The sequence below is a fragment of the Bos grunniens genome, chromosome 18, assembly GCF_055505025.1.
Source record: "Bos grunniens cultivar Pamir isolate PY7600 chromosome 18, Bosgru_T2T1.0, whole genome shotgun sequence".
NCBI classification, from domain to species: domain Eukaryota; kingdom Metazoa; phylum Chordata; class Mammalia; order Artiodactyla; family Bovidae; genus Bos; species Bos grunniens.
The window spans coordinates 62,222,963-62,294,601 of NC_141182.1; the positions used below are offsets into that span (position 1 = coordinate 62,222,963).

General features: G+C 44.1%; 3 protein-coding genes, 1 long non-coding RNA gene and 1 pseudogene across 8 annotated transcripts; 4 read left to right on the forward strand and 1 right to left on the reverse strand.

Moving 5' to 3' along the window:
- Positions 1–2,489: 2,489 nt before the first annotated feature.
- On the reverse strand, positions 2,490–28,564 carry NLRP9 (NLR family pyrin domain containing 9). 2 transcript variants are annotated; one of them, XM_086349757.1, is made up of 10 exons: positions 28,429–28,564; positions 27,140–27,505; positions 22,798–24,361; positions 17,418–17,579; positions 11,797–11,964; positions 10,374–10,544; positions 7,862–8,032; positions 5,240–5,362; positions 4,243–4,413; positions 2,490–2,875 (listed from the first exon to the last, which is right to left on the reverse strand). In XM_086349757.1, exons 2-10 carry the CDS (start codon positions 27,417–27,419, stop codon positions 2,743–2,745), a joined length of 2,943 nt encoding a protein of 980 aa, XP_086205883.1. In that variant the 5' UTR covers positions 27,420–27,505; positions 28,429–28,564; the 3' UTR covers positions 2,490–2,742. The 2 variants fall into 2 exon arrangements, with proteins under 2 accessions (XP_086205883.1, XP_086205882.1); XM_086349756.1 differs by having other exon boundaries at positions 5,192–5,362.
- Positions 28,565–42,050: 13,486 nt separating this feature from the next.
- On the forward strand, positions 42,051–43,066 carry LOC147354594 (vomeronasal type-1 receptor 4-like). Its single transcript, XM_086354384.1, has one exon. It carries the CDS (start codon positions 42,158–42,160, stop codon positions 43,064–43,066), a length of 909 nt encoding a protein of 302 aa, XP_086210510.1. The 5' UTR covers positions 42,051–42,157.
- Positions 43,067–51,519: 8,453 nt separating this feature from the next.
- On the forward strand, positions 51,520–53,398 carry LOC147354595 (vomeronasal type-1 receptor 4-like). Its single transcript, XM_086354386.1, has one exon. It carries the CDS (start codon positions 51,637–51,639, stop codon positions 52,543–52,545), a length of 909 nt encoding a protein of 302 aa, XP_086210512.1. The 5' UTR covers positions 51,520–51,636; the 3' UTR covers positions 52,546–53,398.
- A 3,163-nt stretch (positions 53,399–56,561) lies between these two features.
- On the forward strand, positions 56,562–58,996 carry LOC147354596 (vomeronasal type-1 receptor 4-like; annotated as a pseudogene).
- Positions 58,997–65,203: 6,207 nt separating this feature from the next.
- Positions 65,204–70,265, forward strand: LOC147354597 (uncharacterized). Of its 4 annotated transcripts, XR_015146496.1 has the most exons (4): positions 65,204–65,257; positions 66,778–67,071; positions 69,230–69,701; positions 69,843–70,265. It is a non-coding gene; the product is annotated as an uncharacterized LOC147354597 (long non-coding RNA). The 4 variants fall into 4 exon arrangements; XR_015146494.1 differs by having other exon boundaries at positions 69,205–70,265; XR_015146493.1 differs by having other exon boundaries at positions 69,230–70,265.
- Positions 70,266–71,639: the final 1,374 nt, after the last annotated feature.

Here is a 71,639-nt window from a genome sequence, read left to right on the forward strand (position 1 = left end):
GTTTATTTTGCTTAGTATGACAATCTCTAGGTCCATCCATGTTGCTGCAAATGACATTACTTCATCATTTTTCATGCCTGAGTAGTATTCCACTGTATTGTATGTATATACGCACCATATCTTCTTTATCCATTCAACTGTCAGTGCAATGTGTAGGCCGCTCCACATCATGGCTACTGTGAATAATGTGACCGTAACTCCCATTGGCCATTTCTGTCAATGCTCTAATGTTTCTAGAGTCAAGCTGACACCTGTGATCAGCTTTTACTGAGCATTTCCATTCGATCTGGAATCTGGTTTCTCCTTTGACTTATGCTCTGTGTTTGTGTTCTCAGTTGCTCACTCACGTCTGACTCTTTGCAACCCCACGGACTATGGCCCATGAGGCTCCTCTGTCCATGGGATTTCCCAAGCAAGAACACTGGGGGGGTTGCCATTTCCTTCTCCGGGGGATCTTCCTGATCCAGGGATTGAACCTGCATCTTTTGCGTCTCCTTCATTGGCAGGCAGATTCTTAACCACTATGACACCTGGGAAGCCCCCATACTACACTTGATCTTAGTCAAAAGGCCTTAAGCACCACAGTTGTTGCTTCATGTAGCCTCGAGGTCTCTTAAACCTGGAGGGTGTCCCATTGAAAGCTAGTCCATCCCACCTCAGCATCTGTGAGCATCCCAGACATACACAAGGCTCGCAGGGTATGATGGCATGGGTCCCTGGTGGAGGACGGACTGCTCCTTGGTTCCTGTGGGACAACCAAACTTTCCTTCTTTATTTTGAGGACTTATCTCCATGAGTGATATTTCTGGACCTACAGACAGGATTCAGCAAAAAGTAATATATAGATACTGGTGCAAAGGGTCAACTCATTGGAAAAGACCCTGATGCTGGAAAAAAATGAAGGCAGGAGGAGGAGGAGGCAACAGAGGATGAGATGGTTAGATAGCATCATGGACTCAACAGACATGAGTTTGAGCAAGCTCCGGGAGATAATGGGCAGAGAAGCCTGGTGTGCTGTAGTCCATGGGGTCTCAAAGACTCAGACAGGACTTAGGGACTGAACAACAACAGAAGGAGAGCATCAGAATTCTTTAAGAATGAGATAAAGGCCAAAAACCAATGGCAAATTGGGGGGGTGGGGGGAAAGAGAGAGAGAAACTTCACAAGATAAATGAAAAGACTGACCCTGAATCATATGTTAATTATAACAAGTCATTCAATTTTTCAAGATTGCTTTGGGTATTCTATATTTTTTACATTTTCATATCTTTAGAATAAGCTTGCCAATTCAAACAATGGCAGCAAAATAAAAACAACACAAGCAGGACTGGACTCTTTGGGATCTGTCCACTCTTTAGATCAACTAAGAGTGCATAGGTTCAGGGGGAACATGGGAAACCTCTGTGCCTGCCTTCAGTTTTGCTGTGAATATGAAACTTCTCTAAAAATAAAGTTTATTAAAAATGGAGGAGGGATGGATTGGGAGTTTAGGATTAGCAGGTGCAAACTAGCACATACAGGATGTATAAACAACAAGGTCCTATTATATAGCACAGGGAACTACATTCAGTATCCTGTGATAAACCTTAATGAAAAGAACTAGGAAATATAAATATATATATATAAATATATATATATATTTATAACTCAGTCACTTTGCTGTATAGAAGAAATTAAAACAGCTTTGTAAATCAACTCTACTTCAGTAAATTAAGTTTTTAAAATGCATTATACTCAACAAAAATAAAATTCTATATAGGACCAGTAAGGCATTAATAATTTATGGTACTGGCAATAGAGAACTAAACAATGTTTAATGATGTCAGTGAGGTATTGATGTATATTTGAAAAAGAAATATTAAACTGTGTAGATACATTTGAAAAATATTGAATTAAGAAAATTGAGTGGCATGTACTAATAGATAGTAGAGATATGGAAATACACTTTTTTTTTTTTTTAACTAAACCAGAAAACTCAAAGGAGACACAGATGTAAAGAACAGACTTTTGGACTTAGTGGGAGAAGGCGAGGGTGGGATGATTTGAGCGAATAGCATTGAAACATATACATTACCATACGTAAAACAGAATAACCAGTGGGAGTTTGGGGTATGACACAGGGTACCCAAGCCGGTGCTGTGTGACAACCTTGAGGGATGGGGGGAAGGGAGGTGGGAGGGAGTTCAGGATGAGGGGGACACATGTATACCTGTGGCCGATTCAAACTGCTATATGGCAGAAACCATCACAATACTGTCAAGTAATTATCCTCCAATTAAAATAAATAAAAACAAAAACACTAAATTTGGACAAACTCAAAGTGAAAGGCGTGAGTGGGATGTTAGATGTAGGGAATAAATTCTAAAATCTAGAGACACATCCTAGCAGCAGTTCTATGTCAGAAGTGTCAGACGATCATGGTTCCTTCAACCCCAAGCTCCTACATTCCCAAGAAATCTGGTAAGAAAATAAAGTCATGCTTTCCCAAGTGTTTACATGTAATGTATTTTTTTTTCTTCTACACATTGCAAGGCAGGATAGGAACTTTAATGGGAGGTAGAGGATTTAGGCACAGATAGTCAACCCCACAATCGTATCACTACAATACTGTGAAGGAAGAGCTTCAAAATCATCAACTGGCCCTGATGAACCATTTACATGACAGGGTGTGTCAGGAGGGGAGATGCCAAAGTGACCGAGGGGGACACCTTTGTGAGAAGATTACTTCAGGACATGCTCTTGTCAGACAAGTATACCCCTGCGTCTGCCCTCGTCATCAGTCCAGAGATGGTGTGAAATGATGAGGTTGGGGTTCATCTCTTCCACCTGCGTCAGCATCATCTTAATCTCCTCATCATATGAAGATTTGTTCAGGCTGAGAAAATACAAAAAGAAAAGCTGTGTTGACTTGATACATGATTGCTGCCCTCTCTACACCCCAATAGCTAGTTCCCTTCACTCTTTCCTGGGAGAGTTGTACCAAGGATGCACAAAATCCTTCCTAGAGACTAGGAGAGTGAGCAAGAGGGGTGTGAACCATTTGTCCCTCCCCTGCAGGTCATCAGGGTCTTGGTAAATGGAAGGCACTCAGATGTTCATCCTATGGAAGTCAGCTACACACACTCTAAATGCAAACATAATGTTCCTCAAACTTATGGTTGCCAGAGGGGAAGGATGGAGGGAAGGGATAGTCTGGGAGTTTGGGATGGATATGTACACACCGCTATATTTAAAATGGAGAACCAACAAGGACCTACTGTAGAGCGCAGGGAACCCTGCTCAGTGCTACGTGGCAGTCTGGATGGGAGGGGAGTTTGGAGGCGGATGGGTACGTGTACATGTATGGCTGAGTCCCTTCACTGTTCACCTGAAACTATCACGTTTGTTAATTGGCTGTACCCCAGTACAAAATACAAAGTTTAAAAGGAAAAAAAAACATAATGTTCCAAACAATATTGACTCCTGCTCTTCAGGAAATGTACTTCTGTGCCAAGACCCTGCTCTGTCCTTGATGGAAACCCTCCTGGCTCTGAGCTGCAGTTGCACTTTTTCAGGCAAATTAAGTAGGAGATGGTGTTTTTAGTAAAGGAGTCATTCTTACCTGGAGGTGATTCTGGTTGTCAGGGGACATTTGACAATACCAGGAGCCTTTAAAAAAACTTCAGGTGATAGATACGATGGACATTCTTTTTTTAAAGTTAATTCAAATGTTACGAGATATACCTGACATACAACACTGTGTAAGGTTAAGGTTGCAACACGTTGGTTTGATATGTTTATACACTGCAAAGTGCTTACCATCAGAGCGTTAGCTAGCGTCTCTACCACATCACACAATCTCTCTCTTTGGGCGGTGAGAGCAATTAAAATCTTGTCTCAGCAATTTTGAAGGGTTTTTTTTTCCTGGTGCTGGAGGGGCATGTGGCTTTCAGGATCTCAGTTCCCTGACCAGAGATTGAAGCCGGGCCACAACAATGAAAGTGCAGAAGCCTAATCACCAGAGCAGCATGGGAGTGCCTAAAGCTTGTATTTCTGGTCATCATCTCTCAAGGAGGTGCTCCAGGGAACACAACGAGTGGGTTGAGACCAGAGACGCTCGACCAACATCCTTCGATGCACAGGACAGCCACCCCCAGCAAAGAAGTCTCCAGCTCATGTCAATGGTGCCGAGACTGCACAAACCTACGGTGGTCCCACCTCCCTCGGGGGTCACTCATCACCGAGGGAACAGCATCCACTCACCCGAGCACTTGCAGGCTGCACTCCAGACTGACCAAGGCTTCACACAGCACCGCCGCCCCATCATAGTCCAGGGTGATCCATTCCAGGTTCACGCAAGTCAGCGATTTGCAGGTGGTGAGAGCCGAGGCTAGGTCCTCACAAGAGGCAGGGCTGAGTTCGCAGGCCTCCAGCCTGCACAGGGGGACACACCAGCATGAGGTGGGCTGGCGTACACACCACCTCGAGGTGCCAAGGCCACGCCTCTGAGAAGAGACATTCAGTCTGGACAAGTGGGTCTCAACTGGGGCACATGTGTGCCTGCAGACATCTGACACATGCGAGGAGTCCTGCTAGCCTCCCGTGGGTGGAGGGAGGCCAGAGTTACAGCGAAACCTCCCTCAATGCACAGGACAGCTCACTTCCCCACCCCAGCAAGAAACCACCCAGTCCCAGGGCTTCCCTGGTAGCTCAGTGGTGAAGAATACGCCTGCCAATGCAGGAGACACGGGTTCAATCCCTGGTCCAGGAAGATCCCACATGCCACGGAGCAACCAAGTCTGTGAGCCACAACTACTGAGCCTGTGCTATCGAGACTGGAATCCACAACTGCTGAAGCCTGTGTGCCCTGCAGCCTGTGCTCCACAAGAGAAGCCACTGCAAAGAGAAGCCCGTGCACCCCAAGTAGAGAGTGGGACCCGCTCGCCCCCACTGGCTGCAGTCAGAGAAAGCCCGTGCACAGCAATGAAGGCCCAGAGCAGCCAAATAAACAGATAAAACTATATATGAAAAACAAAACCACCAAGTCCCACAAGTCAGCCCGTGGCAAGCTGGAGCAAACCCTGGTTTCATGGCTGGCATTTATTGCTTCACTGCACTTGTTTCTAAACTTGCATCCCGTTCGTCCCTTTCATTCTCCAGCTTTTCTTCTTCTTGAAATAGGTAAGCTTTCCCACCATCCATGGACACTCACCCAAGGTTCTCTAATTTACACTTAGGATGCTTCAAAGCTTTACATAACTGTTTGGCGCCAGCATTGTATATCTTATTGTTGCCTAGTTTCAGGGTTTTCAGTTTTTCACTGTGGATAAGAACGGTAGCGATGTCCACACAGCAAACAGAAGTGAAGTAGCAATTCATCAACCTAGAGGGAAAAAAAACACAAACGTATCTGACCCTGAGGTCCAATCTGAAATGGCTTCACTTACGCTCACTTATTCCTGTAAAGGAAGAAATACTCAAGTGTTCCTGAGATGACGACGATGGTAACAATGATGATGGATATGATACCAGAGACGACGACGAGACGATAGAGAAGACGGTGATGATGATGACAGATGAGAAAGACGATAGAGATGGCCATGATGATGACAGAGATGATGGAGACGACGACAGAGGTGATGATAGAGATGATGATGAGACACAACGCAGCTCCTCCACTTTCTGCCCTCTGCCCGACCCTGGGCTCCCTGCACTCTCCTTCCTGCCCAGTCTCTCCCCTCAGGGACCTCTGTTCTTGCTGGTTCTAATGCTCTTTATCCAAGTATATGCCGAGTTATCCCCCTACTTCCTTCAAGTCTCTGTATACACAGCACGTTTTGGGAAGGACTTCACTGAATATCTCACATAATTTGATGTCTCCTGTGTATCTCCTGTCTCCAAGTTCACGGCTCCTCACAGTATTGTGCCCCACCCACACAGTATGCAAGTGTGTATACAGAACATACATGCATACATATGTACATACTGTAAATCTGATAAACATGTATCTGTGTAGGCAAGCACGTGAACACATGTATAAACACATTTATACACACATATATGTCTGCTATGTACATATATGGAATACATATAGAGTGTGTATATGTGTGTCTATGTTCTCAAGCAGGAATGATTTTTGCTTCCTGCCCCCAGGCAACACTGGGCAGTGCCTGGGGACATTTTTTGGCTTGCCACACAGGGACAGGGAGCTACCACCATCCTACAGGGCACTGGACAGTCGCCCTCCCCAGGAAAAAACTGTCTCAGCCAAAATGTCAACAGTTGACATGCTGTTGTTCTTGTTGTTTAGTTGCAAAGTTGTGTCCGATTCTTTGTGTTCCCGTGGACTGCAGCACACCAAGCTTCCCTGTCCTTCACTGTCTCCCAGAGTGTGCTCAAATTGTTGACATGTACACACTACCATATATAAAACAGACAACTAACAAAGACCTACTCTCCAGCACAGGGAACCACTCAGCGCTCTGTGGTGACCTGAGTGGGAAGGAAATCCAAGAGGGGATATATGCACACACTTAGCTGACTCACTTTTCTTACAGTAGGAAACAACACAACATTGTAAAGCAAATATACTATAATAAAAATTGAAAAAAAACAGATGAGTGGATAAAGAAGTTGTGGTACATATATACAATGGAATATTACTCAGCCACAAAAAGGAACGCATTTGAGTCCGTTGTAATTAGGTGGATGAACCTAGAGCCTGATATACAGAGTAAAGTAAGTCAGAAAGAGAAAAACAAGTATCAAATAATATATGCACATCTTAAGAATCTAGAAAAAACAGCACTGATGAGCCTATTTACAGAGAAGAAATGGAGATGCAGACGGAGAGAATGGCCTGGTGGGCACAGTGGTGGGCACAAGGAGAGGATGGTAGGGAAAACTGACAAGGAAGCATTGACACATATAGACTGCTGCTGCTGCTGCTGCTAAGTCACTTCAGTCGTGCCCGACTCTTTGCGACCCCAGAGACGGCAGCCCACCAGGCTCCTCTGTCCCTGGGATTCTCCAGGCAAGAACACCGGAGTGGGTTGCCATTTCCTTCTCCAATGCATCAGAGTGAAAAGTGAAAGTGAAGTCGCTCAGTCGTGTCCGACTCTTCAGCGATCCCAAGGACTGTAGCCCACCAGGCTCCTCCGTCCATGGGATTTTCCAGGCAAGAGTACTGGAGTGGGGTGCCATTGCCTTCTCCGACATATAGAGTGCCACGTATAAAACGGGCTTCCCTGGTGGCTCAGACGGGAAAAAATCTGCCTGCACCGCGGGAGACCTGGGTTCGATTGCTGGGTTGGGAAGATCCCCTGGAGGAGGGCATGACAACCCACTCCAATATTCTTGCCTGGAGAATCCCCATGGACAGAGGAGCCTGGCGGGCTACAGTGCATGGGGTTGCAAAGAGTTGGACACGACTGAGCGACTAAGCAAGCACAACATGTATAAATCAGATAGCTAGTGGGAAGCTGCTGTATAGCACAGGGAGCTCAGCCTGGCGCTCTGTGATGACCAAGGTGGGTGGGATGAGGGGAAGAGGCTAAAGAGCAAGGAGATTATATATATAATTATGACTGATTCACATTGATGTGTGGCAGAGACCACCACAATACTGTAAAGCAATTATTCTGCAATAAAAAAAAATCAATTTGAAGAGGTAGAGTAAAAAAAAAAAAGTAGACACATCTGTCAGCCAGGAAGCCCCAGAAGTATCAGGTGGGGTAATCACTGAGCCTTGCTTTTTTTTTTTTTTTTTTCCTTTTTCAGAAGACTCCATGCTTTTCCTCTCTTCCTGTTCCTTTCCTGGGCTGCCAAGAGCCAAAAATCAAAATCAAACACTGACATTCAAACAAACCCCAGCCAGGCGTACCATAACTCCTGTAGGTTGCAGCTTGGGTGCTTCAGTGATTCACACAAAGTTGTCACTCCCTCATCTTTCAGGACGTTTGACCCCAGGTCGAGAAAAGTCAGGGATCTGTTGTACAGAAGGACTTGGGAGAGGTGGTCACAGGCTGCGGAGGAGAAGCAACAGTGCGACAATCTGCAAAGACACACACATCGTCCGTCAACCTGCGCAAGTTCTATGTTCTCGTTCACTCGCTCAGTCATGTCCTACTCTTTGCAACTCCACGGACTGTAGCCCTTCAGGTTCCTCTGTCCATGGGATTTCCCAGGCAAGAATACTGGAGTGGGTTGGCATTTCCTCCTCCAGGGGGTCTTCCTGACCCAGGGATAGAAACCAAGTCTCCTGCACTGGCAAGCGGATTCTTCACCACTGCGCCACCTGGCAGGCCCACATAAGCTTGATAGGGTAATCTTTTCATGAAACTACATGTAAAAACTTTCTTGTACTCTGTGGTCATTTAGAAAAATAAGAAGATTAAAATGTGTAGCAGAGGTGACATCCCTGAGGGTACAGTGCACAGGAATCCACCTGCCAATGAAGGGGAGATAGGTTTGATCCCTGGTCCGGGAAGATCCCATATGCCTCGGAGCAATGAAGCCTGTGAGCCACAACTCCTGAGCCTGTGCTCGCAACAAGAGAAGCCACTGCTCACCGTCACTAGGGCCGTGAAGACCCAGCATGACCAAAAATAAATTAAAAAAATTTTTTTTAATGTGTAGCAAGGGGAATCTAAAAAGAAATGATACAAATGAACTTAGGTACAAAACAGAAAGAGACTCACAGACTTAGAGAAAGAACTATGGTCAGGTGGGAAGGGATAATCAGGGAGTTTGGGACAAACATGTACACACTGCTGTATTTAAAATGGAGAACCAACAAGGGCCTACTGTAGAGCACAGGGAACACTGTGGCAGCCTGGAAGGGAGGGGGGTTTGGGCAGAGAACGGATACATGTATATGTATGGCTGAGTCCCTTTGCTGTCCACCTGAAACTATCAGAACATTGCTAATCAGCAATAATCCAATACAAAATAAAAAGTTAAAAAAAGAAAATGTAAGACTTTAACGGTCACTTAATATAATCTCCAAATGTTCCATGACTCTACAATTATGCCTTCCCTAAATATCTCCACTTTCTGCCATTTTACGTTATACTGAATTAATACCTTGCATCAAAAATTTTAAGTTCTAAGGTTTGTTATAAATAGACTTTTCATATTTTTTTTTATTTATTAGCCAATTGACTTTACAAAAAACTCAATGCTTTCTATTAGACTATAAATTTGCCCATTTTGCAGAATTCTGACCTAGTGGAATATATTTTTAAAATCTGCACATTTGTTTAAAATGGTATTATACATTTAAATATTAAAAATATTAACTATTTGGGGGAAAAAAAAAGGTTTAACATTAGGGAGATGGGGTAAGGGCTATAAGAGAATTTTTGTGCTATTTTTCCAACTTTGTTCCAAGCCTAAAACTAGTTCAAAATAAAAAGTATAGAAATAGGTTGAACATTTTTTCTTTTAAAATTACTAGTGACTTTCTTGCATCTTCAGTAGTCTTTCATTTTTATGGAATAAAGATTCAACTTTAAAAACAAAAAAAGTTAAATGATGTATTTTAAAGAACTCTTAGATAAATATATCCCACTTAAATTACCAGCTATTGAATACGCTTTAATTTACTGAATAATACCAGGCAAGATTTAATAGCCAAGTCCTTTCATCTTCCAATATGTAATTTCTTTTGTGCCTCTAAATATTTCTTGGTCTAAATCGTTATAGTTCAGAGTTTTCCCTTATTTTTTTTTAATAGTTTGGTTTTAATGTTTAATGTTCCTGGAACTTATTTTAGTATTGACTTTTTTATAATCTAAAAAAAAATCATCTCAGTAACAATATTCTAGCCTTCTATTGTAAATGCCACTTTGTGTGTGCATGTAATACTTATGTCTATACACACACCTGTGTACACCACGCACACACACAAAAGCTTTGTTTCTAGCCTACTATTCACTTCCATACACTTGGGCGTGCTTGCTCCCTTCCCCCACTTTAAGGTATTCTTTTGAAATTAACACTAAGTTTCTCCTGTGGCCCCCCTGGGTAAATAGACAACCCTTTCTATTGCCACCGACAAAGAATCAGTGTGGTTTATAGAAACTCCAGGCAAGAAAGAGGTGGGGACACTGGGGGTGGGGAGGGGTCCAGTGATAACCGAGGACGTGTGAAGCCCCACACCTGCAAGTAATCAGATGAATCCCCCCCACCAAGCACCCAGTATACCTACAGAAGCACCAACCGTCTTTGATAACCAGGGCACCAAGCTGGATGCTAAGGGCTCGTCTTGCGTCTCTAGAATTCATCAGTTCAACCCCAGGCTCCCCTGCGGGGCAAGCCCGCTTCGCTGGACCGTGGTGTGAGGGCGGTCCGCGGCCGTCCCCTGCAGGCTCCCCTCCCCGACACCGACTCACAGCAGCGCCTCCAGGGCACAGTCTGGGTTCTTCAGGGCCTCACACAGCACCAGCACCCCATCGTCCTTCAGGGCGTTCTCGCACAAGGAGAGAAGCTTCAGCTTCTTGTTGTGGACGAGAACAGAGGCGATGTCTTCGCAGGCTTCACCCGTGATATCACACTTCCCCAGCCTGCGGGAGAGACGGGTGGTGGGGGGCGGCCGGGATGTTTACAGGGTGTCTGGGCAACTGGCCCTGGACCACATCAGGGCCCCCAATCCACACCTGCCAACTCCAGACTCTTTAAAAAGCAGAGGTAATTACACGATTCTCTGCATGAATCCCTGTTGCTTTCCACTCAAATTACAAATGCTTTCAAATTGTGGTGCTGGAGAAGACTCTGGAGAGTCCCTTGGACAGCAAGGAGATCAAACCAGTCAGTCCTAAAGGAAATCAATCCTGAATAGTTATTGGAAGGACTGATTCTGAAGCTGAAGATCCAATACTTTGGCCACCTGATGTGAAGAGCCAACTCATTGGAAAAGACCTTGATGCTGGGAAAGATGGAAGGCAGGAAGAGAAGGGGGCAACAGAGGATGAGATGGTTGGATGGCATCACCGACTCAATGGACATGAGAGAGATAGTGAAGAATGGATCTGGGAGATAGTGAAGGACAGGGAAGCTTGGGGTGCTGTAGTTCATGGGGTCGCAAAGAGTCGGACACAAGTTAGCCACTGAACAACAACAACAAAGCAAGCCTGTATGTTCAAACAACCCTTATGCATGGACCCTTCCTCTCCCTCCTGATGAATCTTGATAGGTGAAATTAACCAAGTGCACGTGATCTGTCAGTCATATTACTGGTGGAGAGAAGAGTGTGTCTTCTTGGTGGATTTAACAAGTTGCTTTTGTTTATTGCTATTTCTACTACTTCTCTTTGTTCTTCCTGCTGAAAAAAAGACTGAGTCTGTTGAGAAATCCCCCAATGAGACTAAAGGCATCCCAGATAATTTTCAGGAGAAAGCAATGATTTGGGGGAAATTACTTTCCCTCTATCCTCTATTATCTGCCAGATTCCAAGATGACATTTGTGATCATCCACAAACCTTTCTCATTTTAAGTCTCTGTGACTGTCTTCAAGGGAAAAGAAATGGGAGTTATGGCTTTGGTAGGGTTGGTTGAGAGGAGAGTCAAGGAGCATCAGATAAGGCATCTGTGAGGTCATTCAAGTGAGCACAAAAGAAAAGATGGGACAGACCTTCTGAGAGGAAGCTTTGCCCTTGAGAACCCATCCATGCTCATCTTAGTAGGAGGTCTACTGATACTGAGATGGACGTGGTGAAACATGCGAGAGACCACGGCAGGAAGGGAGATAGGCGTGTTCAATCTGCCGAGTTCACACAGGGAAAAATCTACATCACAGAGGACAACCCCAAGACTTACATGAGTTCCTCTATGTTGCACATTGGGTGTTTCAGCGCCTCACACAGCTGCCTGGCATCCATACGGGAGAGGCTGCTGCCATAGAAGTTCAGGTGCTTCAAATGAGGGTTATGAAGAATGGCCTTAAATAATTCTAGGCTATTTGCCAGATTCGAAGCAAAGTTACACCTACAAAAGAGGAAGAGACACAGTAACTCATGCAATGAAGTCCAAAGCAAGATACCTCTTACACAATTCTTCCTACTTGTCATGCTTAGGCTCCTAATACGTTTTTTTTAATATCTGGTTTGTTATTGTTCAGTCACTAAGTCATGTCCAACGCTTTGCAACCCCATGGAATGCAGCACACCAGGTTCTCCTGTCCTTTACTATCTCCCAGAGTTTGCTCAAATTCATGTCCATTGAGTAGGTGATGCTATCGAACCATCTCATCCTCTGCCGCCCTCTTCTCCTTTTGTCTTCAATCTTTCCCAGCTTCAGAATTTTTTCCAATAATTTGGCTCTTCTGGTTGTGAATGTGTGTGTGCGTGCGTTAAGTCACTTCACTATGTCTGACTCTTTTCGACTCCACAGACTGTAGCCCACCAGGATCCTCTGTCCGTAGGATTCTCCAGGCAAGAATACTGGGGTGGGTTGCCATGACCTTCCTGTCCCAGGGATTGAACCCGTGTCTCTTATGTCTCCTGCACTGGCAGTCGGGTTCCTTACCAGTTGCACCATCTGGGAAGCCTTCTTCTGGTTATTCCCGCCTATGAATTCTTTCTGGGATCTTCGGACATCAGGTGCTTAGAGGTCTCCTGTTTCTGCCTAGTCCCTCCACTTCTGCATTCCACCACAGATATTATAAGGAAGCCAGACTGAGCCCATGTTAAATTCCAGGCACCATGTCTGTGCCTCTCTGCACTCCTATATCTGGCAATACCTCCCATGTCCAAACAAGATTGTCTTCCCCAAGGAAAAGATCATTTTGGTCTAAAATTTTTTAAGGGTTTTTTAAAAAGGAAACAATTTTTTAAAGTTTTCTTTAAAAAAATAAAACAAATTAAAGAAAGATGGTATATGCCCTGGTTGGAGACCCAGGCTCCTGAGGTTGAGAAAACTGGATTCAAATATTTGTTTTTCTCCTGGATATTCTGAAGATTGGGTAAATTAACTTAATGGTGAAGGTTCATCACAAAACAAGTAGATCATGATGGTTCAGAAATTACCATTTATTCTCCCCTCTGATAGAGGAATGGATAAAGAAGATGTGTTACATTCCATATACATAATGGAATATTACTCAGCCATTAAAAAGAAATGAAATAATACCATCTGCAGCAACATGGATGGAGCCAGGGCATGTCATAATGAGTGAAGTCAGTCAGACAGAGAATGAGAGATACTGTATGACATCCCTTACATGTGGAATCTAAAAAGAAATGATACAAATGAACTTACTTACAAAATAGAAAGAGAGTCACAGACTTAAAGAAATGATACAAATGAACTTACTTACAAAATAGAAAGAGAGTCACAGACTTAAGAGAATGGACTTATGGTTGCCAGAGGGGAAGGGATAGTTACGGACTTTGGGGTGGACAGGTACACACTGCTATATTTAAAATGGATAACCAACAAGAACCTACTGTAGAGCACAAGGAACTCTGTTCAGTGTTATGTGGGAGCCTGGAGGGGAAGGGGCTTGGGGGAGAATGGATACCTGTATCTGTATGGCTAAGTCCCTTTGCTGTTCACCTAAAACTACCTCAACATTGTTAATCGTCTCTACCCCAACACAAAATAAAAAGTTCTTAAAAAAAAAAAAAAAAAAAAACTCTAGGTATGATGATAATTCATTTCTGTGTACGCTGAAGAGGAACTGTTTTCCTCATTTTGGAACCCCAGGGTCCTTGGAAGGACATGCACATTTTCTTTCACACCTTCACTCAGGCGGTTTCAGATAACCTGGTCTCCTCCTTTACAGAGTCATCTGCCCCGTTTAAAATCAACAACCAATCTCTCAATTAGAAGACCACTGCTGCTGCTGCTGCTAAGTCGTTTCCAGTTGTTTCTGACTCTGTGCGACCCCATAGAGAGCATCTCACCAGGCTCCCCCGTCCCTGGGATTCTCCAGGCAAGAACACTGGAGTGGGTTGCCATTTCCTTCTCTAACACATGAAAGTGAAAAGTGAAAATGAAGTCGCTCAGTCGTGTCGGACTCTTAGCGACCCCATGGACTTCAGCCTACCAGGCTCCTCCGTCCATGGGATTTTCCAGGCAAGAGTACTGGAGTGGGGTGCCATTGCCTTCTCCGTATAAGACCACTAGTCCTCGTTTTTCAATAAACTGTATATACTGGAGAAGACTCTCGAGAGTCCAAGGAGATCAAACCAGTCAGTGCTAAAGGAAATCAGTCCTGAATATTCACTGGAAGGACTGATGCTGAAGCTGAAGCTCCAATACTTTGGCCACCTGATGTGAAAAGCCGATTCACTGGAAAAGACCTTGATGCTGGGAAAGATGGAAGGCAGGAGGAGAAGGGGACGACAGAGGATGAGATGATTGGATGGCATCACCGACTCAATGGACATGAGTTTGAGCAAACTCCGGGAGATAGTGAAGGACAGGGGAGCCTGGCATGCTGCAGTCCATGGGGTCTCAAAGAGTTGGACGCGACTTTGTGACTGAACAACAACAACTGAACTGAAGTATGAGCAAGTCAGTCCCCTACTTTATTTTTGGCAGAGCTTCCAGAAGAAATAAAACAACAACACTGCGATGAGGTCCATTTTTTACTATCCATGCAGGATCTAGAGCAATTCATTTATAAGTCCATTTCTTTCTGTGAAATGAATAAACCACTTCCAGAATGCAAGGATCCATACATTCATTCGACCTCAGTTTAAAGAGCGCCTGGAAAACTCGGTATTTTGCTGGCTGCTGGAGACATCAGGGTAAACAAGAGAGAGATCTTTTCCCTCTTCATGGTGAATTAGTCAGAGAAACACTGTGTCTCAAGACCACCCCCAGCTGTGGTGGGTTCCTAGACTCACAAGTTTTGGTATATAGCAAGAAGCGACACTTAAGCTGAAGGAGGAGTTAAATTTAGCTTGAAAGTGATAAGTTTGCGGGGTTGAAGACAACAGGATGGCATAGGGCAAACCAAGTTACTCAAAGTATCAGAGAAGGCCATCATCAAAAAATCTGCAAATAATCAATGCTGGAGAGGCTGTGGAGAGAAGGGAGTCCTCGGCCACCTCATGCGAAGAGTTGACTCACTGGAAAAGACTCTGATGCTGGGAAGGATTGGGGGCAGGAGAAAAAGGGGACGACAGAGGATGAGATGGCTGGATGGCATCACCGACTCAATGGACGTGAGTTTGAGTGAACTCTGGGAGTTGGTGATGGACAGGGAGGCCTGGCGTGCTGCAGTTCATGGGGTTGCAAAGAGTCGGACACGATTGAGTGACTGAACTGAACTGAACGAAGGAGAACAGAATGGAGATTTTAGGTTTTAACCTAAAAACAGAGCTACCATGTGATCCAGCAATTCCACTCCTGGGTATGCATCCACAGAAAACCATAATTTGAAAAGGCACAAGTACCCCAGTGTTCATAGCAGCAGTATTCACAATAGCCAAGACATGAAAGCAACCTAAATGTCCATCGACAGATGAACGGATAAAGACGACGTGGTCCATATATACAATGGAATACTACTCAGCCGTAAAAAGAAGGAAACCATGCCTTTGCAGCAACATGGACGGACCTAGAGATGATCATACTAAGTAGTGAGACAGAGAAAGACAAATACCACGTGACATCACTCATATGTGGAATCTTTAAAAAAAAATGATACAAAGAAACTTATTAGCAAAGCAGGAATAGGCTCACAGACTTCAAAAACAAACTTATGGTTACCAAAGGGGAAAGGTCGGGGGGGGGTGGGGATAAATTAGGAGTTTGAGATTAACACAAACGCACTCCTGTTTACAAAATAGATAACCAACAAGGACCCTCTGTGTAGCACAGGGAACTCTACTCAGTACTCTGTGATGATCTGTATGGGAAAAGCATCTGAAAAGAGTGGATACATGTATGTGTGCCTGTGTGCTAAGTTGCTTCACTCCGGTCCAACTCTTTGTGGCCCCAGGGGCTGTAGCCCGCCAGGCTCCTCTGCCCATGGGATTCTCCAGGCAAGAATACTGGAGTGGGGTGCCATGCCCTCCTCAAAGGATCTTCCCAACCCAGGGATCGAACCTGAGTCTCTTACGTCTCCTGCATTGGCACACAGGTTCTTTACCACTAGCAGCACCTGGGAAGCCAAGATATATGTATATGCATGTATGTGTGCATGTACGTATATGTGTGTGTGTGTGTGTGTGTGTGTGTATTTAACTAATTTTGCTGTGCACCTAAACTAACACAACAATGTGAATCAACTACAGTTCAATATAATATAAAAGTTAAATTTGAAAAATTACACAGAAAAAAGTACAATTCTGTACATAAAGGCAGGCTCTCCATTAGAGAAACATCTCCTCTCCTTGACTTCTTAGCTGTCATAAAAAGCAGTCTTTCCACCATAGAAAGAAAAGCATCAGGGAATTACTGTGATCTTCACTATGCTTCTGGTATTTGTTTTGTAAAAAGGTCATAACGAAATTGTTATAAGGATTACAAGACAGAGATGGTGCATATAAAGCAACCAGCTCCGGGCCTAAGAATTGTTCTATACACACTACCCATTCTATGCTATTCTTATTATTTCTCTCTCTTATGAACTTAAGGCTCTTTTACCACCTGTCCTCAGCACCTTCCTCCACCATTTCCTGGGAAACATCTATTCTCAATCCATTGGCATCCAAGCAAACACCAGCTATCAGGACTATCTGCTCTTGGGCTCCCCAAGCAAGTTTTATGTCACAGTTAAAACATGTGTGACAGAGAAACTGAAATGGGGGCCTCAGTGCAAACACACCACTAGACCAAAACACACAGTTGTGTCACCCAGAGGTAACACCAAGTTCCCCAAAATGCCAATTCTGCTTCTGAAACAAAACAAGATTTCTCTGGGCTTCCCATGTGGCTCAGTGGTAAAGAACCTGCCTGCCAATGCAGGAGACGCAGGTTCAATCCCTGGGTCGGGAAGACCCCTGAAGGAGGGCACAGCAACCCACTCCAGTGGGTTGCCTGGAGAATCTCATGGACAGAGGAGCCTGGCAGCAGGCTACAGTCCGCGGGCTCGCAGAGTCAGACACAACTGAGTGACTAAACAGCAACAACAAGATTTTTCCAAGTCAGCATGAACTCCACAGCTAATCGTCTGCACACAAGTGAGGTGATGCCGTGGGAAGGAAGGTCTAATTCTAGGGACCACTCACAGCAGAAAAAAGGAAAATCTGTCCTTTCTCACCCAGGCTCTGTAACCTGGCAACCAAGCTTCTTGAGCGAATGTCTTCAAGTCTTCCTGTTTGCCCAGTTTGTGTCTCACTCAGTGAAACATCTTAAATCAAGAAAAGCGCTCAGAATTTGCTTTTGACACATGGGATTGTAGCTCGGGTTTTCAAAAGAAAACAGAGTGGGAAAAAAATGACACCCTGCTACTGACTTAAAGAACAGGTGAAGATCCAACTTACACGAACTTGCGGAGTTTACAGACGGGTTGAGATAGCGTCCTGCAGAGAACAGCCAGAGAGGCCTCATCGAACTGACAGTTCTCCAGATTTAGTATCTCGAAGTCCTCGCTGGCAGTGAATGCTGAGCACACATCCCGCCAGAGGGTGAGCTTCTCGATGGTGCTGTGGGAAGACAAATACCATGATTCTTCCATGGCTCCACTCAACTCACTCCTTAAACCGCTAAAAATAGGGCTTCCATCCCTGATGGCTCAGTGGTAAAGAATCACCAATGCAAGAGACACAAGTTTGATCCCAGATCTGGGAAGATCACGTGCCTTGGGGCAACTAAGCCCGTGTGCCATGACTACTAAGTCTGAGCTACTGAGCCCACGTGCTCTAGAGCCTGTGCTCTGCAACAAGAGAAGCCACTGCAATGAGAAGCCCGTACACTTCAACTAGAGAGGAGCCCCTGCTTACTACAATGAGAGAAAGCCTGCGGGCAGCAAACAAGGACCCAGCAAAGCCAAAAATAAACAAATTAATTTTTTTATAAAGCCAAAAATAGAGTTGCCATACAGTCCAGCAATTTCACTCCTGGGCACATATCTGGAGAAAACCAGATATACTCAAAAGGATACATGCACTCCTATGTTCACCACAGCACTGTTAACAATAGCCAAGACATGGAAGCAACGAAAATGTCCATCAACAGATGAATGGATAAAAGATGTAGTGTATATACATATACACAGATACACACAATGGAATATTACTCAGCCATTAAAAAAGAATGAAATAAGGCCGTTTGCAGCAACATGGACAGACATGGAGATTACCAAAGTAAGTGAAGTAAGTCAGGCAAGAGGAGGGCAAATATCATGGGATATTGCTTGTATGCAGAATCTAAAATAATACAAATGAACTTATTTACAAAACAGAAACAGATTTCAAAAACAAACTTACTGCTACCAAAGGGGAAATGTAGGGGGGGAGATAAATAAGGAATTTGGGATTGACACATATACACTACTACATATGTTTGTTCATTTGTTTTATCTTTTTGATTCCACATATAAGTGAAATTGTACAGTTCTTATCTTTCTCTGATTTATTTCACTAAGCATAATATCCTACAGATCCATCCATGCTGTCATAATTGGCAAGATATCGACTTTATGGCTGAGTAATATTCTATCTATCTATATCACATCTTTTTAAATTTATTTTTTAAGTAAAAGATAATTGCATTACAGAATTTGGTTGTTTTCCGTCAAACCTCAACATGAATCAGCCATAGGTCCCCTCCCTCTTGAACCTCCGTCCCATCTCCCTCCCCATCTCCCCGCTCTAGGTTGGTACAGAGACCCTGTTTGAGTTCCCTGAGACCTACAGAAAATTCACAAATTGGCTATCTATTTTACATATGGTAATATAAGTTTCCATGTAACTCTCTCCATACATCTCACCCTCTCCTCCCCACCCCCGTGTCCATAAGTCTGTCCCTTATTGTCTGTTTCTCCATTGCTGTCCTGCAAATAAATTCTTTGGTACCGTCTTTCTAGATTCCATATATATGTGTTAGTATACATACGTATACATATCACATCTTCTTTATTCATTCGTCTGTTGATGGACACCTAAGTTCTTTCCATACCTTAATAAGGCTGCTACGAACATTAGGGTAGATACAAAAGTCCTCATTATGGGCAAAATAATCTGTAACTATGTATGATGACAGATGTTAACTGGTCCTCAGATGGTAAAGAATCTGTCTGCAATGCGGGACACCTGGGTTCAATCCATGGGTCAGGAAGTTCCCCTGGAGAAGGGAATGGCAACCCACCCCTGTATTTTTGCTTGGAAAATTCCATGGGCCAGAGGAGCCTGGCACGCTGCAGTCCATGGGATTGCAAAGAACTGGACACAACTGAGTGACTAACACTTTCACTTTTCATGTATGGTAAAAGATATTAACTAGACTTACTGTGGTGACCATTTCACTATATATACAAATATTAAAAATTATGCTGCATACTTGAATCCAATATAATGTTGCGTGTCAATTATACATTTTTTTGGCCGTGCCACACAGCACATGGGATCTTAGTTCCCCAGTCAGGGATCAAACCCATGTCCCCTGCAATGGAAGCATGGAGTCTTAACCACCAGACCACTAGGGAAGTCCCTCAACTATACATTAATTTTTTTTAATGACAATGAAAGACGGTATGTGTTTGAGAGCTAAAGTGTGAGCTGGGAGCCTGAGCCTAATGAAAGAATGCAAGTTAAAATCAGCCCAGGGATGCAAGGATTCTTCAATATTCACAAATCAATCAATGTAATACACCACATTAACAAATTGAAAGAGAAAAACCATATGATTAGCAATAGATGCAGAGAAAGCCTTTGACAAAATTCAACATCCATTTATGATTAAAAACCTTCCAGAAAGCAGCCATAGAAGGAACATACCTCGATATAATAAAAGCCATATATGATAAGCCCACAGCAAACATTATCCTCAATGGTGAAAAACTGAAAGCATTTTCCCTAAAGTCAGGAACAAGACAAGGGTGCCCACTCTCACCACTACTATTCAACATAGTTTTGGAAGTTTTAGCCACAGCAATCAAAGAAGAAAAAGAAATAAAAGGAATCCAGATTAGAAAAGAAAAAGTAAAACTCTGTTTTCAGATGACATGATCCTCTACATAGAAAACCCTAAGGACACCATCAGAAAATTACTAGAGCTAATCAATGAATATAGTAAAGTTTCAGGGTATAAAATTAATACACAGAAATTCCTATACACTAACAATGAGAAAACAAAGAGAAATTAAGGAAACAATTCCTTTTACCATTGCAACGAAAAGAATAAAATACCTAGGAATAAATCTACCTAAAGAAACAAAAGACCTATATATAGAAAACTATAAAACACTGATGAAAGAAATCAAAGATGACACAAATAGATGGAGAAATATACCATGTTCTTGGATCAGAAGAATCAATATAGTGAAAGTGAGTATACTACCCAAAGCAATCTATAGATTCAATGCAACCCCTATCAAGCTACCAACGATATTTTTCACAGAACTAGAACAAATACTTTCACAATTTGTATAGAAATATTAAAAACCTTGAATAGCCAAAGCAATCTTGAGAAAGAAGAATGGAACTGGAGGAATCAACCTGCCTGACTTCAGGCTATATTACAAAGCTACAGTCATCAAGACAGTATGGTACTGGCACAAAGACAGAAATACAGGTCAATGGAACAAAATAGAAAGCCCAGAGATAAATCCACATACCTATAGACACTGTATCTTTGACAAAGGAGGCAAGAATATACAATGGAGAAAAGACAATCTCTTTAACAAGTGGTGCTGGGAAAACTGGTCAACCACTGTAAAAGAATGAAACTAGAACACTTTCTAACACCATACACAAAAATAAACTCAAAATGGATTAAAGATCTAAACGTAAGACCAGAAACTATAAAACTCCTAGAGGAAAACATAGGCAAAACCCTCTCTGACATAAATCACAGTAGGATCCTCTATGACCCACCTCCCAGAGTAATGGAAATAAAAGCAAAAATAAACAAATGGGACCCAATTAGATTTAAAAGCTTTTGCACAACGAAGGACACTATAAGCAAGGTGAAAAGACAGCCTTCAGAATGGGAGAAAATAATAGCAAATGAAGCAGCTGACAAAGAATTAATCTCAAAAATATATGAGCAGCTCCTGCAGCTCAATTCCAGAAAAATAAATGACCCAATCAAAAAATGGGCCAAAGAACTAGACAGACAGTTCTCCAAAGAAGACATACAGATGGCTAACAAACACATGAAAAGATGCTTAACATCACTCATTGTCAGAGAAATGCAAATCAAAACCACAATGAGGTACTACTTCACACCAGTCAGAATGGCTACGATCCAAAAGTCTACAAACAATAAATGCTGGAGAGGGTGTGGAGAAAAGGGAACCCTCTTACACTGTTGGTGGGAATGCAAACTAGTACAGCCACTATGGAGAACAGTGTGGAGATTCCTTAAAAAACTGGAAATAGAACTCCCATATGACCCAGCAATCCCACTGCTGGTCATACACACTGAGGAAACCAGAAGTGAAAGAGACATGTGTACCCCAATGTTCATTGCAGCACTGGTTATAATAGCCAGGACATGGAAGCAACCTAGATGTCCATTGGCAGATGAATGGATAAGAAAGCTGTGGCACATATACACAATGGAGTGTTACTCAGCTATTAAAAAGAATGCATTTGAATCAGTTCTAATGAGGTGGATGAAACCCGAGCCTATTATACAGAGTGAAGTAAACCAGAAAGAAAAACACCAATACAGTGTACTGATACATATATATTGAATTTAGAAAGATGGTAATGATGACCCTATATGCAAGACAGCAAAAGAGACACAGATGTAAAGAACAGACTTTCAGACTCTGTGGGAGAAGGCGAGGGTGGGTTGATGAAAGAATAGCATTGAAACATGTATATTATCATATGTGAAACAGATTGCCAGTCCAGGTTGGATGCATGAGACAGGGTGCTCAAGGCTGGTGCACTGGGATGACCCTGAGGGATGGATGGGGAGGGAGACGGGAGGGGGGTTCAGGATGGGGAACACATGTACACCCATGGCTGATTCATGTCAGTGTATGGCAAAAACCACTACAATATTGTAAAGTAATTAGCCTCCAATTAAAATCAATAAATCAATTTTTAAAAAATAAATAAAATCAGCAAAGAGAAAAGACACATTGGCAAAATCTGGAGGAAATCAGGCACAATCTTCTAAGTGTGCCTTCCCAGTGGAATTATCAGGATATGCTAAAATGCTATGGGGCGGGGTAGGGAGAAGCATTGTTCTGGCAACAATAAAAACTGCTTACCTTTCAACCTGACATTGGCCCTATGAAGATGCTGACCCCTATTTAAACAGATGGAAAAACTGAAGACTTACAGTTCATGGTCACAACACTAGCAAATAGCAGTGCAAGGACTCTAACCAATGTCTCTTTGACTACAAAAGTCACGTTTTTTAAGTACAGAAGTACAGTGTTTTATGAAATACCCATTGGGGGCTGGAAAGAAAATGAAAAGTGAGACTGTTAGTCACTCAGCTGTGTCTGACTCTGCAACCCCATGGACTGTAGCCCACCAGGTTCCTCTGTCCATGGAATTTCCCAGGCAAGAATATTACAGTTGGTTGCCATTCCCTTCTCCAGGGGATTGTCCCACCCAGGGATTGAACTCCGGTCTCCTGCACTACAGGTGGATTCTTTACCATCTGAGCTACCAGGGAAGCCTATCTGGGACTGGCACAAATCTGGCACGTAGGAGAGAGGGAATTAATACATGGACTTACTCTGAGATGCATCCAGACTCATCTGGGAAGACATGTTCCATACACAGGTGAAATTTCTGCAGACTATGGCAATGTCTCAGACAGGCTGCACATATTATCAGTTCCTCTTTGGTACCAATATAAATGTCAATGTCTTTGAAGAAATTCACCACTTGGGCTACAAATTCTGGGTCCTGGGTCTCAAACAAACAATTGAATAATGCCTGGAAACTCATCATGACATTATTGGGGTCACACTGACTTAAAGTGTCAAGACTTTGCGTTATTTCCTGCTTTATCTCTTTAGACAGTGGAAAACCAAAGGACGTCTCCAGCCTGTGGGTCATCCTTTCAGTTGAGAACACAAACAGGAATACTGCTGTCCAGGACAAGCGGGAGTAGTGTTCGCTCACGGCCCTGGTGATGAGCTGGGTCACATTTCCAATGACCGAGTGAGGTGGGTCCTTGGGTCGTGTGAACATGTAGAACATGGCGGCGCAAAATTCTTGGATACAGGTATGGATGAAGGCAAGGCAGTCACCACTCCTGTGAAGAAGTTTCATATCTAACCACATCGAGGTGTCCGATTCGGACACCCCGTTCCTCCTGAGGTCCTCAGGGCAAAACAGGAACGTGCAAGTCCACATACCCTCGGCAGCCAAGGTACACAGGCTTTTCAGACGGGCTCTTCTCTGCTTCAGTGGACAGGTCTCACTTCCTGATCTGAATACTTTTGTGAAGAAAGACACGTACAAACCAGTGATGGTTTCAGAGTCCAGCTCCAGGTCTTCTCCTTTCTCCAGCTGACACTTCAAGCTGGTACAGACCAGCCAACAGAGAAAGGGGCTCTGGCACAAGACGAAGAGTGAGCTCTTCTCCCTCACAAAACTGAAGGCTCTCGAGGATGCATCCTTCTCCTGGAAGTAATGAGAGAAATACAGTTTCCTTTGGTGCTCAGAGAACCCCAAGAGAAAGATGCATTTCATGTGCTTCAATAAGGAGTAGTTTTTTCTCATCCCCATCTTGCTGAGTGCAAGGAGCAGAGAGCATTCTGGGAGCATCTGTTTCTGCAGCAGGCTCTGCAGGACAACCTGCATGGACTGTGGCTGCTCCCAGTCTTCACAGAGGTCAGTGTTGCAATCCAAGTCAAACTTCAGTTCCTCCATGCCATCCAAGATAAAGAGGATTCTCTCTGGCTGGGAAAAGATGTCTTCAATGGGCTCTGAAGACTCAGGCCAGTCCCTGGAGAGCAGCTCCACCAGGCTCATGTCCGTCACACCATTCATTTCACGGCCTGTGAGGAAGAAGACGAACGAGAACCTGTCCCTCCATAGGTTTCCCTTGGCCCACTCCAGCATCACTTTTCTCAGAAAGGTTGTTTTTCCAATCCCTTCAGGACCGTGCAAGACCACAGTGGGTGAGGACTCTCCAGGCTTGAAGGCATCAAGGTAGACAGTGCTCAGGAGTTCGTACTCAATCTTTGTGGTCTCTTCGTAGAAATCTTCAGGAACCAGAAGGCAGGGCTCCTTCTCCCATAGGACTTGGAATTTCTGCTTCATGTGGCTTCTATATGGGTTTATCTTCTCTGAATTAACAGGGACAGAAGAGAAGACAATTAAAAAAAATACACCCCATATTTGGTACTGAGAACAAACCCTATGGATTTACTCAAACATATGCGCAAAGACTGATGTATGCCCATGGGGGACCAGGCTCATAAACTTTGGGGTTTTTTCTTATTTATTTTTATTAAAGTATAGTTGATGTACAATGTTGTTCATTTCTATTGTACAGCAAACTGATTCAGTTATACTTATATATTCATTCTTTTTTAATATTCTTTTCCATTATGGCTTATAGGATTTTTTTAATTAGAGGGTAATTACTTTATAATGTTGTGTTATTTCATGCTGTACAACAATGTGAATTAGTTATATGTTCTATGTCTCCTGCTTTGGCAGGTGGGTTCTTTGCTGTGGAGCCATCATGGAATCCCTAAATACGTGGGTCATCACAGAGCACCAAGCTGAGCTCCTCGCGCTACACAGCAGCTTCCCACTAGCTGTCTGTTTTACACATGGTGGTGTGTATATGTCAGTACTACTCTTTCAATTCATCCCGCCCTCACCTTCTCCCAATGTGTCCTAAGAACCTAGGAATAAAACTATCACACGGCCCAGAAATCCCACTGCTGGGCATAGACCTAGACAAAAACATAATCCCCCCCAAAAAATCTACCCCAGATTTTACACAGAATATGAACATCTGAGGATTACATTTCAAACTAGAAGAACACTATCTGCACAGTCAAGAATTCATAAGCACTGCTATTTAGGGATTCCATGATGGCTTAGCAGCAAAGAACCCACCTGCCAATGCAGGAGACATGGTCAATCCCTGGGTCAGAAAGACACTCTGGAGAAGGAAATGGCAACCCACTTCAGTATTCTTGCCTGGAGAATTCCATGGACAGAGGAGCCTGGTAGGCTATGGTACATGGGGTCACTAAGAGTCAGACACAACTGAACATGTATAAAACAGATAACCAGCAAGGACCTACTGCATAGCACAGGAAACTTTACTCATTACTTTGTAATAACTTATAAAGGAAAAGAATATGAAATATATATACCTTATATAATTTATGTACTATATAATATTTATGTATATTGTGCATTATAATACATAATATATAAATTATATGTCAGAAAGATCCCCTGGAGAAAGAAATGGCAACCCACTCCAGTTTTTGTTGGCTGGGAAATCCCATGTTCAGAGGAGCCTGAAGGGCTACAGTCTATGGGGTTGCAAAGAATCAGACACAATTTGGCGACTAAACAACAACAAATTATTACTAACATATTTAATGTATAATATAAATTACATATTACATGGCTATACATCTGAAACTAACACAACATTCTAACATTATAAATCAACAATAATTCCTTTTAAGAAATCATAATAAAGCCATGAAAACAGATAAAAGAGAACCTTGAGAGCAGAAAAATAAAATCTAAAGAAATATTGGAAGAGTTTCCATGTTCATGAACTCCAATTTAAGATCAAACACTCAAAAATAAATTTAAATATATGTGTCTATATATATATAAGAGAAAAAAATTAATGAGTGATTTGTCTGGTATTTTGTCACTTTGTTTGCCAGGATTTACAATTCAACTGATCTTATTCTCTGAGGGGGAAAAAAATAGCGTACTTTCCCAAAGGAGGATGTAAAGCCCTTCAGTGAGTCAAAAATAACTGGTCCTGAATCAGATGTGTCCCTTTTGGAAACGTCATCTAACATGCGGGGACACTGTTAGGTCTGCATTTTTCTCATTTGCAAACCTCAGAGTCATGGTAAAAATGAAACGACATCACACATGAAAAGCGCTTCCTGTGGGAGCGGGGGCATCTGCTATCTCCTCATCTTAGGATTCTGCCTAGTTTCTTGTGCAAGTCTGGTGAAAAAGATGTGACCTGAATGGGAAAAGAACCTTTAAAAAAGTGGACACATGTACTTGTATAACTGAGTCACTTTGCTGTACAGCAGACAATAACACAACACTGCAAGTCAACTCTACTCCAATAAAAAAATATTTAATCAAAAGAAAGGTGGAGAGGGTGGCACAAATGGAGAGAGTAGCATGAAAACATTCCAGGTGTAAAACAGATAGCCCGTGGGAATTTGCTGTGTGATGCAGGGAACTCAAACTGGGTCTGTGTGACAACCCAGAGGGGTGGGATGAGGTGGGAGGTGGTAGGGAGGCTCAAGAAGAAGGGGACATGGGTATACCTATGGCTGATGCACGTTGATGTATGGCAGAAACCAACACAGTACTGTCGAGCAATTATCCTTCAATTAAAAAATAAAATTTTTTAAAAATTATTAAAAAAAAAAAAAAAAGAGTGGGTTAGAAGCATCATGAAATTCCATCTCAGCAGTCCTGGTGACACAGATACTAAGCCCCAGGTGCTCAGTCGTGTCTGACTCTTTGCAACCCCATGAGCCCGCCAGGCTCCTCTCTGTCCATGGGATTCTCCAGGCAAGAATACTGGAGTGGGTTGCCATTTCCTTCTCCAGCGGATCTTTTAAACTAGCATTGACTCAGCTTGGAACAAAAAAATGAGGAGAAGACACTTAGATGAATGGTCTGAGGACATTATTCATCCACTCTGGCCCATGAATGACCAGAGCTGGCTTGAAATTCTACTATTTCCAAGGGTCCTACTGACCCGTAACACATTCTCAACAAATGGAGGCATGGCCACTAGCTCAGTAATGAAGTGACCTTCATTAGAAGCTCCCAGTAAACCAGCCACCCCCGGGGTCCCTGCTCCCCATCCCTCCCAGGACACTTACGTCGGATCTCATTCCGAGCCTTCCTCCAGAGATCATCCCGACTGATCTGAAGAAACAGATTCAGGGTCACGTCCCAGGCTAGTTTTCCCGGGTAATGCTTGCTCAACAGCTTTGACACATTTTCTCGTGAAGCCTTCTTTAGTTCGGTCCACGGGATGGGCTTGAGTTTCAATTTCAGAGGTTCTTGCTTGAGGAGCTCCTTAAATTTCCAGAACTCTTCCTTTTTGAGCTCCTCCAGGTACCACAACAAGCCAAAGTCAGAAAAAAAAGATTCGGCCATCTTGTCACGGGATTGCGGAGCCGGACTTCTCCAGCCGGTAGGGGGAGGGGGAAATTCTCAAAAAGAAGCAATAAGTGATATGATACCTGGGAAGAAGGGTGTCATGATGAAGTTAAATCTCAACAGATGTGGATATCATATCATGCATTTCTTGTTTAAAATCTATCTTCCCAGCTTCAGTTGGGGGGGGGGGGAGTACCCCATCCTTTCTCAACATCCCAAAATCACGTATGTGAATTCAGTGCTAGCAACTGAAAATGTGGCTTATACTAAACCAAATTCCCTGGACTGCAAGGAGACCAAACCCGTCGGTCCTAAAGGAAATCAATCCTGAATATTCACTGGAAGGACTGATGCTGAAGCTCCAATACTTTGGCCACCTGACTCAAATAGCCAACTCATTGTAAAAGACCTTGATGTTGGGAAAGATCGAGGGCAGGAGGAAAAGGGGGCAATAGAGGATGAGATGGTCGGATGGCATCACCAACTCAGTGGACATGAATTAGAGCAAACTCCGGAGATAGTGAAGGACAGGGAAGCCTAGTGTGCTGCAGTCCATGGGAGAGAGGATTGTTGTATGGCAGAAGCCAACACAACATTGTAAAGTAATTATCCTCAAATTAAAAATAGAAATAAGAATACAAATGGAAATCTGTGTTGCTTTGTTAGCATTGTTTGTTTCATGTAGGCAAGGGTCAGCCTAAAGATGTGTTGTTAAAATAAAAATCGGAACTACCTGGGGCGGGGGTGGGGGTGGCGGGGAACAGGTAAATACCAGCAAAAAAAAGTTGAGAAACATGGAGATTTAAAGAGGGAAAGTGCTGGATACACAACCTCTCTGTGAATTTAAATGCTTTTCACTTTAGTACACCCTTGCCAAAACAAAGCGGGGGAGACCTGGCCATTTCTGGTACCCCTCTCTCTTGTCCTTTAAGCACCCCCCGACCTACAGTAAGCTCTGAGAGTGGAAAATGAAGGAAAAGAAAGATCAGCGATAAGACCTCCTCACCCAGTCTGGTCCCTGATCCTCCTGACTGGCCATCAAGGAGCAGCTGTAGAGACTGAGACGTAAAGGCTGTGCCTGCTCCTGATTGGTCACAAAATCTCTCTCTTCCCATTGGCTGGCGTGGCTCTTGATTGACGAGTCTCCGAAGGTGATGGGAAACTGGGCTTGTTTTTCCACCTCAGGTGTGAATGATCTTGCTTCAGGAGTTGCTGGCTTCTGGATATTCATTCCCATGAAGCTGTTCACAGCTCTCTTTCTACCATCTCATCACTGGGCTGAACTGAACAGTCTTCTCTCACTACCGTTGATGGAAAGTGTGGAGACTGGTGTCAGGAACCTTCCGCTCATCCTCTGAGTGTCTAACTTCTCAGATGTGTGCTTCCCAAGGGAGCCTATGGCGTGTGTCCTCTCAACTTTCATAGCAGCACCTAGATGAAGCATTCATATATTAGGAAATCTACGAATATTCCCGAGTAAACTAGCTCTAGATGGAAAGGGCAGAAATTAGAATTAGCAAATGTCTTTTTCTATTGTGATAAGAACGCTTCATGTGAGACCTACAATCTTAAATGTGTTTTTTTTTTTTAATTTATGTACTGCTTATTGAATTTTGGCCACATCCCTCAGCATGTGGGATCTTAGTTCCCTGACCAGGGATTGAACCCACAACCTCTGCATCAGAAGGTGGAGTCTTAACCAATAGACCACCAGGGAAGTCCCACTCTTAAATATTCAAGTGTCTGACACAGTATGGTTAACTATAGGCATGTTTTGAATAGCAGAACACTGGAATTCATCTCGCATAACCAAGAGTTTATACCCACTGAACGTTTACCCCCAACTTCCTCCTCCCTCTGCCCCAGCCCTTGGAAACACCCGTTCTATTCTGGTTCTATGAGTCTGACTATTTTAGGTACTTCATAGCAGTGGAATCATGCAGTATTTTTCCTTCTGTGGCTGGTTTATTTCCTTGAGCACCACATCTTCCAGGCCCATCCATGTTTTTGCATATGGCAGAATTTCCTTCTTTTTCAAAGGTGAGGGTTCCGCCACAGGTGTCTCTGGATACCCCATTACGGTCATTATTGAGACTTGTGGGGACTTTGCCCCAGCATCACTCTTACCAACATCACCCACCATGGACAATCACAAGAGTCTCCACCAGCTTTAACATTCACTGGATGCTAATAATGCAAAAGCCCTCCAGGTAAGAGCATTTAAGGCAAGATCTGATTGTCTTCAGCCCTCTGAAGCAGGTGGTATCATTTACACCCTCCCCGCTTTTCAAAGATATGTGAGGCCAGCAGGTGGAGGCCAGAGTTTAGAACATCCCTACTTGGTTAGCCTTAATTTTAACCTTTCTTCTGAGCAGCCTCCTAGGCAACATCAATCCCACTGGGAGTTTAGAGAGAGTGAGGCTGGATCTGTGGGCAGGTGTGGCTTCAGTTCAGTTCAGTCGCTCAGTCGTGTCCAACTCTTTACGACCCCATGGACTGCAGCATGCCAGGCCTCCCTGTCCATCACCAATTCCTGGAGCTTGCTCAAACTCGTGTCCATTGAGTTGGTGATGCCATCCAACCATTTATCCTCTGTCACCCCCTTCTCCTCCTGCCCTCAATCTTTCCCAGAATCAGGGTCTTTTCAAATGAGTCAGCTCTTTGCATCAGGTGGCCAAAGGATTGCAGTTTCAGCTTCAGCATCAGCCCTTCCAATGAACACTCAGGACTGATCTCCTTTAGGATAGATTGGTTGGATCTCCTTGCAGTCCAAGGGACTCTCAAGACTCTTCTCCAACACCACAGTTCAAAAGCATTAATTCTTCAGTGCTCAGCTTTCTTTATGGTCCAACTCTCACATCCATACATGACTACTGGAAAGACCATAGCTTTGACTAGACGGACCTTTGTTGACAAAGTAATGTCTCTTCTTTTGAATATGCCATCTAGGTTGATCATAGGTTTTCTTGCAAGGAACAAGAATCTAATTTCATGGCTGCAGTCACTATCAGAGAAGGCAATGGCACCCCACTCCAGTATTCTTGCCTGGAAAATCCATGGACAGAGGAGCCTGGTAAGCTGCAGTCCATGGAGTCGCTAAGAGTTGGACAAGACTGAATGACTTCACTTTCACTTTCCACTTTCATGCATTGGAGGAGGAAATGGCAACCCACTCCAGTGTTCTTGCCTGGAGAATCCCAGGGACGGGGGAGCCTGGTGGGCTGCGGTCTATGGGGTTGCACAGAGTCGGACACGACTGGAGCGACTTAGCAGCAGCAGCAGCAGAAGTGATTTAGCAGCAACAGTCACCATCTGCAGTGATTTTGGAGCCCAGAAAATAAAGTCTCTCACTGTTTCCATTATTTCCCCATCTGTTCGCCATGAAGTGATGGGACTGGATACCATGGTCTTAGTTTTTTGAATGTTGAGTTTGAAGCCAACTTTTTCACTCTTCTCTTTCACTTTCATCAAGAGGCTCTTTAGTTCTTCTTTGCTTTCTGCCATAAAGGTGGTGTCATCTGCATATCTGAGGTTATTGATATTTTTCCCGGCAATCTTGATTCCAGCTTGTGCTTCTTCCAGCCCAGCATTTTGCATTATGTACTCTGTGTATAAGTTAAATAAGCAGGGTGACAATATACATCCTTGATGTACTCTTTTCCCAATTTGGAACCAGTCTGTTGTTCCATGTCTGGTTCTAACTGTTGCTTCTTGACCTGCATACAGATTTCTCAGGAGGCAGGTAAGGTGGTCTGGTATTCCCATCTCTTGAAGAATTTTCCAGTTTGTTATGATCCACACAGTCAAAGGCTCTGGAGTAGTCAATAAAGCAGAAGTAGATCTTTTTCTGAAACTCTCTTGCTGTTTTAATGATCCAGGAGATGTTGGCAATTTGATCTCTGGTTCCTCTGCCTTTTCTAAAACCAGCTTGAACATCTGAAAGTTCATGGTTCACATACTGTTGCACAAACAAAACCTTGTATACACCAGGATCCAAGAGAAAGGAGCAGTAACCCCACAAGAGACTGACCCAGACTTTTCTGTGAGTGTCCAGGAATCTCTGGCAGAGGCATGGGTCAGCAGTGGCCTGCTGCAAGGTCGGGGGCACTCTGTGTGGCTGTGTGTGCACGGGACCTTTTGAAAGAGGTCACCGTTATCTTCATTGAAAGTGAAAGTGAGGTCGATCAATCGTGTCCAACTCTTTGTGACCCCATGAACCGCAGCACACCAGGCCTCCTTGTCCATCACCAACTCCCGGAGTTCACTCAAACTCATGTCCATCGAGTCGGTGATGCCATCCAGCTTTAGCATCAGTCCTTCCAATGAACACTCAGGACTGATCTCTTTTAGAATGGACTGGTTGGATCTCCTTGCAGTCCAAGGGACTCTCAAGAGTCTTCTCCAACACCACAGTTCAAAAGCATCAATTCTTCAGTGCTCAGCTTTCTTCACAGTCCAACTCTCACATCCATACATGACCACTGGAAAAACCATAGCCTTAACTAGACGGACCTTTGTTGGCAAAGTAATGTCTCTGCTTTTTAATATGCTATCTAAGTTGGTCATAACTTTCCTTCCAAGGAGTAAGCAGAAAGTTGGATTAAAGATTTATTGAGCATGGTCTGGCCCATCAGAATAAGACTCAGTTTCCCCCACAGTCAGTCTCTCCCATCAGGAAGCTTCCATAGGCTTCCTTACCTTCAGAGGGCAGACAGAATGAAAACCACAATCACAGAAAATTAATCAAACTGATCACATGGACCATAGCCTTGTCTAACTTGATGAAACTATGAGCCACGAAAGTAGTACCTGCATGAAGAAGGGGGGGACTTGAATAAATAATCCCAAAAGACTCTTCAATGTCTATTTCCTTACCAGCACAGCCCTACTTCGTGTAGTCAACTAAACAGAACAAGCAAGGTATTAATAAGCTTATTGAATATGAAAACCTAGCTATAAAAAAGCAACTGTGTGCTTAACACATGACCAGTTAATCTAGTGTGTATTAGGAAAGCACTGTGAAAGTACTGCTGCTGCTGCTGCTGCTGCTAAGTCACTTCAGTCGTGTCCGACTCTGTGCGACCCCATAGACGGCAGCCCACGAGGCTCCCCTGTCCCTGGGATTCTCCAGGCAAGAACACTGGAGTGGGTTGCCATTTCCTTCTCCAATGCATGAAAGTGAAAAGTGAAAGACACTGGCGATTGGCTTATGCCCCAAACAGCCATCCCACCAGGGTGCCCTTCTGGACCCCAAAGCTTCCTAGGGACCACCAGTTCAGGACCACCCCCACCCTGGAGCTGCCCCCTCCCCTTGTCACCGAATGTCCCCCACACAGCGGCTCAGTGGGCAGCGCAGGGATCTGCAGACCCTTCCTCCTCTTTCCCAGGCCTGCAGGCCTGGCCTGCTCCACGCCCCAGACAAGAGAAGACTCAAGACAGTGGTTACTGAGCGGCGCCCCCCCGCCCCTGCCCCGCTCAGCCAGGCAGGAGCAGTGGAGCTGGGGGGTGGCCGGCAGTGACCCCTGAAGGCAAATGGCATTCTGCTGAGGGGCCAGCCGAGGCAGCGGCAGAAAAGGGCAGGAGAAGGCACTCCCTGGTCATCCTGGGTACCCGCGGGGTCTTCAGGAAACATGCCCTCCCGTCTCTGCAGGCTCCCCCCTGCCTCAGAGTCCAGCAAGTGGGTCCAGAGCCTACGGGTGGGCAGGAGGAGCCGGCACCTGCAAGGTAGAGGGGATGGAGTCGGTGGAGGCCTCAGCCCACCCCAGCAGCCCTCCCCCCTGCCAAGCAGCCCTCCCCCCTCACCTTCCAGCCCTCTCCCTCACCTCCCAGCCCTCCCCCCTCCCTTCCCAGCCCTCCCCTCCAGACCAGCTGCTCCTCAAGGCTCCAACAGAGGGTCAGTCTTTGTGGTGGCACTGGCAGCCCAGCCCAGACCGTAGAGCTGCAGACCTTGTAGCGCCTGTCCCTTGGGAAGGTGGGCAGGCGGTCCACCCTGGCCAGACCTTGCCCTGGGCGGCGCCCCTGAAGAGGGCCAGCAGGATCTCGCTGGGGCAGCGTGTTCCACCCTGTGCGGCATGTGGGTGCTGTCATTGAGACTCCAATGCAGACGGAGCAGCCAAGACACAGGTCCACCTGGGCACATAGGTTGGCCAGAGAAGGCTCCTTGGTGGGCAGGGACTGGACCCTGGCAGTGCCCTCTCTGATCCTGGCCTGGTCCTCTTCAGGAGTAGTATCTGAGGTTTAGCTGTCCTCTGGGTCTGTTCACCCATGGTGACAAATCTGGGACAAGAAGAGCAAGGACCAAGTTTGGGGTGGAGGGCATGCAGGCCAGGTGACACACACCAGCCTCTCCCACGGGCAAGGGGCCCAGGAAGTAGAAGCAGGGAGAATTCTGCTGACTGGACAGAAGGTTGTCAGGTCCAGGGGAGCTGGGCCCCACTGACCTCGACCCAGCCAAGGCAGCCCCGCCCCCCACCTCTGAAGGGTCTCAAGGGTCTTGCCTATGGAGAGTCACCTGGATGGATGGGAAGGAGGTTGCCTGGCAACAAGAGACCTGGAAACCAGGGGGAGCCAGTGATGGAGCATCAGCCCTGAGTCAAAGAACTCACCCACTGGGAAATGGAAACCTCCATAAGAGAACCAGAGACCTCAAGTCAGGTGAAAAGTGAAAGTGAAAAATCGCTCAGTCGTGTCTGACTCTTTGCAACCCCGTGGACTGTAGCCTGCCTGGCTCCTCTATCCATGGGATTCTCCAGGCCATAATACTGAAGTGGATTGCCCGTTCCCTTCTCAGGGAGATCTTCCCAACTCAGGGATCAAACCCAGGTCTCCCACATTGCATTCAGATTCTTTACCATCTGAGCCACCAGGAAGACCCCCAAATCAAGTGGCTGTCCATAAATAAGGATGGCTAGAGCCAGCTGGGGACCAGGATCCAGAAATCTGTGCTTCTCCTGGCCCAGCCCTGAGTCAGCCCTCCTGGCTCTGCACTAATTAATAGAAGAAAAAAAAAGAAGAAGAAGAAAGAAAGAAAATAAAAAATATGGGCAGGAGACCTAAAACAGACATTTCTCCAAAGAAGACATACAGACAGACATACAAACACATGCAAAAATGCTCAACGTTGCTCATTATCAGAGAAATGCAAATCAAAACTACAGTGAGGAACCACTCAGAATGGCATCATCAGGGATTCCCAGCGGCTCAGTGGTAAAGAACTCCCCTGCCAACGCAAGACACACGGATTCAATCTCTGGGTCAGGAAGATCGATTGAAGAAGAAAAGGACAACCCACTCCAGTTTTCTTGCCTGGAGAATCCCATGGACGGAGAAGCCTGATGGGCTACAGTCCATGGGGCTACAAAGAGAGACTCTATGGATGTTAATAAGAGAATAGAGAAAATAAGAGGGTGGAGCCCAGAAAATATGCAAAATAACATAAAAGGTGCAGGAAAGCCAACTGCAACAAAAAGCTTTCCTGCCCAGAATGTCAAATCTGGGGGCAGGGCTGGGGAGTAGGGCGGGCGTGGGGGGGTTTGCCCAAAACCAAAATTTATGAATATGTTTTTTTTTCTATTGCAACTTTTAAGATTTTCTTTTACCAACACCCTTTATTAATTTGACTATGGTAATGTCCACAGATGCTTCTCTTTGGCTTTCTAGGCTGCAGTCCATGGGGTCGCTGAGGGTCAGACATGACTGAGCGACTTCACTTTCACTTTTCACTTTCATGCACTGGAGAAGAAAATGGCAACCCACTCCAGTGTTCTTTCCTGGAGAATCCCAGGGACGGGGGAGCCTGGTGGGCTGCCGTCTATGGGGTCACACAGAGTAGGACATGACTGAAGTGACTTAGCAGCAGCAGCAGCAGCAGTATTTAGTTAGTTAGTTTGGGCCGTGCTGAGTCTTTGCTGCCCCTCTAGCTGTGGTGTGCGGACTTCCCGCCGTGGTGGCCTCTCTTGTTGGGGAGCATGGGCTCTAGGGCACATGGGTGTCAGTAATTGTAGGGAACGGGCTTAGTTGCTCTGCATGGAAGATCTTCCAGGACCAGGGATCGAACCTGTGTCCCTTGCATTGCCAGGTGGATTCTTAACCACTGGACCACCGAGGAAGCCCTTCTTTGCTTTTGTACTTAGAAAAGTTGGTTGAGTTTCTACTAGTTTTTACCAAAATTTGGAAGTCTTCAGTTGTTAGTTCTCCAGTTAATTTCTGGCCATTTTCCTGTCTTGACACCATCTGTGACTCCAATGACATGTATGTCATTGATGTTGATAATACTTGATATTATCCTACAGACACTTTTCCCTCCCCACAGACATTTTTAATTTTTATTCCATCTTTTAAAACATTTTAAATTGTAGTAAAGTACACACGCCAAGGAAATTTTAAGGTACATTTTAAGTATACCATTCAGTGGAATTAGAGAGCATTCATATTGTAATCATCGCTATGATCCACGCCTAGAACGTTTTGTTTTGCAAGACTGAAACTCTGGGGACTTCCCTGGTGGTCCGGTGGTTAAGGATCCACTTTGCAGTGCAGGAGACGCAGGTCCCATGCCTGGTCGAGGAACAAAGATCCCACATGCCTCAGGGAGACTAAGCCGGGGCACCGCAACTACTGATCTTGGGCGCCACAGCTAAAGAGAGCAAAGACCCGAGGCAACCGAAGATAAATAAGCAAACATGTTTTCAAAAGCAATAGAACAAGTTTCATGGCTGTAGCAATATAATTACTGTAGCCACATTAAAGAAAGTAAAAAAGAAACTATGTCAATTATTTTCACATCTTAAACTTTGTCCGCTCAAGCTATAATCAGTTCTGGAAAGATCTTGACAAAGATCAAGATGTTAAATTCCCTCTATGTTAAATCAGGCTTCCCTGGTAGCTCAGCTGGTAAAGAATCCGCCTGCAATGCAGGGAACCCCAGTTTGATTCCTGGGTCAGGAAGATGCCCTGGAGAAGGGATAGGCTACCCACTCCAGTATTCTTGGGCTTCCCTGGTGGCTCAGACGGTACAGGGGGAGGCCTGGGTTGAAACACCAGAACCAGGAGTGTTAGTATTTCTGTTGGTGTCTTTGCGACTTAGTACTAGTGATGGTACTGACCTAGGTCCACAGTATCTCTATGGGTTGGGATTCATGGGGACAGAACCTCACAATGAATCATTTTCAACACATTATAAACATTCTCATACACATTTTCCCCAGACAGGGACAAGGTCGTACACTTCACAGAAGCAGTAGCTGTCTGACTTGCCTGGCTTCTCTTGACAAGCCCATGCCTATAAAATGTGGACTTGTTCACTGCCCAGAAAGCATCAATGCGCTGCAGGAGGAGCCCACTGTGGGGAGGTTTACATGTCCTTTTGGCGCTAGTGGTAAAAAAAAAAAAAGAAAAAAAAACTGGCAATGCAGGAGATATAAATGACACAGGTTCAATCCCTGGGTCAGGAAGATCCCCTGGAGGAGGGCAACCCACTCCAGTATTCTTGCCTGAAAAATCCCAAGGACAGAGGAGCCTGGCAGGCTACAGTCCATGGAGTTGCAAAGAGTGAGACACGACTCAGGGACTGAGCACACACACATATGTCCTTTCTGCTCTGTGATCTCTCAGGATGGAGACATCAGATTCATTTCCCAGAGAATATTCACAATTATCAGTTGATCATTTCTCTTTTTCTCTCTTTCCTTTTTACTTTTGAATTATGAAAGTATGATAACACATTTACAGGAGATTTGGAAAATACAGAACAAAGTTACATATGGTTCTACTATATATTATGATCATTTTTAAGTAGATAAATTATGAGTTTTAGTTGGAGTTTCAATATCAAACTGTCAAAAATTAATAGAATGAACATACAGACAGGTACAAAGATATAGTAGACCTGAAAAGCACTATAAACCAATTCAACGTAAGTAAGATTTATACAATTTTCACACAACAGCAGGATACAAATTCTAGTCAAGTTCCCATAGACTATAAAATAGGAGACATTGGAACATATCCAGGGACATAAAACAAGGTGTAAAAATTTCATGATCTAAAGGTTCAATTGATCATTTCAATGATCAATTTCATGCATTCTAATGTTAATCTCTCTATATTTCCTATCAATGCTTTTTTAAATCCCTTTCTATATGTCCAGGAATGCTTTTTTCCAGTACTAATGGCCCAGAATGTGGTGACATGCTGGAGGTTCAATGAGAGACTTAAGGAGGGGGCTCCGTGGGTGACTTGGAACCAAGGACAAAGTCCTTGCAGAGTCATGTGGACGTGAGGGAGACCTGAGGATTCTGAGGAGGGAAACTCTGGTTTCAAAGGGGGCATTTTCCAGATTAAACAGACCTGAGGCCATAAATAGAAAGGGCTGTGGAACTTCAACTCAGGAGAAAGCTCAGCCTCCAGACCCCATGCTGATGATCTGTGTGAACACACTTTGGAAGAGTTTGGGAAAGTGAGACCATGAGGGAAAATGCCCAACGGGAGACACAGTGAAGGGAGCCCCGGTGCTCTGTGAGTGTCCCTCCCCCAGCTCTGACTTTCACTGTAAACTTGGGCTCTCCCGCGGGGAACTCAGAAAACTCTCCCTGCCCTCTGCTCAGCCGCTCACGGGGACCTTCTCAGTAATTGCCAGGAGTTGTCAGTAGTCCCCAGGCATGGGTGAGGGTGACGAGCACTGGGGGTAAGATCTGCCCCTCACTGGAGACACCCCAGACTCTCCATGCAGACAGTGTCACCTCCGCTCCAGATGACATGATAATGGCTCCTCTGTGGGGAGAGCGGGCCCAGGGACCCTGTCCCTATAACTGGGGCCCATCCTGACTGACACTTCCCTGCACAGAGTGTGGCGCCAAGTGCAGGCAGGTGAGTGCTCCCTTGTGTTCAGTCTCAGGGCAGGAAACAGGAGAGCCGGCTCTCAGCAGGAGAGGAGCTCAGAGCTGTGTTGTCAGTGCCTTGGGCAGACAGGTGCTCCCCTGCCTTGACTGAGCTGCCCCGTCCATGCCCTGGCTGGCAGGTGGAAGTGGGGAATGTGCTGGGGTGTGTGTCTGAGGGGGACCAGAGCTGTGAGTTCACTGCAAATCCTGTGTCCTGGGGTCCCTGACAATGAGGGGAAAAGGGAGGGGTCACTGTGGAATCTGTTCCAAGTCCTGTATGACCAGAGCCCTGGACGTCTCAACCACATAAAAAATGATCTAGAGACCTCCTCAGACCTAATAGATTAGGGTTGAGTGTGAATAAGGTGGAATAATGATGTGCAGAGTTTGGGTTAGAACCTGAAAGTCCTGAAATAAGATCCAGTGACAGACACATACACACACAAACAGAAATACAGAGAGAAAGGCCACCCTGTAACAACCTTCACATTTTCCTTCACGGGATGCAGTTGGCTCAGTAATTTCTGCCATAGTATCCTGTCTCGAGTCTCTCTGTGTTCTGTATTATGTATATCAATGTTGCTCATGTTTTTCTCTCTCTAATCAAACGACAAAATGCGCTCAGCCTCTTTAACATGAGGAGCAGGGGAAAGAGAAAAAAATTTTTGCACTGAGATAGAATCCAGTTAACCTCCAGTCTGCCAAATGAGTATAAAGGTTGCAAAGTAAAGTTTTTTGAAAAGATTAGAATTAGGAAGTAAAGCAGTTTCCCCTATGGTAATTCAACATTATATTTGGAAATACAGCTATCATCTGATGTGTGTATCTGCAGATATTCATATGTTGAAAACCTAAACCTTAAAGATACTGGTGTCAGAAGATGGAGCCTTTGGAAGTGCTCATATTAAGTGGGTGGGCGTTTGTGAACAGAATTCCTACCTTGTCAAAACTCATGGAAACTGACCTGCCCGCACTGGACTTCCCTCCACCCCCCAACACCTGTGGGTGCAGAGAGGCTCCTGGGGGGCTGCAGGTTCTGGGATGTGTGTTCCTGACTCAGCACAAGAGACCTGCTCTGGGTTCATTTCTGACTCTGGCTGTGGGGGTGCCCCGTATGTGACTGTGTGGGGCTGGGGGGTCATGGGTCATGTGGGGTCAGGTATGTCCTGCAACCTGAGTCGTGGTTGCTGGTGTCAAGAAGGCACCTCCCCTGTGGGGTTGGTCTCTGAATCCAGGAAATGTCCAGGTAGGAGATCTGACCACATCACTGACCCCAATAAATACTCAGCCCTATGGGAAGGAGATCCAACCAGTCCATTCTGCAGGAGATCAGCCCTGGGTATTCTTTGGAAGGAATGATGCTAAAGCTGAAACTCCAGTACCTCATGCGAAGAGTTGACTCATTGGAAAAGACTCTGATGCTGGGAGGGATTGGGGGCAAGAGGAGAAGGGGACGACAGAGGATGAGATGGCTGGATGGCATCACCGACTCAATGGACGTGAGTCTCAGTGAACTCTGGGAGTCGGTGATGGACAGGGAGGCCTGGCGTGCTGCGATTCATGGGGTTGCAAAGAGTCGGACACGAGTGAGCGACTGATCTGATCTGATGGGAAGGAGGTCATGGACCATAACTGATTATTGAAATTGCAGTGTATCTGAAATGTACATCATGATTTAATATATGTACACATTGTGAAGGAGTCCACAGTTGACTGAATTGATGCATCCATCACCTCACATAGTAGGTGTTATCGCCTGTAGTCACCAGGTTCTACATTACTCCTCAGTCTTTGTTCATCTTATAACTGAGAGATTGTACCCTCTTCTCCCCTTTCCCCCAACCCCAGTTCCCAAGCAACCACCATTCGACTTTCTTTCTATGAAATTGAATTTTTTTTCAAACTCTACCTATAAGTGATAGAAGGCAGTGTTTGTGTATGAATATTTCACATACCAAAGTGTCCTCGAGTTTTACCCACGTTGTTGCAAAAGGAAAGATTTCCACCTTTTTAACCTGAGTAATATTTCACTGTGTAATATCCCACAGCTTCCTCATCGGTTTATCTATCAGCAGACCCTTGGGCTGTTTCCATGTCTCGGCTGTTGTAACAATACAGCAATGAACATAGGGGTTCATTTACAGATATTCATCTTTACAGATATTACTTCAAGATCTGATTTCATCTTGTATATATACTAGAAGCCCAATTGCTGGGTCATATGGGAGTTCTGGTTTTAACTTCTCAGGAACTTCCATAACATTCTCCACAGAGGCTGTACCCGTTAATATTCCCACCAACAGTGTGTGAAGTGTTCCTTTTTGTCAAGATCCTTGCCAATGTGTTATCTCTTCTCTTTTGGAAACTAGACACTCTAACAGGTGAGAGATGCTATCTCATTGTAATTTTGACCTGATGACTAGAGATGTTGAGCACCTGTCCACGTACCTTTAGGCTCTTTGTATGCAGTCTTTGAAAAAAAAATCTGTTCAGGTCCTTTCCCCATTTTAAACTGGATTATTTGGGGTTTTGCACAATATTATTTTACATTTTGGATATTCATTCATTCATGGATATGTGGATTGCAAATATCGTCTCCTATTGCATAGTTCCTTTGCCCTGCAGAGGCTCTTATATGATAAACTCTCACTCTTTTGCTTTTGTTGCTGTGCTTTTGTTGTCAAATCCAAACCATTACAGCCAAGATCAATTCAAGGAGCTTACTTCTTTCCTCTAGGAGTTTGATGGTTCCAGATCTTACATCCAAGTTTAATCCAGTTTAGAACATTTTTGTGTGTGGTGTAAGATAGTGTCCAGATTTTTTTTTTTTGGAATTTTAAATTTGGATATAATTGATACAACATTATGTCTGTTTCACAGGTACAAAATAACAATTAAATATTTCTCTACATTGCCAGTTGATCACGGACAGTCTAGTTTACATCTGTTATACATGTAGTTATATTTTTTTATTCGACCAGAATCTGTAAGGCTTACTCTCTCTCTTTTCATCGTTAGATGTGGATTTCCAGTTTTCAAACACCACTTTGAAGGGACTAACATTAGTCCATTGCATACCCTTAGTGCCTTCGTCAAAAATTAATTCACCAGAAGTGTATGGGTTAATTTCTGCGCTTTCTGTTCTGTCCCATCAGTCTGTCTATTTTATGCATATTTTATGCAAATTTATGTTGCCATAAATTTGACATATGGTTTGAAATGAGGAAGTTGGATGTTTTGTTCATCTTTCATGTGATGCTTTGACTATTTGGGGTATTTTTTGGTTGTATACAGATTTGGGGATTTTTTTTTTTCTGTTTCTGTGAATACTGGCATTGGAAATAGTTGAACTGAGCCAACAATGTTGCTGAACAAGGCAGACATGTTTTCTAAGTTTATAGATCTTACATGAAGATAGAAGATCAGGTTATACAAGTAAATAGAGAGCTGTTGTATAACAGGGAGCTCAGCTCAGTGCCCTGTGATGACCTAGAGGGGTGGGATGAGGGGATGGGAGGGAGGCTTTAGAGGAAGGAGATATAGGTGTATTCATATCTGATTCACATTGTTGTACAGCAGAAACTAACACAATATTTTAAAGCAATTAACCTCCAATTTAAAATTAAAAAAAAATAAAAGTAAATAGAAAAAATTCAGAATAGTGATGGTGAATGATTTAACTGGTATCAGAAGTATGTTATCCAGGTAAAGTCATTTCTCTGGACTATGACAGTGTCTTCCTTTTCAGGAGAAATAAAATGTGGGAATCTTTGTCCAACGGTGATTATGTAAGAAGACTGCTGATGGCATCACCAGCACAGCCTACTTTCTGCTCCAGGACACTCTGACATCCTCTCCATGTCTTTTCACAAAGATGCCCTGAGAACCACAAGCCAGACAGCCCTGAAAACCACGTATCTTATACAGATAGGAGTTGGATCTATGGCCAATATCATCCTTTTCTTTCACAACATCTCTCCGATCTTGCTTGGCCACAACCGGAGACCCACACCCACAGTTCTTGCCCACATATCCCTAGCCAATCTTTTGTTTCTTCTGTCCTCTGGAATTCCCCATATAATGACAGGTTTTGTTTTGAGAAACCCTCTCTCCAGTCTTGGGTGTAAGTTTGTGTATTACATACAGAGGGTGGCTCGCAGCACCGCCCTGTGCTCCACCTGCGTCCTGAGCACCTATCAGTCCTTCACTCTCACCCCCAGGAGATCAGAGTGGGTGATGCTCAGAGGAAGGGCCCCCAAGGTCACTGGTCCTTCCTGCTGCACCTGCTGGATGTTCAGTCTCTTAATGTACATCTACGTTCCTGTGAAAATCACTGGTCCTTGGGATAGATACAACAATACTGATTCCCAAGGCAAGTGGTTCTGCTCAATTACAGGTGCTGTCACAGGCTTTGTCTACTTTTGGTTCATCTCTGATGTCATGTTTATTGGCCTCATGGTCTGGTCCAGTGGCTCCATGGTGCTTCTCCTGCACAGACACCACCAGAGGGTGCAGTATATCCACACCCCCACTGGACACCACAGATGCCCCCCAGAGACCAGAGCCGCCCACACCATCCTGATGCTCATGGTCACCTTCGTAGTCTTCTACCTGCTGAATTACAGTTTTGTTTTCCATATCAGTGCCTCTTTAGATTTTCGTCTGTGGTTGCTCCAGGTCTCTAATGTCTTGGTTTCTTGTTTCCCCACTATTTCCCCCTTCCTGCTGCTCCTGAGGGATCCTAGAACGCCTAGGTTCTGCTCTTGAGTCATTAGAATGTATGAATAAAGTGCTAAATATCTAGTAGACACCTTCAATAGTAACTGTAATTATTCTGTAAGTCCTCAGTATCCATTTTTTACTGAGATATAACTAACTTATATCTTTACTAACACATAGCATTGTATTAGTTCCAGATATACAACATGATGAATGTGCATTTGTATATGTTGCAAAATGATCACAATAAGTCTAGCTAGTTGCATCCCCTCACCTTCAGAGAAGATACAAATTTTTTTCTGGTGACACAAACTGCCAAGTTTATTTAGTTAGTTAGTTTTTGTTATTATTTGGCTGTGTGGCATATGGGGTAATAGTTCCTGGACCGTCAATTGAACCAGCTCCCCCTCAGTGGAAGCTCATAGTCTTAACCACCAGTAAGTCCCTGTGATGAGAACTTTGAAGATTGACTCTCTTGTCGTTGTTAAATCGCTCAGTTGTATCTGAATCTATGAGACATCATAGACTGCAGGATGCTAGGCTTCCCTGTCCCTCACTCTCTCCCAGAGTTTGCTCAAATTCATGTCCTTTGTGTGGATGATGCCATCCTACCATCTCATTCTCTGTTGCCCCCTCTCCTCCTGCCCTCATTCTTTCCAGCATCAGGCTCTTTCCCGATGAGTCAGCTCTTCACATCAGGTGGCCAAAATACTGGAGCTTCAGCATCAGTCCTTCCAATGAATATTCCGGGTTGACTTCCTTTAGGATTTCCTGGTTTGATCTCCTTGCAGTCCAAGAGACTCTCAAGAGTCTTCTCCAGCACCACAATTCGAAAGCATAAATTCTTTGGTGCTCAGCCTTCTTTATGATCCAACTCTCATATCCCTTTATGACTACTAGAAAAAACATAGCTTTGACTACACAGACCTTTGTTGGCAAAGTGATGTCTCTGCTTTTTAATATGCTATCTAGGTTTGTCATAGCTTTCCTTCCAAGGGGCAATCATCTTTTAATTTCATGGCTGCAGTCACTGTACGCAGTGATTTTTGAGCACAAGAAAATAAAAACTGTCACTGCTTCCACTTTTTCCCCTTCTATTTGCCATGAAGTGATGAACTGGGCACAGAAGAATTGATGCTTTTGAACTGTGGTGTTGGAGAAGACTCTTGAGAGTCCCTTTGACTGCAAGGAGATCAAACCAGTCCTAAATATTCATTGGAAGGACCGATGCTGAAGCTGAAGCTCCAATACTTTGCCCACCTGATGGGAAGAACTGACTCATTGGAGAAGACCCTGATGCTGGGAAATATTGAAGGCAGGATGGGAAGGGGACGACAGAGGATGAGATGGTTAGATGGCATCACCAACTCGATGAACATGAGTTTGAGCAAGCTCTGGGTGTAGGTGATGGACAAGGAAGCCTGGCAAAGCTGTAGTCCGTGGGGTCACAAGGAATCAGACATGACTGAGCAACTGAACTGAGCTGATCTGATGGGAGTGGATGCCATGATCTTTGATTATTTTTTTCAAGTATGCAATGAATATAATTGACTATATTCACCATGTGGTACACCATATCCCCTTGACTTGCTTGTTTTATAACTAGATGTTGATAGCTTTTAATGTTTGTACTCAATACCAAATTTTTACAGAATTTCCAATGAACTGAAAAGGTTCACTTAGGAGATTTGAAAGTCAATCCATGAAATTATGAGCTCGAAAAAGGTACAAACCATTATTGAGGAAACCATTTCTGCCTTAACCAATGAAGCACTCTGAAAGAAACGTCCTTTCTTCCAGAACATTTCAAGAGTTTCCACAGACTTTATCTCCGTGTGTTGCGGCTAATACCTGACACACATTGGCACAGAATCCAACATTGGTCTCCATAAATATTACTCTTGTGTGGGTGGAGATTTGATTTTTTAGATAAAGGTAACACACAGGAAAGTAGAGAATGTGTTCTTCTGTATTACCTTGTAAATTTAGTTCACTCCTATTTCTCCAGTATGCTATAGTGTTACACAGAAAATCGATGTTATTCAGTGTCTTGCTTCTTCTCTAAAACTGGATTGTTTACACGGTGGACCCTCAATAAATTTAATAGATAGGATGGATGACGTAATCTGAAGGACAGACTAGAAGCTGTCTTCTTTTTCATTTGTCACTTGAATACTTAGTGTTCATGATTGCATTTTGCAAACTTGAGATTGTTTCTATTTGTCTTATTTTCTGGGTTTTTTTGGGTCATTTTCTGTTGTGTTATTTTTAAGTTCCAATTTAAAAAATCAATGTGCTAAGGTATAACTATTTTTCAGTGATATTTTGGACATCACATATGGATCCATCACTCCTGTATATATATATATGTAATTACTGACAATTAATGCTATGATTGTAGCTGTCATGAACTAGTTGTGTCTTATATAAAATAAGAAATGAACAGAAAGTATAGTTTATACATGTATCAATATGATTGCGTTTTCCAAAGCTTGTAGTTCTTTTTTGTGTTTCTTTCTTTGGTATAACTTGCCTTCTGTTTGAAAAATTTCCTTTAACTAATATTAAGGAGCTAGTTTTACTATGAGTGAATTGTTTCAGCGTTTATCTAAAAATATCATAATTTTACTGTTTTTCCTATTAGAGAATATAAAAAGCTAATAAAACATGATCAATAATAAAGGTATACTTAGCAACAACCTCCTCTTAAACACTAAGGAATTAAATGCCTATGAACTGTTTTTATTTTTTTAAATGATTAGAGGTAATTTCAAATCTGCTTCATTTTCACACTACTATATATAAAATAGGTAACTAATTATGACCTACTGTGTAGTAGGGTGCTGGTGTATAGTTTTCGGCCAGCTATTTGACTGCCCATTCGGATCTTTTCATTGATTCTCAAAAGGTGTCCTTAATCACCCAAGAAAGAAGATGATTTACACTGGGGATATCATTTGCTCCTCACTGGAAATGCCCCAGACTCCCCATGCAGTCAGTGTCACCCACACAGCAGGTGACATGATAATGGAATCTCTGTGGAGAGACCAAGGCTACAAACACCGTCCCTATAACCATGGCCTCAGGTGCTCGGCACTCATCCTGAGTGACACGTCCCTGCACAGAGCTCTGAAGCAAAGACCAGCCAGGTGAGTGCTTCCTTCTGTTCAATCTCAGGGCAAAGACTGGGAGAGACGTTGCCTTCAGCAGGAGAGGGACTTAAGACTTAACTCACACTGGGCGGGACAGGGGCAACACAGCCTCACTTGAGCATCCACATCCATGCTCTGCTGGGTGGAGGGTGGCTGTGAGCCCAGGAGTGTCTTAGGCTGGGAGCAGGGCCAGGCGGTCCACCGCAGATCCCTGTGCCCTGGAGTCTCTAAAGATGAGAGGAGGGATTTGGTCTCTCTGGAAGGTTGCCAAGCCTTGGATGATCCAGTCACTGAGCTCCTCTCTGTTGTTAACAAAGACTGCTCATTGTAGCAGACCTCACAGGTCTATGCTTGCAGGGGAAGGAGTCCCCCTGCCCCCTTTCTCAGATCATCTCCACCCGGGACCTTATTCCAGGGTCCTCTAGTCTTGTTGCCCACAGCTCATGACGATGCCTCTAAGCAGCTCACTCTCGGCTCTCCCTCAGCACTGGGATACACACCAGCTCTGACTTCAGGGCTCACTGTGATGAGTTACACACTCCTCTGTCAACACAACAGAATTAACTCCTGTTGCTTCCACTGTATTGTAAGCAGTTTTATGCACATAAGTAAAAAAAAAAGAAAGAAAAGAAAACCAAGACAAAATGAGGAAGCTATTGTAGCAGAAAGTGCTCAGAACCAAAGGAGAGACAGAACTGCCTTTAAATTGTTTTTTTGTGCAAGCACAGCTGTGTCATCAGAAAAGTTGCTGGAAAATAAGGCTTTTATGGGTTCTCTGTTTTCTTCTAAGAAAGGTTACTTCCAGCTTGTCCTGTTACATGGAGAGTGACCTGCTCACACTGGTCCCCCCACACCTGTGAGTCGGCAAGCACTGGGATATGTGTTCCTCTCACAGCACAAGGGCATCTTTTGCGGGTTCATTTTTTGGTTCTGGCTGTGGTGGTGCCCCATGTGTGACTGTGTGGGGTTGGGTGTCATGGATTGTGTGGGGGCAGGTGTGTCCTTCTGCAATTCTGGGTCACGATGGTGTCAGGGAGGCACCTCCTCTGTGGGGTTGACCTCTGTGTGTCCCACAAAATGGCAAACAGTAGCTATGACCACATCACTCACCGCAATAAATACTCAGCCCCATAGAAAGGAGATCATGGGCCATGTGTGTGGGAGGAGAGATGCAAGAGGATGAGGGGAACTGCATGTACTTAGGAGTCACTGTGATGTAGGGAGAAATGAGTGGGGTTTCAGGGAGGATCCTATGAGGATTCACTGTGCATGAGACTCATGTTCGAGCTTTTGCCAATAAAGAAAATTCAATGGGATTCATGGAGCAGCTCCATCACGAGGGCCAGGCTCAGGGCACCCCAGGATGGGCCACCGCAGCCTGAAGGAGGCTGGACGGGGATACAGAGCAAGTAGAAGTCGTGTGTGCTCACACAGGGAAGGACGCGCAGTTCAAGCACTGTCCAGCTCCACGTGCCAAGAGGTAGCTCTCCACGCAATGGTCGGGGCACGTGTCCAGGCCCACACCTCGGAAGCAATCGTGAGACCACGGCTACACGTGTCCAGGCCTGCGTTCAGGAAGCTAACGCAAGAGGAGGGACAAGCATCCAGGTCCGGGGCCGGGAGCTGTCGCAAGAACTGAGGTAACTGTCCAAGTCCTGCCTTGGGAGCTGTCGCGAGAGCAGAGGTGGTGCCTGGTCCCGGCTGCGGCGCACAGCAGCTCCAGCACGAGGAGCCGCCGCCAAAGGCCCAGAGGGCCGGGAGCCACGGTGCTCGTCGGCGGCCTCTGCATCTGCCAGGATAGTATTTCTTGTTTCCAAGAGCTCTCGATTTACCAGGAAGAGAGAGCAGAGAGGAGGAAACGAACAAAAAGGTATGAATCTCATCTTGAGGTGAAGAGAGTGAGTCAGTTGTGACTACGGAGGGGCTCACAGGAGCCAGGAGCAGGTGGAGCCAGGAGGCTGAGCCTAAAGGACGAGACCATTGAAGTGGCGGGAAGAGGGGCGACTAGGAGCTGGGAGGGGAGGCCAGGACGCGCTTCCTGCTTTGAGCGGAAGTAATGCCATGGCTCTAGTGGGAAAAGGAGCGAGGGCGGCCGTGGGGTTAGAAACGCCTTAAGTGCCCGAAGTCACTGTTTCCTCCTCACGTTGCTTCAGGTGCTCAGTGACAAGGGGAATGTTCATCTTTCAAAAACCAACTCATGGTTTCCTTGGTAGTTTCTACTTCTTTTCTGGTCTTTATTTCATTCATTTCCACTGTTTTTCCCTTATATATCTGCTAACCTTTGCCTTAGTTTTGGGTGGGTGGTTTGGTTTTGTTTGGTTTGGGTTTTTTTGTTTGTTTGTTTTGTTTTTTAATGTGATTTTTTGGTTTGTTTTTGTTCTTTCTGGTATAAAGTTATGTTTATTAGAACCTTTTTTTTCTTAATCTCATTTGTTGTTAAACCATTCCTCTTAGAACAAAGCCTGTGCTGACTCCTGTAACCTTCGGTTTGCTGTGTTCCCACTCCACTTGCATCTCAAGGTATTTTATTTCCGTTTGGATTTTCTTTGACCACAGTTTGTTCTGGAGTGGTTGTTCATCTCCATGTATCTGTGATTTTTCCAGCTTTCATGCTGTTATTGGCGCCTTATTGCATATAATTACCGTGGAAAAAGACACTTCATGTGATTTCGGTGTTAAATCTGTTAAGACTTGTTTGGGGGACTTCCCTGGCATTCCAGTGATCAGGACCTCACTTTCCAAAAGAGGGTATAGGAGTTTGATCCCTGGTCAGAGGTCTAACATTCTACATGTCTCAGGGCCAAAATCAAGACATTAAAAAGAAAGCAATATTATAACAAATTCAATAAAGACTTTTTAAAAAAAGACCTGCTTGAGTCCTAATATGTGATGTGATCTGGTGAATGTTCTCTGTGGTCTTGAGAAGAATGTATATTTTTCTGCTCTTGGATAGATTGATCTGGTTATGTCCATAAAGTTCAACTGTGCTAATGTGTAGCTAACTCCAACATTTCCATGTTGGTTTTCTGTCTGATGAGAGTGTGAGTATTGCAGTCCCCACTATGATTATGTTTCTTGCTTTAGATATGATAATGTTTGCTTTATTGTTTAGATGCTCTGAGGTGAGTGAGAACTTATATATGAGGCTTGTCTTGTGCACCAGCATGATGATGACTATTGCAATCTTAAAAGACTACAACATGGTATAAATGTAATATTCATATGCTCTGGGAAGCCCAAAAATTGTGTGACCCACTATATTATGACATTGAATTTATTGCTATGGTTTGGAACCAAACACAACTTCTCTGAATTACATCTGTATTTCTGCTGTGAACCTCACTATTTCTTTCCTTTGGGCTTAATTCGTTCTTCTTTTGTAGTTCCTTGAGGTGTAAAGCTATTTTGTTTGAGACCTTTCTTCCTTTTTCATATAGACATTTATCACTATCAACTTAGCTCTTAATCTGCTTCCCATAAGTTTTGTTATCTTGTATTTCCATTGTCATTTTCTGAAGATGTTTTATTTTTGATTTTTCATTTCATCCATGTAGTTTAATCTTCACACAAGTATACCAGCTCCAAGTAAATATAATATGCCTAGCCGCTGTTAACAGAGAAGGCAATGGCACCCCACGCCAGTACTCTTGCCTGGAAAATCCCATGGACGGAGGGCCTGGTGGGCTGTAGTCCATGGGGTCGCTAAGAGTCGGACACGACTGAGCGACTTCACTTTCACTTTCACTTATTATTGAATTATCCCATTTTCTTTAATAATTTGTAGTTTCATATCATTGTGGTTGAAAAAGATGCTTGAAATGATTTCGGTCTTAAATATGTTAAGACAAATGGAGAATGGACCATATACACTTAATATATTTTCTGTTGCTGATGGATGGTGAGTCTGTTAAGTTCATGTGGTCTCATGTATAGTTTGAGTTCAATGATTCCTTATTGATTCTCTATATGATTAATCTATTGCTGAGACTAGGAAATTAATGTCCATATTATTACTGTGTGTTGTATATTTTTCCCCTTGATTTATGTGAACAAGTCCTTAGTATATTGAGGTCCTCCAATGTTGGGCTTACAAATATTTACAGTTGTTCTATTTTATTAATGAATGGATACTTTCATCATTATATAATGACTTCCTTTGTCTGTTTTTACAGTTTTTGCCCTTTAGTCTATTTTTGTCTGAGATGACTATAGTTATCCCTACTTCTTTTGGTTTCTACCTGCATGGACTATCTTTTTCCCTTCCTTCTCTGTAGGTCTATGTGTGACCATGAAAACTTCAATTCTACATAACATGGTCCTGTGGGACTCCAGTAGGCTGAGTACCCTTCACTGTTGGGGTGGGTTATTAGAGGGTCCACCCCTTTGGGGGCAGCCACAGAGGTTGGGGCATGAGATGTGTGTGGACAAGTTCCTTCCAGGCACAAGCTGAAGGCTTGGCTTCATTTTTTGAATCAAACCAGAGAGAGAATGTGGAAGCAGTGGCCACTTGTTCTTTCAGTCTCCTGAGAGCCTCCCAGTCAGCCGCTCGATGCAGTGCTTAAATGCCAGATCCTCAGGCAGTAGCTGATAGAGAGTGCAGTCAAACTCCAGCAGGGTGATGGTGTTAAAGCCTATTCATGCTGCACTGATCCTGGGGATGTGGCCGTGGTGGGTGCTAGCAGGTCATTTCACAGCTACTTTTTTATTTTCTTAGCCCTTTGAGGCTCCACAGTGCCCATCCACACTGGCTACCAGAGCTAAGTGATTTGAGGGAGCTAACGTGGTTCAGGTCCTTACTTCTCAGAGAAGCAAGTAGTTGCGTGTTTCATTGTGATTGGAATGCACTGCGCTACACGTGGGCTCATGGTGAGCAGGTGTCCCAGACGTTCCCACCTGTTTTGATGTGGGTGTTTTCAAAGTCATCTGATGTGTGCAAGTCATTCAATGATTTCCTGAATTTCTCTCAAAGGAATTGATCCACGTGTAAATATATTCACTGTGTCCATGGGAGGAGCAAGCCTCTGTGTTGCCATCTTGGTGAAATCACTCAGTACATTCTTGTAATAAGTGGGATGATCATGAATCCTAAAGTGGTAGAGCACATTCTTATCTCTGTCTTCTGTCACTCATATACCTGATACATATTATTTAATACCTATGATGGGTCATCAAATGTTGTTGAACAAGACAGACATGGTTCTTGAGTTCATGGACCTTACATACAGGTGGAGAACAGGATATACAAGTAAATAGGAGTAAATAAAAAATTATAATGGTGAAACTTGTAACTAATGTCAAGTGTATGTTCTCCAGGTAGAACTGATTATCTGGCATATGAGAGTGCCATTTTTCTCAAGAGAAGTAAAGAGTGAGAGTCCCTTCCCAGTCTTGGTTCTGTAAGAAGACTGCTGATGTCATCACCTGCACAGCTTCCTTTCTGCTCCAGGACACTCTGAAATCCTCTCCATGTCTTTTCAGAAAGATGTCCTACGAACTGCAAGCCAGGAAGCTCTGAAAACCACCTATCTCTTACAGATGGGAGTTGGGTCTCTGGTCAATGTCATCCTTTTCTTCCAAAACATCTCTCCAGTCTTGTTTGGACACAAGCAGAGACCCACAGACACTATTCTCACCCACATGGCCCTGGCCAATCTCTTGGTTCTTCTCTCCTCTGGGCTTCCCCACACAATGACAGCTTTTGTTTCAAGTAAGCCCCTGTCCAGTCCTGGGTGTAAGCTTGTATATTACATACACAGAGTGGCTCGCAGTACCACCCTGTGCTCCACCTGTGTCCTGAGCACCTATCAGTCCTTCACTCTCATCCCTAGGAGAGAAGGGAGGTCATTGCTCAGAAGAAGAGCCCTCAGGGTCACAGATTCTTCCCATTGGATCTGTTGGATATTCAGTGCCTTAGTGAATAGCTACGTTCCTGTGAACATCACTGGTCTACAGGACACGCACAACTATTCTGATGCTCAAGGCAGGTGGTTCTGCATGTCCTTGGGTCATAAATCAGGCTTTACCTTCTTGTGGTCTGTCTCAGATGCCATATTTATTAGCCTCATGATCTGGTCCAGTGGCTCCATGGTGCTTCTTCTGCACAGACACCACCAGAAAATGAAGTATATTCACACCCCCACTGGACACCACAGATGCCCCCCAGAGACCAGAGCCACCCACACAATCCTGATGCTGGTGGTCACCTTTGTCATCTTCTATGTGCTGAATTCTATTTTTGCTTTTTGTATTAGTGCTTTTCACGATTTTCGTCTATGGTTGCTGCAGATCTCTAGTGTCTTAGTTTCATGTTTTCCCACTGTTTCCCCCTTCCTCTTTCTCCTCAGGGATCCTAGAGCACCTAGATTCTGCTCCTGAATTATTAAAATGTATTGTTAAAGTGCGAAATGTACAGTAGACAGCTTCAATAATGAAAGTAGTGACTCTCTTCTGTAACTATTTCCTCAGTAATAGTGTTTCTCCAGTATAATTAGTATATAACATAATGTCAGTTCCAGTTGTGCAGCATGATGAATGGGAATTTATATGTACTGCAAAATGGTCACCACAGTGTCTGATTGATATGAAGCCTGCATAAAACATTACAAATGTGTGGAACTGTATAGTCTAAGAAATTCCTACGTATTCTGTAAAATGGTCAACAGTGATTCTGAGCAGAGTATAAACACTTTAGGAACTCATACAATGGCTACAAAAATCAAAGAGCACAAGTTTAGAGCCCTAACCCTGTGCTCTGCAACAAGAGACGCCACCACAGTGAGAAACCTGCACACGGCAACTAGAGACTAGCCTCCATCACAGCAACTACACAAAACCCAGGCATAGCAACAAAGACCCAGTGCAGCCAAGAATAAAATACATAAATAAAAATTTTTAAAAGAAAGAAATGTATCATTAAAAAAATACAAACTCTTTTTGAGGAAATCATTTCCTTGATGGCCAGTTCAGCTCTCTAAAAGAAACCTTCTTCAGGAGTTTTTGCAAATTATTTTTTCCATATGTTGCATCTAATACCTGATGTACATTGACACATAATCTATGTTTGTCTAGATAAATATTACTGTAGGGTGGATGGAAATATTTATTTCATGGATGAAGATAATAAATACAGAAAATGGAGGTGTTCTTCTGTATTACCATATACCTTTATTCACTTGTATTTTCCAGTATGCTGTAGTGTTAATTCAGAAAATAAATGTTATTCATATGGGTTGCTTCTTCTTTCAACCTGAATTTTCTTTACGTGATTGACCATCGATAAATTTGGTTGATTGAAAGGATTAAGTAACATGAAGGAGGGAGTAAAAACTGTCTTTATATTTGTCACTTGAGTGTTTATTATTCATCACTGAAAATCAGAAACTTGGGTCTTAGTTTTCAGTTTTTCCTGTTTTTTTTTCCTCTTTTTTTGCCTTTTATTTGGATAGTCTAGTGTTTTGTTTTTTGCATTCCATTTGAAAAATATATAGTGTTATGGTATAACTACTTTTTTATTGGTTTGATTTTTGCAGCTATTGTATGAGTTCCTAAAGTGTTTATATTCTGCTCAGAATCACTTTTGACCATTTTACAGAATACGTAGGAATTTCTTAGACTATACAGTTCCACACATTTGTAATGTTTTATGGAACTGCTTTTATAAATGCTTACTCTCGATACATATTATTACCCACAGTTAATGCTATGATTTTTGCCGTGATAAGGTAGTTATCTCTAATGCAACAAGTCTGGTAATACCAAGTGTTGAAAGGATATGGATCAAGAGGATTTCTTTTTTTCTCTCTTTTTTATTTTGTTTTTTAATTATAGTCGACATGCAATGTTATATTTGTTTCTGGTGTACATCATAGTGATTCCACATTTATTTACGTTATGAGTTGATCGCCGCAACTCCCGTTACCACTCCTCTCTGCAAAGTGTTGACTGTATTCCTTATGTTACAGCTCAGTGACTTATTCACGTCATAACTGGAGGTTTGTGGCTTAATCTGTCTCATCTGTTCATCTGTTTCATCCAACCTCCAACTTCCTCCTTCCTGAAAACCACCAGAGTATCTGCCTCTATGAGTTTGATCTTGTTTGTTTTGTTTTCTTTTGCAGACGCCCCATGTAAGTGAAGGCACGATATTTGTCTTTCTTTATCTGACTTATTTCACTTAGCATAATAGGTCTAGGTTCATCCATGTTGTTGCAGATGGCAAAATTTCATTCTTTTTCTGGCCAAGTAATATTCCTTTGTATACCACATCTTCCTTATACATTCGTCTGTTGATAGATACTTAGATTGTTTCCATTTCTTAGCTATTGTAAATAATGCTGCAATGAACATTAAGGTGTCCATATCTTTTTGAATTAGTGTTTTTGTTTTTTGGAAATCCAGGATTGGAATTTCTGGATTGAATGGTAGTTCCATATATAATTTTTTGAGGAATCTCTATTCTGCTTTTCACAGTGACCACACCAGTTTACATTCCCACCAACGGTGCACACGAGTTGCCTTTTCTCCACATCCTCACCAACACTTGTTATTTGTTGTCTATTTAATAATAGCTTTTCTGACAAATGTGAAGTGATATCTCATTGTGGTTTTGACTTGCATTTTCCTGATGACTAGTAATGTTGAACACTCATTATTACTGCTTTATAATATTCCATTCATTACTTATTCTAGTACTGATGGGTATTTGAGTCTTTTCTGGCTTTTTACCATTGTGAGACATGCTGCAATGAACTTTCTTACACATGTGTTCTGATGAATATGTATAAGGGTTTCTCTGGGTTATACAGCTGATCTGCATGAAGAATATAAATGTTCACGTGACAAAATAATGTCACGTTATTTCCCAAACATGTTGAAGAAGGCTTCTCAGGCTGCCTGAGATGCTGCATTTCCCCTGCTGACTGATTCAGCCCCTCGTACTGGGCCAGGTGCTTTGCCACAGCCAGGTAGGTTCAGCTGAGGGGCAGAAGGTCTGAGTCTGACCAGCAGCACCCAATGGAAAAAGACATTGGTCCATAGAGGTCGATTATGATTATAAATTTACATGTGGCCACGTTAAGTGTCAATTTTTTACAGTGTCAATTATTTTAATATCATAACTATTACCATTTCAAGTTGTAATCAGTTCTGAATAGTTCTTAACAAGATGGTTTAAAATCTCTGTCTTAATACTTTCTTGAAATTGAGTGTGTGTGTTACACCCACAGCCCCTCTCAGTTCAGATGAGCCCACTTAAGGAGCTCAGTAGCCACAGGGGACTGGAGCTTCCACACTGGACAACCCAGATGTGGACACTTTCGCCAGCTCCACTAGAAGTCTGGTGGTGAACCACATCCTTCATGTGGTTCATATGAAACCAGCATTTCATATCTCAGAGCCAGGACCATGAGTATTATTTCTGTTTGCATTTTCATTACCTAGTAATGAAATTACTAGGTACACAGTAGGGTCACAGTAACTCTATGTGTTTAAATATGTGGGGGCAGATTCCAAGGATGAATAATCATTCAACACATTAAATCGTTATCATGCATATTTTCTGCAGACAGGAACTACAGTTGAACACTTTAAAGAGGCAGTGGCCGTCTTATCTGCCTGCCTTCTCTTCTCAAACCCATGTACCTGAACTGTGGACAAGTCCGCTGGCCACAGTGCGTCAACTCCCTGCAGAAGGAGCACAGTGGGGACGATTAACTGTACCACTTCTGCTCTGTGGGCTTCAGAAGGATGAACTCAGGACTATTTCCCAGCTTAGGAAACTGGTCCCCAAGAACCAATTGTAAATTGATAGTTGCTATGATCAATTTAAAGTATTCTAATGTCCCCTCTCTATTTTTTCTAATCTGTAATAATTTTTAACCCACAAAACTCTGGAGATCCCAATGCAATTGTTCTTCCTGGTGTTTCTACCCTCAGGCTCTACACACTGATCCCCCATCAACCCAAGGACAGAGTGCATGTTTTCCTGCCCCAGGTCTTGTTCCCAAGGTGTTTCTTTCCATCGTGAGTCTCTGCCCCCATAAGCTTTGATCCCCTCTATTCACTGTCCGAGTCTTCAGTCTTTGAGGCAGTGATGCCCCTGGTTTTCTCACCTCTTTTACAGATACAAGAATTTTTCCTCTGTTCAGTGTTTTTTCTTATTGTTAGAACAGAGTGGTGACTTTCAAGATCCATGCATGAAAAACCAGAAACCAGAAGTCCATGACTGATTTCTTAAGTTATATTGGGTTGAGGAATTCTGATGATATATGAGTTCTCCAATGTTGACAGCTAATTCAATTGCAGCCATGTTAAAATTAGTTGGACAGTCTTATAACCTAAGTGATATTTTTGTATTTTTTTTTTAATACATTTTTACCATAGGCAGGATAATCATGAGTTCTGTAGGTGGTAAACTATATACTTGACTCTATCTCCTGTCACATATTCATATACTCAGTATGTATTATTTAACACCTGTCAGAGATCAACCATATTGCTGAATAAGACAGACATGATTCCCAAGTCATGGGAAACAGATATAAATACAAAACAGTAATGGTGAATAATACAGCTGTTATGTGCTTGTTCTTCGAGTTGAGCCCCTCCTATAGGGTATAAAAGTATCTGCTTTCTCGGAAGAAAGAAGAGTAAGAATTCTTTTTTATTTTGAGAATTCTTTTCCAGTGCTGGTTCTGTAAGAAGACTGCTGATGTCATCATTAGCACAGCCTCTTTTCTGTTCCAGGACACTCTGGCGTCCTCTCCATGTCTTTTCACAAAGATGCCCTGACAATCCCAGGGGACATGGTTCTGAAAACTATCTTGTAGTTACAGACGGTGGTTGGGGCTCTGCTCAATGCCATCCTTTTCCTATACAGCATCTCTCCAATCTTTCTTGGCCACAAGAAGATATCCACATACGTGATTCTCACCCACATGGCCGTGGCCAGTCTCCTGGTTCTTCTCACTCTTGGCATTCTCCACACAATGGCAACTTTTGTGTCAAAGAACCCCCTGTCTAGTCTTGGATGTAAACTCTGTATTACTTACGGAGAGTGACTCTCAGCACTGCCCTGTGTTCCACCTGCGTCCTGAGAACCTATCACTCCTTCACTCTCACCCCGAGGAGAGCAGAGTGGATGATGCTCAGAGGAAGGGCCCCCAAGGTCACTGGTTCTTCCTGCTGCACCTGCTGGATGTTCAGTCTCTGAATGTGCATCACTGTCCCCCTGAAAACCGCTGCTCCACAGAACACACACAACCGTAGTGATAACCAAGGAATGCGGTTTTGCTCATCCTCAGGTCCTGCCGATGGCCCTGTCTCCTTGTGGTTCATCTCTGATGCCGTGTTTCTTGGCCTCACAGAACACACACAACCGTACTGATGACCAAGGAATGCGGTTTTGCTCATCCTCAGATCCTGCCGATGGCCCTGTCTCCTTGTGGTTCATCTCTGATGCCGTGTTTCTTGGCCTCATGGTCCAGTCCAGTGGCTCCATGGTGCTTCTGCACAGACACCGCCAGAGGGTGCAGTATGTTCACACCCGTTCTGGGCACCACAGATGCCCCCCAGAGACCAGAGCCACCCACACCATCCTGATGCTGGTGGTCACCTTTGTCATCGTTTACATACTGAATTCCATTTTTTCTTTTTATATCGCTTCCTTCTCAAATATTCATCTATGTTTGATATAGACCGCTCATATTTTGGTTTCATGTTTCCCCACTTTTAGCCCCTTTCTGCTTATCCTTAGGGATCCTAGATTTCCTAGATTCTGCTCTCATGTTGTCAGAAGTCATGGCTGAAGTGCAAATGTGTAAAAGATAGCTTCACGAATAGCTGAGATCACTCTAGTCTGTGACTCTTTACTCAGTGCCGTTTTTATTGATATAATTAACGTAAAATGTTATAGTAGTTTTAGTCGTACAATATAATGATTCTATACCTGTATATGTTGCAAAATATTACCTCAGTAAGAACAAATTGCCGTTTTCATACAGAGACACAAAAATTATTTTCCCTGTAATGAGGACTTTTAAGATTTACTCTCAGCAAATTTAAAACCATGCAATACAGTTTATTATCTATAATCACTATATTGTATATTATATCCCTGTGACTTATTTTACAGCTGAACATTTGTACTTTTTGATGTTTATAATAAGTACCAAATTTTTACATAAAGTCCAACGAACATGGAAGATCAGTGTACTAAGTTGCTGCGCTGGTATATTTGATAGTCCACCCATCAAATTATATCAGCTTGAAAAGGATACTTCAGATTTTTGAGGAAACTGATTTCTCCCTCAATCCATCAACTGTCTGGAATAAATCTCCTTTATAAAGAAATATTTAAAGTATTTCCACAAATTTTATCTCAGTGTTACTGTGAATAATACCTGAAATACACTGGCACATAATCCAGTATTGGTCCAGATAAATTTTATTCCAGAATGGACAGAGATTTTATTTCAGTGAAGAAGATTGTTTAAAAACTGGGAAAAGGAGACGGTGTTGTTCTGTATTACCTTGAATCTTCGTTTAACTCATGTTTCTCCAGTCAGCTATAGTCTTACACAGAAAATCAGTGTTCTTCAATGGATCGCTTCACCTTGAAAGCTGCATGTTCTTTACATGGTTGAGTCTCAGTAATCTGGTTGATTGGATGGATGAAGTCATATGAAAGAAGGAGTAAAAACTGCCGTCTTTTATATTTGTCACTTAAATGTGTAGTTTTCATCTAGTCTCAGTCGTCTTCTGTTCTCTTAGGTTTTTACTCTCTTTGTTTTTCCTTCTCCCCTTGTTTTGTGACAGACTGTTGTTTTTAATATACGATTAAAATTGTTTAAATTTTTTATTTTTTACTAGTTCAGCATTTTCTTTATTTTTAAAAAAATTTATTTATATCAATTGGAGGCTAATTACTTCACAATATTGTACTGGCTTTGCCAATATTGTACTGGCGGATCGACATGAATCTGCACGGGTGTGCACATGTTCCCCATCTTGAACCCCCCTCCCACCTCCCTCCCCATACCATCCCTCTGGGTCATCCCAGTGCACCAGCCCCGAGCTTTAAAATTAGAGGATAACTACTTAACAATATTATGATTTTTTTGCCATACATCCACATGAATCGGCCATAGATATACGTATGTCCCCTCCTCTTGAACCCCCCGACTCCTGCCTCCCCATCCCACACCTCTAGGTTGTCACAGATCACCAGCTTGGGGTTCCCTGCGTCTTACATCAAACTCCCACCAGCTATCTGTTTTGCATACGGTAACGCACATGTTTCACTGCTACTCTCTCAACTCGTCCCACCCTCTCCTTCCCCCACTGTGTCCTAAGTCTCTGCTCCGTGTGTGTGTCTCCATCGCTGCCCTGCAAATAGGTTCATCAGTACTATCTTTCTAGATTCCACGGTGATGGTGGTTTTGTCACTAACTCATGTCCAACTCTTGTGAGCCAATGTACAGAGGAGCCTGACAGGCTACAGTCTATGGGATTCTTGAGGCAAGAATACTGGAGTGGGTCGCCATTTCCTTCTCCAATATTCCATACATATGCATTAATATGTGATATTTGTCTTTCTCTTTCTGACTTACTTCACTCTGTAAGGTTCATCCACCTCATTATAACTGACTCAAATGCATTCCTTTTTATAGCTTAGTAATATTCCACTGTGTATATGTACCATAACTACCTTATCCACTCATCTGTTGATGGACATCTAGGTTGCTTCCATGTCCTAGAACTGGTCTTTAGTTGCTTTACAATGTCATGTTGGTTTCTGCTCCACAGAAGTGAATCAGCTATACATATATCTCCTCTCTTTTAGATTTCCTTCCCATTTAGGTCACCACAGAGCACTGATAGAGTTTCCTGTACTATACAGTAGGTTTTCATTAGTTATCTAATTTAACATTGTATATACGTCAACCCCAGTCTTCCAGTTCATCCCACCCCGCTTTCCCCTCTTTGGTGTCCATATGTTTGTTCTCTATATCTGTTCTAATTTTAGTAGTGTATTTAAAATAAATAACCAATAGGACCTACTGTATAGCACAGGGAACTCTGCTCAATATTCTGTAATAACCTAAATGGGAAAAGAATTTGAAAAAGAATAGAAAAATAATAAAAATGAATTCATATTGAGTTATCGAATGAGAGGAAACAAAACCATATTTAGGGCTTCACCAGAGGCTCAGCGGTAAAGAATTCGCCTGCAAGGCAAAAGACTCAGGTTGATCCCTGGGTCGGGAAGATCCCCTGGGAGAGGATGGCAACCCACTCCAGTGTTCTTGCCTGGAAAATTCCATGGACAGAGGAGCCTAGGAGGCTACAGTCCATGGGGTTGCCAAGAGTCGGACATGACTGTCGTGACTGAGCACACATGCATGCAAACCTTATTTATCCTTCTGAAACCTCCTGTTTTACTTAACAGTATATCAAGGATATCTTTTCACTTTAATACATAAGTCTTTTTCACCTTTCTAAGGCAAAAAATTTATTTGATAGTGTTAAGGTGTAAGTACTTTCCGTTGCTTGTGGTAGCCATTGTATATGGGTTCCCAAAGTATCATAGTCTGATCTGACTGCTTTGAACCCTTTCAAAGAACATGTAAAAACTTTTAAATAGTATAATTCTACAGGTCTTGTAATGCTTTTTGCTATTTTTTTATGTTTTCATCAAAGAATACAGATTCTTCGGAATGTGTATTGGAAGTCAGTTTTGAGAAACCAGGGTGCACTCGGCAGGGTGCACACTGCCGAGACTGTCATTGCTCTGGGGCCTCTCAGCACAAACAGCTCATAATTCGGTTTCATGAACGCACTCACACATGCAGATATACCTAGCTACACTCAACACATACACATTTTTTTATCCAAGCATAGTTGATTTACAGTATTGTGTTAGCTACTGTGTTTAGAGTGGATAACCAATGGGAACCTATTGTATGGCACATGGAACTCTGCTCAATGTCACGTGGCAGCCTAGATGGGAGGGGAGTTTGGGGGAGAATGGATTCATGTACATGTATGGCTGAATCCCTTCACTGTTCCTCAAACTATCACAACACTGTTAATCAGATTTACCCCAATACAACAGGTGTTGGTGTTGAGAAAAATAAAAAGATGCAATATTGTTTTAGCTTCAGCTGTACAAAAAAAATAATTCAGTTATATTTAGAATGGCAAAGTCAGGATTTAAACATACATACATATAATAGTAATGAGTAAATGTAGAAGGAATGATGTAGGTAGAACGTGATTGGAAACCACCATAGGAAAAAAAAATATAGTTGTTTCCTAGCTTTTAAAACTTGTCTGGTGTTTTCTCATAACTGGATTCAACAGATCACTCTACTTCGGCCCCTAAGCCAGTTTTGGTGGAGTTCATTTCAGTCCTGACGTCATGCCATCCAAAGGCTGCGCCAGTTTCTGCACTTTCCCGTCTCTAGAGAACATGCTGTGTTGGGCCAGCTAAGGACTGGTGCTGGTTCTGCAGCATCCTCATGTGGCCGTGACAGACGGGCCTCTCTTGGTTCCACACACCATTTTACTGGAACCAGAAGCACTGAAGTTCCTCTTCGTTCTTGTACTAGCACTCCTGCAAAGCACACAGCAGAAGTGGTGTGTGAGAGTGTGTGAAAGAGAGGGTGTGCATATTGGGAAGCACAGTAGAGAGTCCGTGACTGAGACCACGAGTAAGATTGTGAGGGTGTGTGTGTGAGCGAGAGGGCGTGTGTGTCTCTCCCTGAAGGAGAGAAAATAGGAGACAGAGGAGAAACAGTTCTGAGAAGCTTGTGTGGGTGCATGCATAATCGTGTCCAACTCTTTGCGACCCCACGACTGTAGCCCACCAGGCTCCTCTGCCCATGGGATTCTCCAGGCAAGAATACTGGAGCGGGTTGCCATTTTCTCCTTCAGGAGATCTTCCCGACCCAGGGATTAAACCTGCATCTTTGGCATCTTCTGCGTCGACGGGTGTATTCTTTACCACTAGCACCACCTGGGAAACCCTTTAAGAAGCTTAGTTCCTGTATTTCATAATCTCTTGTGACCCGGGAAGAGCAGCTGCAAGTGTGTGGATCCCAGGCTCTTCCATTGTCTCCAGCCTCCTCCCGCCCCACCAGCAACACCAGCCCTGATTCTCCGTCCTGGAGCTCTGGCACCATCTGCTGGGCCAGGTGCCCTACACTGCAAGGGAAGACACGTTCCGCTTCTCCCAGTCCCTGGGCTAGCCACGTGGAGCTGCCTACATCTCAGTTCAAGCAGAGTAAGATTCAAATTCTGCTCCTCATTTGCCCTAGACTCATTCCAGATGCTCCATAGTGACATATTTCTGTACAACACAACATTTTCATCACCTCACAAAGTTCTTCTCCACCCAACACCAGATACAGTTAACTCTGTGTAACAGAAAAGAGGGTGCCCAACTATGCATCCATCCTACACTCTCTCTCTCACACACACATGCACACACATACACATGGGAACACGAGAGACCTGAAACTCTTCTGCATCAGCAGCAGGACTGGAATCCCCTTGTTTGGGATCATCTTTCCCACTTCAGCCCCTGAAGACAAAGATGCTCAGGGCAGAGCGACACAGACAAGTGCACACCCCTCCTCTCCATGTCAATCTGCTCCACGCTGCCAGCTTCATAATGTGAATACCCAGGTCCCCAGAAGATGTTTGCTATTCAAACAGTGAGATTAAGACAGAGAATGGAGTAGGTACAGCTCGGATGTAGGAATCAGAGCAGGGACCCAACCACATACCCTACGGTGCCTTTTTTAACATTCTGTCTTATGCACACTCTCAAATAATTATCATTTTTCTCTATAATGTTTGGAGTTAATGATGGTTGATTCAACTTACCTTTTCTGCTGGAGTGAGAAGATTTGAAGCTGTCGAATGGAACATTCTAGAAGGCAGCACATAAGTGATTCAGCCACAGTTGTATCATGAGCTTCTCCTCTCATTCCCCTTTGAGTGTATGGTGGTAACTGTTGCAGGGTTTCCCCCCCATAAATGCCTCAGAGTTGTATCTCTTAACACTAACACCAAACTGTCCCTAGCCAGGATATAATTATCACTTAAATTCTCCAATGGAGGGACGTCCCTGGTGGTCCTGTGGATAAGACTCTGAGCTTGCAATGCAGAGGGCGTGGGTTCGATCCCTGGTCACGGAACTAAGATCCCACATGCCGCATGGCACAGCCAAAAAGTAAAAATTCTCCAGTGGAAAGAACTGCTGGATCTGCTCAAGGTAGATGATGCTTAAAAGTAAACAAGGAGCTTGAGGTATGGGTGGGTGAGTGGGTGATTACCCTGTTGTCTACAGTTTGTATGCTTGAAAACATCCATTAAGGGAAGGGATATGTGTATCCTTGTGGCTGACTCATTTTGCTGTTCAATAGAAACTAACACAACATTGTAAAGCAACTATACTCCAATAAAAATTAAGTTTAAAATAAATAAAAATTGTATTTAAAGGAGAATTTTTTAACAGTACTCTTGGAAATTCTAATAATATTCAAACAGGAAAAAAAGATAACATGGCTGAAACAAAGAATTAGCCCTAGCATGAGAACAAAAGCATGAAAACATACTCAATATGAAACGAAGGACAGCAAGAAGAACAGTTTCTCAGTGAAAAGCCTGAGGAGTGTGGGATTGTCCCAGGGGCTGGGGCACCATGAACTCTCAGATGGGGTGGGTTGTGGGCACTGGAATTCTCACAAAGTACAACAAACTAGTTCTTGGGAGCAAACTTTTACTCAAAGACTCAGATAGTAAATATTTTTAGGTTCACAGGCCACATGGTCTCTGTCACAACTGCTTAATGCTACATTTGTAGGTGGAAGCCACCTTAGACAGTATGCAGACAGAGGTGGCTGCTTTCCAATGGATGCGTGCTTAGTCCCTTCTTCAGTCGTGTCCAACTCTTGGCGACTCTATAGACTCTAGCCCACCAGGCTCCTCTGTGCATGGGATTCTCCAGGCAAGAATACTAGAGTAGGCTGCCATGCCCTCCTCCAGGGGATCTTCCCAACCCAGAAATGGAACCCCCGCCTCTCATGTCTCCTGCATTGGCAGGTGGGTTCTTTACCACTAGCGCCACCTGTGAAGCCCCTCTGCATTCCAGTAAAACACAACAAAACTTTCCAATAAAATTCACCGTTTACCTGTGCCATCAGGTTGACATTATGGATACAAAGGATTTTGAGGTTGAAAAGATGGCCTAAAATGGGGGATTTTACAGACGACAAAGACCTAGGAATATAATTAGAAAGAAGCATGGAATTTAAGGTCCTTGAAAACAGACTCCTGATCCATTGGTGACACGGTATTTTGGAGACATGAAAAAGCACTGAGGAACCAGCCCAGTTGGAAATAATGAAATCCCTGATGCACCTTCAATGGTCCCTCTAACGCCTGATTTAACTTTGACTCTGAACTAAAATTTCCACGGGAAATACAGAAAACTTTTTTCTGACAGCTATTTGGATATCATTTGTTGTTGTTCAGTTGCTCAGTTGTGTCTGACTCTTTGCAACCCCATGGGTTATAGCAGGCCAGGCTCCTCTGTCCTCCACTATCTGCTGGCGTTTCCTCAAACTCACATCTATTGAGTCGGTGATGCCATCCAACCATCTCATCCTCTGTCATCCCCTTCTCCTCCCGCCTTCAGTCTGTCCCAGCATCAGGGTCTTTTCCAATGAGTCAGCTCTTCCCCTCAGGTGGCCAAAGTACTGGAGTTTAAGCTTCAGCATCAGTCCTTCCCATGGATATTCAAGGTGAATTTCCTTCAGGACCCACTGAATTGGCAATATTTGTTTCCTATTAGATTAAAAATAGCACTTTGAAGATACAATTATCTTTTTTGTGTGTGTTAAATCTCTGTATGACTGGAGGATAAAGAAACCTAAGGCCAGAATTAAATCACAACCTGATTGGATTAGCAAAGAATGGGCGTGAGATGGGAGAAGCCATCTCTTATAAAAGCCCCTGGAGGTGGCTCACTGCAGAACTGAGCTGTGAGAGGGGGCAAGCAGCTGGACCTGGCTGAGTAGAGGTAAGTCTGTCTTAGGAGCGTTCATTCTTGTATTTCTGTTCTACAGAAGGCAGGGATTTGGAAATGTATTCAAATTGGAGAGTTACCTGAGGCACGGTGTGTGCACTTGGAGACACACAGGACCAGGAGACACACCTCCAGGAGAACAGGCAGAACTTAGATGTTCAGTATCCAGGCTGGAGAAGTAATAAAGTCTTCACTGTTGTTGTTCAGTCACTCAGTCGTGTCCAGCTCTTTGTGACCCCATGCCAGCCTTCCCTGTCCTTCACCATTTCCCGGAGTTTACTCAAACTCATGTCCATTGAGTCGGTGATGCCATCCAACCATCTCATCCTCTGTCAACCTCTTCTCCCGCCTTCAATCTTTCCAGCATCAGGGTCTCTACCCACGAGCTGGCTCTTGGCATCAGGTGGCCGAAGTACTGGAGCTTCAGCATCAGTCCTTCCAGTGAATATTCAGGGTTGATTTCCTTTAGGGTTGACTGGTTTGATCTTCATTATCCTGAGTCTAATCAGAGCTTGGTAGACTCTGTGAGATGAACTTTCAGCCACATACTGGTTCCACCTCTCAAGTTCCTCTGTGAGTTTTTGCCACATGCAGTTTGGATAGGTGGAGAGTCCAGGGTGACCCACATGTGTGATTCTAAGTTCATTTTCCAGTACACACATAAACAAAGGAGAAGCAGATAAATCTAACCAGTGTTAAAAGGCAAAGTGTCATCATTGCAACATCATTTTTTAAATCTTTTTGGGTTTTTTATGTTAAAAGACAAATTACTCTTTATTGCATTGACACTAGCATCCCTATTAGTCTTATTTTTTTATTGAAGACTAGCTGATTTTCAATGTTACTTTGAGGTACAGCACAATGATTCAGTATTTTTGCAAAGTATTCTCTAAGTTATTACAAGGTAATGGGTGTACATCCCCAGTGCTATACAGTATGGTCCTTGTTTATCAATTTTACATATAGTAATTTCTGTCTGTTAATCTATAGTACTGCCCTCCACCCAACCTCCCCTCTGGTTACCACGCATTTTTTTTTCTATATCTGTAAATGTGTTTCTGTTTTTCATATGTTTCCATTTGTATTGTTTTCTACTCTCCACATAAAAGTGATATCATGCAGTGTTTGTCTCTCTCTGACTGACTTCACTGTGCATAATATCCTCCACGCAGCCAAAAATAAATAAATAAAATTGTAGAGATTTATATTCTCTATCAGGCTTCCTTGGTGGCTCAAAAGTAAAGAATCCACCTGCCAATGCAGGAGACTTGAGTTGGATCACCCTGTTGGGAAGATCCCCTGGAAAAGGAAATGGCAACCCACTCCAGTACTGTTAACCTGGAGAATCCCATGGACAGAGGAGCCTGGCGGGCTACAATCCATGGGGTCGCAAAAGAAGCAGACATTACTGAAGTCATATTCTCTATAAGACAAAAATTCTGGGGAAAAAAGTGCCCCAGGGACTAGTATCCATTCAGCTCACGGAAATTCCCGTCTCATGCATGTTTCCCCAGAGAGGACCCAGGGCTGAACACTTCTTTAAAGCGAGTAAATGTGTGGTCTGCCTGACGTACCTGGACAACCCCAGATACTTGAAATGCGGCTTTGGCTGCTGCTTCCGCTGCCTGGGTTTGCTGCAGAAGGTGCCCGGCGCGGAGGGCTTGCTGTGCCCCAACTGTTTGGTGGTCTCCCAGAAGACTGACCTCAGGCACGCGCTGCAGCTCGGAGCACTAGTGTGCAAGGGCAAGGCCTCGAGCCCCAGCTGAGAGCCGTCCCCCAGAGGAACCCAAGGATCCGCAAGTTCTGAGGTAAGGCGTCTGTGTACCGCGCCCCAGCCAACAATCACCCGGGGCAAAGCGCCTTTTCAACAGCGCTCAGCGAGCTAAGGCCTCGCTGAGGGCCTCGCTGAATTCTGCCGCCTGAAATGTTGATTCTTTCCAACCAGCAAGTGTTCTCCTCCATTAGGTGTAGATAAGAGCTATCTGTAGATTTTTATTTTTTAAGCAAAGACACATTTAGGCCATGCCTTAGTCCTGTGTGGCCTTCGCAGGTGGTACTAGTCATAAAGAATCCGCCTGCCAATGAAGGAGATGCCCGGGAGGTGGCTTCCATCCCAGCATGCGGGAGATCCCCCTGGAGGGAGGGAATGGCGACCCCCTCCAGCATTCTTGCCTGGAGAATCCCGTGGACAGAGGAGCCTGGTGGGCTACAGTCCACGGGGTTGCCAAGAGTCCAACACGACTGATCGATGGAGCACCTCCCACAGGATGTGGCAAAGCCCCAGGTGACTGTGCACAGTGCGAGTGGACAGGGCGTACTGAGGGCACGAACGCCCAGCTGAAGGGAAAGGAATGTGTGCTGTGTGACCGGAGGTCTCAGTCCTGTCTCCTGCGCTCCCGCCCTGGCTGGGACCTAAGGTGCCTGATTCCGGCTCGGGACTCCTAGGGAAGGGGAATGACCACAGCTCAGCTGCGTCTCTTGGGTTAGCTCCGAATGCCAGGGCTGACCTGCCCAGCTATACAGAGAGTGCCCAGGCTCCTTCCACCTGCTCCACCCACTCCCTCTCCTCCTGTGAGGGGTCCTATCATCCCGTGGGCTGTGATGACTGTGCTCCAGTGCCCCTTCAAACCTGCATGTCATCAGGAAAGCAGCCAGCTGCTTTGTGCACACCCGTGTTTATGATAGGGAACTGGAAAACCGCACGTTCTCTCCAACGGTCAGAAAGTCTCAGCATCTCCCAAAGAGCCGTGTGAGGAGGGAGCCAAGCGGAGTCGTTGGCCTTTGCGGCAGAGAGTTTATTTCTGAGTCTTCTGTGGCCCCATCAAAAGCAGAGACATTACTTTGCCAACAAAGGTCCGTCTAGTCAAGGCTATGGTTTTTCCAGTGGTCATGTATTGATGTGAGAGTTGGACTATAAAGAAAGCTGAGTGCAGAAGAATTGATGCTTTTAAACTGTGGTGTTGGAGAAGACTCTTGAGAGTCCCTTGGACTTCAAGAAGATCCAACCAGTCCATCCTAAAGGAGATCAGTCCTGGGTGTTCATTGGAAGGACTGATGCTAAAGCTGAAACTGCAATCCTTTGGCCACCTGATACTCAGAGCTGACTCATTTGAAAAGACCCTGATGCTGGGAAAGATTGAGGGCAGGAGGAGAAGGGGATGGCAGAGGATGAGATGGTTGAATGGCATCACTGACTCAATGGACATGGGTTTGGGTAAACTCTGGGAGTTGGTGATACAGGGAGGCCTGGTGTGCTGCGGTCCATGGAGTCATAAAGAGTCAGACACGACTGAGCAACTGAACTGAAATGTGGCCCCATCCACACAGTCACATCAGGACAGGTGGGTCGAGGCCCCCTCCTCATTACTTGGTTAGGCGGAGATGTTGCCAATGCAGCTAGTCCGTCCACCCCGGCCCTCTGAGCCTGGCCGCATAGAGTTCTGGGTCTGAATCACTACATTATCCAAGCCCATCCTTTCCCGTGTCCACAAGAATCCCTTCCTGTCTTGACTTCCAGAGTTAACCCCCTCATCCAGAGACCTCTGACACGTCTTCTTATATTTTCTACAACTCAGAGAATGGGAAGGACTGAAATGCAATTGCTTGTTGTTCATTTACAGAGAGGGGAGATGCAAAAAGAAAAAGATACATTACTATTCCAACATTATTCTGGGGCACGTCAAATCACCACCATTCAGGTGTATATTCAGTGTCTGTATTTTGACAAAGTCTGTCTCATTTGGACAATTTTGAGGAAAATCAACACCCAGGGACTTTTTTTTTTTTTTTTTTTTTGGACGCATATCATGTTCTAAACAGAAGGAAAGTCTTGAACCAAATAATCCAATTAATGCAAAGAGAACATGGGCATGAATGAGAAAGACCGGTTCCATTTTAATCATTCAGTTTATACATGGAATTGTATCTCTTTAACCATTCAGTTTATACGTGGAACTATCTCATCAGGCTCAGGGGAGCGTCGGCAGGAGCCCTCTGCTTGGGTGAGAAGTGCAGAGTTACGGAAGTGAAGTGAGTGAGCCACGGGACCCCCCAGAGGGCAGGAAGTGCAGTGCCCAGTGTCCCTGCCTGCTGACCTTTCTGCCCGCCGTGGACGTGCCCTTGGACGTTGACACGGCCACCACGCACCTCATCATTTCTGAGGACCTGAGAATTGTCCGGGCGGGTTTACAAGCAGCAGAAGGAGCCGAGACCTGAGAGGTTCACCGCACCACTTGCGTCCTGCGCTCCCCGCGGTTCACCTCCGGCGCCACTCCTGGAGGTGGAGGCGGGGTCCGGCCGAGGGGACCTGGGCGTCGGCCCCGAGACTGCGCGCCGCCGACGGGAGACGCGGCCGACTGCGGGCGCGGCTTCTGGGCCGTGAGTTTGAGAAGGAGCCGTGTTCTCCGCCTGCACCGAGCCTTCCTGCACCGCGCTCACGGTGAGCCCCCGGCTGCACCGAGCGGGCGTCTTCCTGAATGTCGGGGTCGTTTCCTTCTACCACGTTGGCGAGGGGTCCCATATCTTTACATTCACTCAAGTTCCCGCTGCGGGGCCGCTGTGTCTGTTTTTCTGTGCACAGCATCCGAGCCAGGACGACCAGAGCTTCCTGAGGATCTACCCTGTGAGTCTGGGCACTGGCGGTCCTCGCTGAATCCGGGGCAAAGCGAGTGACACCGACCGCCGAGGCGCGGGGAGAGGACTCTCGTGTGCGCGTGGCTGTGGCCGGGATGTCCCCGGTTGCTGCCCACGTGGCGCAAAAGCGCAGCAGAGAATTACAGAACAGTTCATGAATCACTAACACAGATTGTATGAGAGAAGCTTACATTTCCAGAAGTAGTGTTGTGGTTTCCGGACTTATTTCTATGTCAATTATTGGTTTTTGGTTGGTTTTTCTTTTCAGATCAAGTTCCAAATGTTTTCTGTTAATTTTCTGTAAGCCTAACCTAGTGTGTGATGGAGGTTCTTTATATGATGGAAACAAGATGTGTTTCACGAGTCAAAATGTGTGCATGCAATCAGTTTCATTCAACAGCTGAAAAACACACATTCATTTCAGGTGCACATTGAACTAGGCCGCATTCCGTTTCTACTGCACGTTGCTGAGCCTTCTGACCCCAGCAGGAAGGACCCACCTGGCCATGAGAGGAGGCCTGGCAGGACCTGAGAGGTTGATTAAGTCAGTGGGGAAAAGTCACCATCTTGCCTAAAATGTGAAGCTGTGATGATAAAGAAAATGAAGAAGACCCTGCCAGGGTCAGTTCACTCCTCTCAGGACAGAGTCTCTGTCCAGTGCTCCTAAATGGACACAAACTGCCCGGCACTGAGCTGACCTCCAGAATATTTGCTGAGTTAACAGATGCCTCCGTACTGCAGACCTTGTCTTTCAAATCTGTCTTTTGGAGAAATCGGAGACGTGAAGAAGAAATTCCATCAGGTGGACCCACCTCAAGTCCACTAGGTTCGCCTGTGGCCTCCACATGCCCCCACTGCCACTCAGCTCCCCTGCAAGGGGATTTTATTGAATATGGTTCCCATTTCCTCCTTATTTACGTCCCACCTCCTTAATCCCATCAAATGTTGACTTATTTCTGGAATAAGTGAGGTTTTATTAAGGATGGGGGCTTCCCTGATAGCTCAGCTAGTGAAGAAACTGCCTACAACACAGGAGACACAGGAGACGGAGGCTCGATCCTGGGATCAGGAAGATCCCCTGGAGGAGGGCATGGCAACCCACTCCAGTATTCTTGCCTGGAGAATCCAATGGACAGAGGAGCCTGGCGGGCTACAGTCCATGGGGTCACAACGAGTCGGACACAAGTGAGCGACTGAGCATAAGCTATAATCAATTCTGAAAAGTTCTTGAAAAGGTAGTTTACTGTCTCTCTGTCTTAACAGATGCTTGACGTCCAGTGTGTGTTTACAATCAGAGCATCTCTCAGACGAGCCCGTTTCAGGTGCTTAGTAGTGACATGGGACTGGAGCTACCTTAATAGCGAAATCAAGACCCTTTCACCAGTTCAGTGAAGAGTCTGATGATGAACCATGTCCTTCATGTAAGCAGCATCTCATAGCTCAGGACCAGGACCATCATTACCTAGTACTAGGGACAGCACACAGTAGGTTCTCTGTGTTTAAATGTGTGGGGGCAGGTTCTGAGGAGGAATAATCAGTCAACACATTAAATCATTATCATGCATATTTTCAGCAGACAGGAACTACAGTTGAACACTTTAAAGAGGCAGTGGCCGTCTTATCTGCCTGCCTTCTCTTCTCAAACCCATGTACCTGAACTGTGGACAAGTCCGCTGGCCACAGTGCATCAACTCCCTGCAGAAGGAGCACAGTGGGGATGAATGATTGTACCCCTTCTGCTCTC

What these genes read in the sequence shown, in the direction of transcription:
- NLRP9 (XM_086349756.1), bottom strand. Translation starts at nt 27,419, where the DNA reads ATGGCCGAATCTTTTTTTTCTGACTTTGGCTTGTTGTGGTACCTGGAG. An exon ending in TGCAACATAGAGGAACTCAT is followed by an intron (nt 10,545 to 11,796) that starts GTAAGTCTTGGG and finishes TCTCTCCCGCAG; the next exon opens with GCTGGGGAAGTGTGATATCA. An exon ending in TGCAGCCTGCAAGTGCTCGG is followed by an intron (nt 2,876 to 4,242) that starts GTGAGTGGATGC and finishes GTATTTTCTCAG; the next exon opens with CCTGAACAAATCTTCATATG.
- LOC147354594 (XM_086354384.1), top strand. Translation starts at nt 42,158, where the DNA reads ATGTCTTTTCACAAAGATGCCCTGAGAACCACAAGCCAGACAGCCCTG.
- LOC147354595 (XM_086354386.1), top strand. Translation starts at nt 51,637, where the DNA reads ATGTCTTTTCAGAAAGATGTCCTACGAACTGCAAGCCAGGAAGCTCTG.